The 55,930-nt window shown below is 43.9% G+C and overlaps 1 protein-coding gene across 1 annotated transcript; it reads right to left on the reverse strand.

Annotated features, from left to right (window-relative positions):
* Positions 1–5,469: 5,469 nt before the first annotated feature.
* Positions 5,470–36,089, reverse strand: ENDOD1 (endonuclease domain containing 1; the record flags this gene model as incomplete). The annotated part of the gene is made up of 2 exons (XM_080701240.1): positions 5,470–6,666; positions 35,790–36,089. The coding sequence occupies 2 exons, from the start codon at positions 36,087–36,089 to the stop codon at positions 5,470–5,472; spliced, it is 1,497 nt and encodes a 498-aa protein (XP_080557366.1).
* Between the last annotated feature and the right edge of the window lie 19,841 nt (positions 36,090–55,930).

Below are 55,930 nucleotides of genomic sequence, written 5' to 3' on the forward strand. Positions count from 1 at the left end.
CAAGTGGTGAGATTTCTGACAACAGCGCAGGTTGCCAGGGGAGTTATCTGGAACAAGCAGCATTACCAGAATTTCTGAAATGCTCCCAGCTTAAATGCTCAGGTAATCCTGATAATTAATTCTGGAAATCTGGAAATAAAACATGCTGCTGCTATTTCCAGGACTCATCAGTCACTGTTCTTCCTACTGATGTTGTGGGATTTCTCAGGAGACATGAGTTGATAAAACTCGATCAGAATCTGTATGGCCCAATGATATGAAAGTACTTACTAAAAATGAATTACCTATAGTTTGACAGGGCCCTACAGATGGTCTGCTTGACCCTTTTTCTTGTTTTGCAAATATAACAATGGTGATCTCTAGAAAATGTGTAGACCCTCCACTGGATCTGTTGGCACACACCTGTAATCCCAGTACTCGAGAGACTAAGACAGGATTGCAGGCTCAAGGCCAGTCTCAGCAATTTTGCAAAACTCAGCAGCACAGGAGACCGTTTCAAAATTTAAAAAAAGAAAAAAAAAGCAGGATTTGGAGCCGGGCATGGTGGCGTGCCCTTGTAATCCCAGCATTCGGGAGGCTGAGACCGGAGGATTGCAGTACGCTGACAGCCTCGGCTACTTAGTGAGGCCCTCTGCAACTCAGTGAAACCCGGTTTCAAAATGAAAGAATAAAAAATAGGGTAGGGAGTGTAGCTCAGAGGTTGAATGCCCCTGGGTTCCATCCCCAGACCCGCAAAAAAAAAAAAAAAAAAAAAGCAGGATTTGGTGGCAAAATTTGTAATCCCAGTATTTGGGAGGCTGAGACAGGAGGATGGCAGGTTTGCAGACAGCCTCAGCTACTTAGTGAGGCCATCCACAACTTAATGAGACTCTGTTTCAAAAACAAAGAATAAGAAATAGGACAGGGGTGTAGCTTGGAGGTGTAATGTCCCCGGGTTCAATCCCCAGTACCACGGGGGGGGGGGGAGTACACTACCTCAAAGGAAGGTGTCCTGTGTCCCAGGGGCACCCTTTCTTTTCCACCAGCCCACCAACTATTCACTTTTGGGACTCCTACTTCCCTGGAAGTTTACTTCTGAATGCAGTGAACAGGATACACCTCAATATGCCTAACCAACAAATATCTTCATGGAACACACACTGGATATAACTACCCGAAACCTAATCCCAGGAGCCGCTGTACGGTGTTCTGGGCAGGCCTGGGCTGGCTATCAGTTTTCAGGTTGCCAGGGAAGTCTTGTAGGTTCTGCCAGTTTGAGACTCACCTGTGGCTGTTCATTCTCTGGCACTTATTTCTTGTACAGTTCTTATTATTGTTTGACTCACGTGATGTCTTTCATTTCAAAAAAAAAAAAAAAGGAAAGGAATTCAGATGACTCATACAGAGCAATGGCAAGTGGTGCTTTCTTTTTGTTGAAATTTAAGCTTCAAAGTTGATTTGGAGCGTAGCTGTTAGAAATTAAATCATGATGTAGGGGAAATACCTATAGAAATCATGAACGAGAAGTCTGAGAGTCATTTACAAAGGACAGGCAATCCACGCCATATTGCTTAAAGTGTAACACTGGGAAAAACACACATGATGTGGTGAGCTTAAGTAAGCAAATGCTATCACAAGACACACCTTGGCCTGTCCACCCTCGTAAGGTAGCCAAGAATCATTGCAACCTCCACCCACAGGGGGCGCCCTACTAAAGGCCACAAAAATAACCAGCCCTCCTTTCAGAGACAGCCATTTTTCACCCAGTGGGAGTTTCCTGATGGATAAACAAATAAATACAAGGTTATTTCTATAAACTTCTATCTTTTTCAAATTCAGTGAAGCAAACCAGGCGTGGTGGTGCACACTTGTAATCCCAGCATTTGGGAGGTTGATACAAGAGGATCATGGTGTGCAGATAGTCTCGGCTATCTAGTGAGGCTCTTTGCAACTCAGTGAGACCCTGTTTCAAAAAAAAGAATAAAAAATAAGGCTGGGGGTATAGCTCAGAGGTAGAATGCCCCTGGGTTCCATCCCCAGTACCGCAAAAAAAAAAAAAAAAAAAAAAAATTCAGTGAAGCAAAACACTGTGGTGCTAACTTATGAAAGACACTAACAATGAAAAGTAGCTCAAAGTTCCACTTCTACTTTCCAGTGTATGACTTGCAATTTAAAAAAAAAATGGAACAAAAGCTAGATGTGACCAGAAATTGCTTAAGTTCACGTGTATCAAGAAAAAAATTAAAAAGTCACACACAACCCCCAAACCTCATTTCAATCATTTGGATTCTCCCCATTTTAGAACTGCTAATGAGTTGTTAATAATTACTTTATTAAGCTTCTGAAAGGTGAACAGCATTGTACATAGCTTGAGAATGCCAAATTATTTTTATCATACCCTCTGTAAAGGCTGTATTAACTTCTAGTTTTGATGTCTTTTCTTTTGTGCTCAAATGATCAGGCTGCTAGTACCTTTTTTTTTTTTTTTTTTTCCGGGTCTGGGGATGGAACCCAGGGGCATTCGACCTCCGAGCTACACCCCCTGCCCTATTTTTTATTCTTTATTTTGAAACCGGGTCTCACTGAGTTGCAAACGGCCTCACTAAGTAGCTGAGGCTGTCGACGAACCACGATCCTCAGGTCAGAGCCTCCCGAGCCTCCCGAATGCTGGGATTACAAGCATGCGCCACCACGCCCAGTTGGCTAGTACCTTTAATGCAGCACTTAACACTGTATTTACAAGTGTACTCTGTACTATGGGCTCTTCCCACCAAACTCCTTAAAGATTAAATTCTTGCACTATTCATCTTTGCAGCCTGTTGACCAAATGCATGTTTGCTAGATAAATGAATGACTGAAGAATGCAGGGTGCTTCACTTAGGTCCTACTCCCAACCCCCTCATCTGTATTTTAGTAGAAGTGCTGATGCTGAGTAAGAAGCCAACATTCAAAAGACACAATGGAAAAGAGCAGTGTCCAAAGGGGTGGATGACCCAGACACTAGAAAAATCAGCTCCATAAATGATAAAGAGTTGCTTGACTTCCCCCTGGGGCCTGATAACATAACAGAAATACAGCCAAACCTTCAAGCCACAGATGGTTCGGTAACCCAAACTCCAACCTCAAAGGCCCAAGTAGCTCCTTGGGGCTAGGCCAGCAGCCCAGTGACCTAGTGAACCTAACACGGCCGGTTCCAGTGAACTAGAGGCACACCAACATAATGGTCCAGAGTAAAGGGTCTCAGCCACATAACTTTATGGATAGTTTTAAATTTATTATTCTTTCCCATATTTCACAAAAGGCCATGCAAGAATAAATAAACAGACACTAAACAACTGGATGTGAAAAAGAAGACATTTCCAAGTGGTTCTCAAGAAGCCGTTTGGATGCCCTGTTCTTTGCATGATGCCAAGAAGCTCAAGCTGCTGTCTTGGATCTTTACAGTGTCCAAATTTGGGCCTTTGGCATGCAAATAATTACTGAGGGAATTTAGGTTACATTAAATACAGTAAGCATGTTGTTGTATGTGGATGCTAATCACTTTCATCACATGTGCCAAACTCGATTATTATTCAAGGCCTACAGTTTGTTTGATGGATGAGAAAACCCTGCTTATATCCTAAGGAGACAGCTGGATAAGAGTACGCACATCCAGATCCGGCATCCTAGGTGTGATGGGGTCACTGTGGCTCCTGTTCTGATAGCCGTGAACCTGAGGGCAAGCTTGTTGCTGCTCTGTGCCTCACGGTCCTCATCAAGTGAGGGTTGGTTTGGTCCAACTATCTCTCCGGTCGCTTCTAAGATTCCCTTTCTTTCATCTAGCAGAGTTCTCGATCTATCAGGACCAGGGGAAACTCTTCTGCTTATTCAAAGAAACGTGTTGGTGAATACTGTTTAGGATTCTTAGGTAAATCAAGTACATATGTCTCTAACATGGACCAGTCTGGCGCTCCCACTTCCAGCCCTGCATCACAAATTGCTCAGGATGGCAGCTGGCTGGCTGGTATTTCTACTCTGGGTGTGATTCAACTACTTTCTGCAAAAGGTGATACTTGCTACACTTACATGTTTCATCCATCAGCCCCACACAAATGATTGACACACTGTTTTTTTCTTTCTTTCTAGATCCCCCAATTTTTGTGTCTAAATTTCTGATGGATGATGGGCATGCCCCAAGATTAGTATTTTTCATGTGGCTCATTTATACCTCACAGCAGCTCTTCAGAACACTCAGAACTATCCAGATGGTTCCATCCCAGCAGTGGACGGCAAAGCAAAATTTGTTTTTTCTTGTTATCATTTTTAGTGCAAAGTTTAAAAAGGCAAGTGCTTGACCAAAACTTTGAGAATAAGCTCTCAAACTGAACATACATTAATGAGAGAGTTATGTTTTCTAGCTTCAAACACACTATAAAAATAATTTCCTAAAAGACAATAATTCTTAAGTATTTATATACATACTTCTTTCCTAAGATATATAGAATTTTTTTATTTTTGTGGCCCTTTCATATAATCATACCAAAACAATTATTTAAGAACAGAAGTCAGAGGGTGTTATGGTATCCGATACTTACTTGATGCATTAGAAAGATCTAGTGTGTTGCAAAATATGAATTTTCACATTAGCTCAACATGTAGACCTTTGAGTTCACTCTTTTGGTCAGTGATTTAATATACATCAAGACAATGCACGCTTGGCTAAGGATATCCTTGGACCCGCAGCACCTGCTTAGGAACAGTGCTATCACCTTTATGCTCCCTTCTTTATGCTTAAGAGGACACTATTTGCCCCATTCAAAGTTACATTCAAACTTTGTTATGCCACATTTGGCATAAAATACTTATCATTACCCTAACAGAAAACTGCAGTAAACTTCAACTCCAGAGGAAAATAGGAAATTTGACAGGTCCTTGAGAAGCCTGGGAAGCTAAGAGATCTTACAGATTATCTATCTATAAAAAAAAGTTATTTCAACAGAGAAGCGTCATCTGCATCTACCAGGGTCAGCAGAGCAAAGAGAAATGCTCAGAAACTGGCCAAGGACATGTAAGTTTGTTTTGCCTTAAATCTCAAAGGTCAATGGAAAGTACAGGACTCCTTTCTCCTTTTCTCAGAAACGCTCTGGTGTAAATGTATGCTCTTTCTAATTCCCTGTAATTTCTATCACAAATGCAGACCAGAATGCTTCAGGTGTTTTGCTCTGTATCTGAATAAATAACTAAAGATAACAGTGTCTTGGAAGTTTGCACATATATCTAGAGGTACACAGCAGATTACTACATCTAATCCCACCCTGAACATTTTTCTTGGGTCAAATCTAAATTGTACCATTTTCCTTTGCAAAAATGGGCAGACACCCTCACCAAAGGCCAAAATACAATGATAATTGATAGTGAATAGAAACCCATTTCAAAGGCAAAATATTCCAGCTTTCTCTATTAAAAAAAAATCAAATTTACCATGACTGGACGCTATTGGTTTTTTGAATTCTATAATTCCCCAGAATTTTCAAAAGTAACCTTGTAGCCAATCCGCTTGAAGATACTAAAAACAACCTGAAATAGCCCACCCATGGTGCCAAAAGCAGTCTCAAAGAGTAGAGAGATGGTGCCACCAATGCCCATGGCAATGTCCTTGCACACGATTGGAATTGCACCCATGGTGTACACAGGGAAAGTGGCCACATCCATGAGGACTCGGACAGGGATGCTCAGAACGCGGCACACAGCCTTCAGCAGACAACAAAGGATCCGGAGAATGGCTCTGGTGATTTTGGCCAGGACCTTGAGCACCTTCCAGGGGACGCTCACCAGCTCTTCTCCAATGGCCATGAAGTATGAGATGGTGGCCGAGCCCAGGCGGTGAAGGCAACTTTCTATACCGTCGATCACCTGCTTAGTAACATACCACAGGAAATAGAGAGTGTTCTTCAGGATTGCTACCACGAGAAAATAAATTAACTGGAAAAGCTTGATGAGTGGGGTTGCAATGAATCCCAGGAGTTTTCCCAGAAAGCCACTGCTGGGTGCCTCTGGAGGAAGCTGGGCGGAGCTCTTGCTCCTGGAGCTGGAGAGGGGATCCGAATTCTCTTGTGACTGCACCATTCGCTCCTCGTCCTGGACCTGATTAACCATTTCCAGGATCTTCTTCATTTTCTCTGTGTCCTGCTCAGACTCGCCACAGTTGTTCTGGAAGAGCTGAGGGTTGGACGGAAGCAGTTTCTCCAAGTCTTTCACCATCACATCTTCTATGATGTCACCTTCCCGGGGATGCTTGACAAAGCCCATGGCCCAGCCTCCACCGGGGGCAGCACAACAGGCTGCCAGCCAGACAAACTCGGGAACCACCACTCTGTCTTTAACTCTGTGGTCTGAGGGCACCGCCCCCGTGATGATATATAGGTCTTCTCCGTTGCCACAATATGGGACTAGGGCCCTGTCCATTAGGCTGTTGAGATTCATGTGCCACCGTTCCCTGAAGGCCTGGGTCATGGGAACGGAGTTTGTCAGAGTGAATATGGGCGTCTGGAGATCATTGTTAAGGGGGAGGGGGTACAGCTGTCCTCTTTGATAATCAGAATCGAGGTAATCTGCATTCAAGGCCTGCTTACTCCCCAGATTATTTACAGAAGTGATGACCTCAGCCTCATTCATCACCTCCTCAAGGTTGCTGTGGGGGTCATCAACCTGAAAGAAGAGAACAAATATTAAGATGCATCCTCCTCGCAGCAGAGAGGGTGCACTTGGATCATTCTGCCAAGTCTCTAGGTGGTCCCTATTACTCTACCATTTCTAATGCTTGGGTGTAGAAGGTCTTGGTTCTCCAATGCACAAACTCTCCATTCTACTACCCTACAATCCCAGTGTTTAAAAGCGTCCTTCAAATAGGCGGTTCCTATTTTACTCTCTGTGCTTACCACCACCTTTCTCTTTTATAACACTCCCTCATTCGCACACACCAAGATGAGACTTTATGGGGATGTACTGAAGATGGAAGTCAGGGTCTCAACCCCTAACATGTGATATTCTCTTTGAATCTCTGCAACTTTTATGAATTTCATAGCTCTTTTTTAGGGGAGGGGAATAGTTTTGCATGATATTCAAAGTAATGATAAAAAGAGAAAACAAGGGGAGAATAGATCTGAATAGGCTCATAAAAATCAGAACTGTAACTCAGATAATCAGCCACTGATGTTGACTGAAATTTAATGCACAGGTTATTAATAAATGTTTATACATTGGGGGTATATGAAAAGCATTCGGCTCTAATCAGAGCATTCAAACCAAATGGGAGAAAACATAGAGTTTGGTGTCAGTTATTAGATATCAGGAAAAACTCAGAGTCAAATTAGACCAAATGCTATTTGAACTTAATCTCCTTATGACAGTCATTATAACTAATAATTCATTTTCTGTCTTGGTCAATTTAGATATGTCCTATATATCAATGATAATCAATATATACACCCTTTTTTGATTCTGCTTTTTATAAAAGAAACTTCCTTTTTGCAAATCAATAGTACAGTGCATATTGTCACTTTAGTAATCTGAAAGGGCCAAAGAGCTTGGGATTAACCTATGTTTTTACCTCCCAAGTTAGATTATAAATTCCTTGACACCTGGGACCATGTTTATTCCCCCAAAGGATCCAGCCCAAGGCCTGAAAAGTACTAGGATTCCAAGGCACTCTTGCTCATCTTTATGCCTTGAGATGACTATCATGGCAGTACTTATAACAGCAGGAGGCTGAACAAACCCACATTTTAAGAAATGAGACAAATAATGTTATAAATTATAAATAATGTTTTACCCATCAAAGAAATATCTCAAAGTCATTAAAAAGCATTTTTTTCTATGTGTGGTACCGGAGATTGAACTTGGGGGTGTTCTACCTTTGAGCTACCTGCCTCACCCTGACTTTTTGAAACAGGGTCTCACTAAGCTGCCCAGGCTGGTGTCAAACTCACAATCCTCCTCTCTCATCCTCCCAAGTACTAGGATTATGCGTGCATCACAGCACCCACCTGAAAAAGCTTTTGTAATTATGAAGTACAATAGTGGGGAAATAAATATATGTTATGATGTTAAAAGCAAAAGGCAGAATATCAAATTAAATGATCATAAATTTTTTTTTAAAACCAAAAAATACACAAGAAAAATCTTTGGAAGAGAACACAAGAAGTCAACATGGTTGTTTCATTCCTTGGGATGCAAGATGTATCTTTTCTTCTACTTGTTTCTCTCTATACCTCTCCTGCCAACATCAACCCATAAATTATTTATAATAGTATATCTTTCAAAGGGGAAAAAAAAAAGCCAAAGTGTAAGTTCTCACTAACTGATTCTCTAGTGTTGGTGCTACTCGCTAGAGCCTTCATACAAACCCCCAGTGGAGTTGAGGCCATAGGGATTGTGATGTACCTCCTGTCTGGGGCAGCCCCACTGTGCATCTCTCTATCTCTAAAATGGCAAGTGTAGGGCCTCTCACGGAGTCCATGTAGGGGTAGTGAGGGAATGAAAGAGCAAGTTAGTGGCAAGGGGGAAAATACACTGAAGCCTAATGAGGTAATCTACAGGCTGATCCTACTCGCTCACTCTGTCCCTTCCCCTAATCTTAGAAAGATCCCAGACATTCTCCACTCCCAGCCACAACCCCTATAAGACAGAGATAAGAAACTCATTCATTTTGCAAAGCTTCTGTTTCTGCTGAGAGAGGAAAGATACACCCCCAGGAAATATTAGCTTCATTCTTGAATCATGAGATCAAGATGTGGTAGAACCAATATCCATGCACTCTTGGGTGTAAGGTCAGGGGTTTTAAGATGCACGTTTCTTCATGGCCACTAGGTCACTTTCTCTGCATTGAACCTGGCACAGTGTGTTCAGCCCTTCTAGAGGAAGTCTGAAAGTGTTTTCTGAGTTGGCGGCCCTGCCATAGTGCATGCGCAGTATGCCAATGAGTCGTCAACACAAGGGTCACCCAGGAGTGAAATAGTGCCTACAAGGATAGATGGCAGGCCTGGAACCTGAGAAGAGAAGAGGGTTGAGTGAGGAAGGGGAAAGGAGGAAATGAGAGAAATAGGAGAAGAAAAGGGAAGGAAAATGAGAGAAACAAACAGACAGACATGGTATCCTGCTCTTAGGCAGAAACCAGGACTATGAGTTGACTAACTCCCAAATTGCAAAGCATGAGATCTCCAGGATGCTACAGTCAAAAGAGACTGAGCTGGTGCTTCTACATCATCTCAGGCTCCTTGGGTTCATGGGTCTCCAGATTTCTCCTATGGCCGTGGACCCAACAATCAGGTTAAGACTTTTCAGTCTTCACAGGCACCTGGAAAATGGACCAGGATGGAACCGAGGTGGCTGGGAAGGTCAGGCCCCAACTCCACACTGGGCCTGTGCACCCCTCTCTTAAGACCCTTCCCAGGCAAAGTGATAACTAGATAGACTATATGCACTGAATATGCAGGCAATAGAAAACATGTCTTCTCTCTGTTCACTCTGCTTTCTTCAGATACCCATATCCATGATCACTATAATCTTATGAACCAATATTTAATCCTATGTTCTCATGATAGGATAAAGTACAATGTTTGAAATTCACGCTGAAGACCAATATTTTTCAAATTATCAATTAAATATTTTCAGGGCGATACTTGGGATTAAACCCTGGGACATTCTACCTCTGGGCTATACTCCCAGCCCTATTTTATTTTTTTATTTTGAAACAGGGTCTCACTAAGTTGCTGAGGCTAGCCTCGAACCTGTGGTCCTCCTGTCTCAGACTCCCAAGTACTGAGATTACAAGCATGTGCCACCATGCCCAGATAAATATTTTTTCTTTTCTTTTCTTTTCTTTCTTTCTTTCTTTCTTTCTTTCTTTCTCTCTTTCTTTCTTTATTTATTTTGTGTGTGTGTGTTTTACTGAGGATTGAACCCAGTGGCATTCTATCTCAAAGTTATACCCCCAGCCCTTATTAAACTTTTTTTATTTTAAAATATGGTTTTCATTAGGTTGCTAAGAGTCTTGCTAAGCTGCTGAGGCTATTCTCAAACCTGATTTCCTCCTGTCTCAGTCTCCCAAATAATGGGATTATAGGCATGTGCCATTATACCCAGCCAATATTTTCAATATAACATTATACAAAAAGCATATTGAACTTATTTTACAGATGGAGAAATAAAGCTATGGAAAGATGAAGTAACTTTCCCAGTTATCCAATAATTAGTGACCAGACAACAATGGAGTTTAGTTTTCTTCCCCCAGGGCACTTGCTCTTTACTACTAATCCACACCCCTCCCATCATCCTAATAGACACATCTATGCAAATTTTCCCTATCTGGGAGCAGAAAACATCACTGCACTCTCTGTAATTCCCTTCTCTTGGTGTCATGGAATAAATGAAGCTTTCTGAGATTGCAGGGAAGGAAGGTACTCTCTGAGCCCTCGAGGCTGTAGCCTCAGGCCTCCCCTCTGCTTTTTCCCAGGGCATGCAGCAGCTGAGCTATATGCTTCATACCCCAAAGTATGATGGCCCAGGGAGTGGACAACCACCCAGAATGGTTTCCACCATCATACTACCCTCAGAAACTGGTCAGGTGGCTGGTGTGTGGGAGGCACTGTTCCTGTGAGCTTCTCATGTGGCTGTTTGCTCCCTTTTTCTTCTCTAAACCAAAAAAATGGTAGCACAGAACAGTAATCATGGAAGCACAGCAAACCTTCTGAAGAATAATCCTAAAATCAGTCCCCTCATCACATCCTTCTCGAACCCTTCCACTCCACAGAAGGGAGTGGGACAGGACTGGGTATCGTGTGACCAAGGTCACCTAATTGAACTGAGTAGCTTACTGGAGTCGGGCTGTGTTCCATAAGACCTTCAATTTTCAATGAACAAAGACTTGTTCGTATTTCCTCCTGTAATGATAGGTTCGTGGGAAGAATAAAAAGCATGGAAACCCAAGAAAGGTTGAAATAACAGGCTCCGCAGAGACCAAGAACTGTGGTGTACCTTGGCATTGCTGGAACCAGAAATGGATTCCAGACAGTCCTAGCAGATCTGACTGAAAGTCTGTGGTTGGGACTAATTAGACAGGACTGGCTGCCATTAGTGACACACAGCCACACCTAACCTGTCAGACCTTCTCTCTCCTTCCCACCTGGATCTTTCTACACAGCTCTTCTCCCTTCACGACTTTTTCTCACTCATGATCACTGGTTCATGGCTTCTCCAGCTGCTTGCCATATCATTAACCTTCCAGTTTAGCCCCTTCTATTACCCAATTTCCTACTTAAATGCGAAAGAGAGAGGCTCCAATTTCCTCAGCTCACCTCTTCAAACCAGGCCGTGTCGTGACAAGTCTATAGACCTGCTGTCACTGAGTCCAGGGTCACCTCTGTCCAATCAGCTGTGGGCTGGGAGCTGGAGAGAGAGCGGCGGTGATCCACATCTGCCTGCCCCTCCATCAGGGGCCGTGGAAGGGCCAGGTACTCTAGGTTTCGCTTGTCTGCTCATGGCCAATATACTAATATAGTGCAATATACTAATACAGGTAAATTAGTATGGATGCCACTAGCCAAAATTAGAACACAAAATAAAAATGAAAGAAATTCTACAAGCTGTATCTAAGCCAGTATTAAATAACAAAAAAATGATAAAGGTGTTTTATAAGAAGACATGCTGAGAACTTATCTTCCATAGCGCTCCATTCTCTCCTTGGAGAACTCAATTAGCATACATCAAAGCCTCTCCTTTTATCCTCTCTGTCATATCTTTTTTTTTTCTTCACATTTTATATCTCATTAACCCTCTATGCTCCCTTCTAGGTGCATTCCTTAGATAGAGCTTCCAATTCACTGAACCTCTTTCAGCTATGTCTAAGCTTTATAGCTTAGTTTTCTTTTTAATGCAATACCATTTTTTCTATTCTAGCATTTCCACTTAGATGCCCCCCCCTCAGAATTCCTTTTTATTTTTCAGTAGTTTAGATATGCTTGTTTTCAGGTTCCCTTTAAGTACTTTCTATTTTATTTGGTTTTTCTGTTCATTTTGTTGCTTCTACTGATTGGCTTCATGGTGCCGGGTATACAGGAATGTTTTGCAGTTTTTGCAGGTGAGCTGATCTACATAAGAGGCCAAGGATGCTTTTACTGGTGGCAGGTAGGATGGTGGTGGTTGATAAAAAAAAATTGTTTTTCATAGTTGGCTCTGTCAGAACTCTAGCTTCTGACAGATTCTGGACAAGCTTTTGAGTTATTTCCTTAGTTCAGAGTTTCTGCAGAGAGAAGGCAGTGCAGATTTGGATGTCACAAAAGGAAGATGCTGGTTTTAAGCTTTACTTCTGGGGGTTGGTTATTTTTGCACTTATAACATGGCATGCATAGCTGCTTCCTAAAACAACCTGCAAGTAGAGATCTCCTGCCTGGCTCACCAGTGCTGCGCAATTCCCCAGCTCGCAGCTCCACCCAGTGAGCCCAATTCCAGTTCCATGTCATGAGCATGATACATGGCTTTGATTACTGTCCCAGGCCTATTAAAGCCCTACTCCCTAAGGTACTTGTGGGTTTCATACACATAGCTTTGGCTACTCATTTCTTTCTTTTTTTTTTTTTTTTTTTTGTGGTACTAGGGATGGAACCCAGGGGCCCTCTACCTCTGGGCTACACTCCCAGACCTATTTATATTTTATTTGGAGACAGGGTCTCTTAAGCCAGCTGAGGCTGGCTTCAAACCTGCAATGATCCTCCTGTCTCAGCCTCCCAAGCATGGGGATTACAAGCATGCGCTACCACGCCCGGCTACTCATTTCTTATATATTTCTGGCACCTGAAAATTTCCTTTCTTTTTTGCTCAAATATACACCTCATTTTTCAATTATGTACTTTATCCAACATTTCTGTGATTGCTATGGGAGAAGAGGAATTCCACATATTGGGCACTTGACCAGATGTTTTATCCACTGTCTTAGGCTTACGGCTTCTCCTAAAGTATGCCTTGCATACCTTTGTAATTATATAATCCATTTGCCTAATTTGCTTCAACTTCTTTTCCTGTATTTAGTCCACCTCCAGGATCAGTGTTTGGTAAGCAGAGCAGTGCCTTTTTACAGACGGTGCCACGAATTTTACAGGCTGAAACCCCTCACTAAAAGTAGGGTACAGGGAATCTCAGACCTTTCCTGAACCACATAGGCCAGTTTGTAAACAATGTGATTCTATTTTCTTACTAATTATTTTGCATTATCTATTACTCATACCTCTTTCCTCTGTTCATGACGTGTTTTTGCCTTCTTCAAATGTATTTCTTCTGATCTTTTAATTAAATAACTTTAGAATCACCCAAAAGAGTTGACATTACATTACGAAGCTACTCTGACGTGTCATTTATAAAGTGTTATTAAATCCCAAACCTTTCAATGCCCTAAGAAATCATCTCCACTTAGAGAAGTGCCTGATAATGCCAACTTGCTCCCTGTTTTAAGATCGGTGTGTGTGTGTGTGTGTGTGTGTGTGTGTGTGTGTGTGTGTGTGTTACTGGGGATGGATCCCAGGGGCTTTCTACTTCCCGGCTTCACTTCCAGACCTATTTTATATTTTATTGGAAACAGGGTTCCACTAAGTTGCTGAGAGCCTCACTAAGGAAGTGAGGCTAGCTTCAAACCTGCGCGATCCTCCTGTCTCAGCTTCCCTAGTACTGTGATTACAACATGCCCAGCAGCTCAAGATCAGTTTTTTAACCTATGACAAAACTTTCTTCTGCTCTCAAGATGACTAATGTTTTCATAGCTTTTGTTAAAGTCATCTAAAACTCTAAATAAAACAGCTTCCCATCAATAACATGCTCACTCCTCTAAAAAGCATCCCAATACATTTTTGGTAGGCTCTTATTTTCTGCAAGATGGCAAAGCAAGCGAGTGTGTGTGTGTGTGTGTGTGTGTGTGTGTGTGTGTGTGCATGCGTTTGCATGCACATGACTAAAATATCTACCCAATATATGGGAAACTGTATAAAAAATAGTAATATTAGCTGGGCATGGTAGTATACATCTGTAATCTCAGCACCTGGAAGTCTGATACAAGAGGATCACAGGTTCAAGGCCAGTCTCAACAACTTAGGTAGACCCTATTTCAAAATTTAAAAAATAAATATAATAAAAATGGTTGGGAGTATAGCTCAAAGGTGGAACTCCCCTAGGTTCAATCCCCAGTAACACACACACACACACACACACACACACACACACACACACAGTGATACTATTTGATTACAAGAGTCAGTATATTTTTGATGCTCTGTCACTTAAAAGATAGATGTATTTTCCATGCTTTCCACAGACATAGTTTAATGATCTGGGTTATTGCAATTATAGTAAATTACAGACAACACTGCTCCCTAAGGACAAAAATATACCTATGATGTAAGGAGTAATTTCAGATTACAATTTCTAGATTACGCCTGCCCTGTTGTATATACCAGCAGTGGTTCTCTCGGGTTTCCCAGTGGAATCTCTGGAGGCAGGGGAACACACAAAGCTCTCTGTGTCTAATCCATCTCCCAGCTGACCTAGTCCCCCGGGCTGCTGATGTAATTTGATACAGTTGGTGTATTTAATGGAAATTTTTTTTCTAATCTCAACATGTTAAGTAGGTCTTAGAAGAATGAGCTGTCCCCATTCTACCAGCCTCCTCTCCCATAAATAATCTTATAATAAATTCCTTTTCAAATTTAGTACTGAGGGGAAAAAATTCTTCTCTCACCAAGCTGGTCTGTTTCCTTATACCAGACAGTAAAAGCTATTTAAGCCCACGGGGTTCCTTTTTTTGTTTCAGAAATAAGGGAAGGGAAACTTCCCTTTTTTGTGACAATATGCATATAATAAAAAAAGGGGGATAGAAAATTGAGAAGGAGAACTGGAAGGGAAATATTCATCTAGTCAACGATTTTATTGAGCCTCTGTGATATGTGAGTAGCATTGTGGAAGGAAACATTGGAACTGGTCATAATAATAATAAACAAACAACATGTATTGAGTACCATCTGCCAGACACGATTCTAAGAGCTTTACATCATTGAATCTGTAAGTGACTGAGCTAACTATTCCCTCATCTAAACTCACAATTATGTACAACTATTAGCATCTTTTGACAGACGGGGAAACTGAGGGCCATCAAGATTAAGTAACTTGCCCAGAGTCACACAGTCAGTACGTGGGTGGGTCAGGGCGTGAACTCAGAAGTCCCCATGGCTGGTGTTCCTAATCAGTGTTCCTTACCTCCAAACAGACTCTCGAATCAAGAGACTCCCCATTTATTTGTGGACAGAAGACACCAGTACGCAGAAAGTGAAATAGAAATTCAGGAGAAAAACAATAGTAGCAATGAAGTTTATATCAAGTGCCAAATAAATGGCGGAAAGAAAAAGAATCATCAAACTTCAGGGAGAGAAGGGCACAGTGAGTATATGGAGAGAAGATTTCTTGGAGGAAACAAAACCTGTAGGATGTGCAAGACACTGGCAAATGCAGTGAGATAACAAGGTCAGTAATGGCTTTCAAGGAGTTCTGCACTAAGGCTTAGGGGCAGAACCCAGGAAACGTGCGAGGTTTAACTGGACAGGCTAGCTGGGCGAAGGGGGAGTCTGGAAAGCATGCTGCTCACTCTTCGCAGGACCCCAGGAGCTGCCTCTGCATGTTGTATGTGAGAAAACTGAAACTCAGGTCAGCGGCAGGTACAAAGTCACCCAACCAGCAGGTGGAAGAGCCAAGGGGAAAGGCCCGCTCCTCTGCCTCAGAAGCTCCCAACCACATGCCAGAGGCAGCTCCAGCCCCGCTCAAGGGAAGCAGGGGTGAGGATCCAGATATGGCCACCGCGAAGGGACAGGGGAGGCCAAGGGCACTGTGAGGAGATGTGGTCACCTGGAATCATATCACAAGTCAGAAGAGACGATTTGGGCAGAGGATGACCAACAGTGTGTGCCCTGGGTCACAGACAGAAAACACAAGGACCAGACTGGGGTAAAGGCCAAAGCTTGGATGACAAGGGACAGGCAGGGCTCCGCAGTGACAGAGCGCAGCGCAGCAGGTGGAAGCCACTGAAGACAGGTGGGAGGAGGCCACAGAGTGGGAGTCTTTGGATAAGGGTAGGAGAGCAATGGGACCATAGCTGGAGGGCAAGGTCTTGCATGGGCAAGCAAAGACTGTCTTCCTGCCCAGGGTCGAGGGCCTTGGGAGGCTAGGCTATTTGATGCTGCATGTGGGGGCATCTTAGGGCTGGCTCTGGAGTCTCCAGAGCAATCAGAGGGCACCAAGCTGGAGAAGCACGGAGCAGAGTCCAGGGCTTGAAGACGGCTGGGCTGCACACCAGTGCGGACCTCGCAGGCCAATCTCCCATGCAGATCTGCCGCAGGGAGCTTGTCACTGCGGATGGACGAGGCGCTCCTTTCTGAGAATGGTGCTCAAAAGCAGACATGGTGCTCTGGGGCTTGTCAGCATCAATGCTGCGCAGCAGCCTGCTCCTCTCATTTGTCCTCCTCCTTCCGCCCACTCTTCTCAACTACCCTGGGGCTGGAGTCATGCCATCTTCACAAGCACTTCCCCTGATGTAGCTCAGCGGCATGCGGGGTACGAGGGAGCTCTGCTGCGGGATCAGGTGTCCAAGACCAGTCAGGGACTGTGCCAGAGGGCAATGGGATGGGCAAGTGAATAACCCAAATGAGCAGGAGCATAAGGAGGCTCTGCAGGGGACTACAGAGACTCGGGGAGGAGGGCAGAGGAGGGAAGCTTACACTGTGCTAAGATTAGCTTTAAAGAACACACACACACACACACACACACACACACACACACACACACAGGTGGAGGGCCAGGCGTAGCCCTGCTGAAGGTGGGCGGCTGGAGTGAGTGGAGACAGCACCCAAGAGCATGGGGTGCATGGGGTGCAAGTGGGTGGGCGATCACGGAAGGCTGGCCACCAGACAAAGCAGACAGGAATCAGTCATTGCACTGACAATACATTTATCCATCTGTCAGTCCCACTGAACGGAAGGGTCAAGGCTAATGCCTGTCTGTCTCTGCTCCTGCACCTGGCACGATGGCCCTGCACACTAGGAGGTAACTGGTATTTGTTAAAAGATGAACTCATGGGATCTTTCCATTGATCTTCTGATGCACTTGGGATTTCCTCCCGTTTGTAGACAAGGCTTCAGAGAGCACCGACTGTCCTCTAGCTCTGCCCTATGATCTTTCACATGGAAAAGGAGCTCATGATGAAGGATCATCAGAGTGGTTATTAAACTTGGCAGTGATTCAACATGGAGAAGGTGGAGTTTCCTTCCCCTGGAGAATTTTAAGCGGAGACTTGATAAGCCCATGCAAAGGATGAGTCAGACAAGATCTGGTGGTCAGGAGCCCACCCAGAGAGTTCCTATCTAACTCTGTTGAGACAAAGAGACTATTTCCTTTGGAGTTTGCTTTATATTTTAACAAGACTTAAATAATAGAACAAGCTGAATGATAGATGTTTCTATTTTGTTTCTGCTGTGTGAACCATGGTGCATGCACATGCGTGCGCGCGCGCGCGCACACACACACACACACACACACACACTGCTAAGTCGGCTGTTGTGGCGGAGCATATTTAAAATCCCAGTACTTGGAAAGCTGTCCAAAGCCAGCCTCAGCAATTTAGTAAGATCCTCAGAAATGTAGCTAGACCTGTTTCAAAATAACGAAAAAAGGGCAGGGCAAGGGGTGTAGCAGCCCCTGGGTTCAATCCCTAATACCAAAAATAAAACATAAAAGAGATGACCATCTCTGACCATCTCTGGTTGAGTGCAGCTGACATGGGAACATCAGATAACCTTATCAGAGCTGTAGGAGGCACAAAGGTCCTCTGCAGCCACACAAGGTAGAATAAATGAGATCTGAGTCTGGGTACGTCCTAGAAGAACCTACTTAGAAAACAGAAATATATTTATTTCTTGCTATTGAAAATAACCAGCCCTGGAGGGAAAGAGCTGCCTTTCAGCAAAAAAAAGGGGGGGGGAGCGGGGGGAGGCAATGGGCTGCAACAGCAGATGAAGGACATTTGAAGAGGAAAAGACCAGGAAGCCTTTAGTTCTCAGGAAAGAAAATCCTGACACACCCATTTAAGAAGGAAAAAAAGGCCTCTAGAAACAGCTTTAGAAGAATTAGGAGGATGCTAATTTCCCCTTCTTTCTTTTACTTTTTTTAGGACACAAAATCGTAGAACTTTTCATTTCCTGACTGGCCTGTTGGCACCAGGGAGGGCCTGCCTTCCTCCCAGTGAATCACCTTCCCTGGGCCTGGGCCACACACACCTTCCTGCTTTGGAAGGTGGAGGCATTCCCAGCGCTGAGCACGCCCTTGAGTGCTGGGTGAACTGGGGGTGCACAGAGGAATGGATGAAGAGCTGGCTCCCCTCAGTTAGAAGAAGGGGAAAAGGGAGAGCCTGAAAGGGTGTCCACTTCCATTTTACTTTTCTTTTTCTCAGGGGGAGGTGGGGGTTGGTACTGGAGATTGAATCTGACGCATTCTACTTCAGAGCTACATCCCCAGCCTGATTTTATTCTTTTATTTTGAAACAATGTCTTGTTGAGTTGCTGAGGCTAATTTTGAACCTGTGATGTTCCTGTCTCCAGCTCCCAAGTACTGGGATTGCAGGCATGTGCCACCACATCTGACTCTTCTTTAAGTAGGGATTTAAAAAATCCTGCCAACCCTAAACTGGCAATAGTCAGCAGCACAAAAGCCCTGGAGGAGGCGGCCATCGAGCAAAGGAGTGGCCTCCCAGGAGCCTCCTCCTCTGGCTGCCACATCTCACACCTCTCACATGGAGCTCCCAACTTCACTTCTTTCTGGAAGCCCAAGAAAGTGCCTGGACTCCTTTAAGACCTTTCCAGGCTGCACAACCTTCTCAGGTTACATCATCCCTGGTCCTCTTTGGTTTCCTTCCTCATTACTCACAGAAGCCAGCTTTCCACTCTGGATTCCGCTTTCTTTTCCAGAGCAATTATTCTTAGCGTTCACTACAAGCAACAGAATTCAGGAAAAGTCAGTTAAATTGAGAAGTCTCCATTTCTCACTTTTTCCACCTTCTGAGTTCAGAGAGGACCAGAGGTCCTTAGGCCTGGCCGCACACCAACATCACCTGGAAGCTTCAAAAATACCAGCCTTGCCCAAGTCTATTAAATCAGAATAATAAACAATAAAATGAGCCCTCACCAGGATGTTTGTAAAGTTGCTCAGGTGATTTTAATACAACAACTCCAAGTTAGGAACTGCTGGGCTAAGTCTTCATCACTCTGATGGAATAAGCCCTGGCCTTGACAGCCACTGGAGGGAATTAGTCTCCTTAAACCAATGGTTCTCGAACTTCAATTGGTATTCGAAGCACGTTAGTCCCTGTTAAAAATGCAGATTCCTGTGCTTCACAACAGCCATATATGCAGTAGATCTTAAGTGGGGTCTGATACATCCACACCCCACACCCCAGATGCAGGGGGTCCATGAGCCCCACACTAAGAAAAAATTAAATTATTCTGGGGAGCACACTGGCAGGGCCTAACTTACTCTATGACATTAGTATTCTGTGAGAGGCATGATCCAGATTGCAAGGGCTGGGAAGATTCTGTCAAGGTAGAGAGCAAAATAGTAAGGGCGTCATGGATCTTCCACCTGCTAAATCAGCTAATAATCTGGTCATAAAACATGTGTAAACACGGATTGCCTTGTTCATATGTGGACTGAGAAGTCGGGTTTTGCTATTTATACTCTTGAACATTTTACTACTCTACCACCCCTAACAGCATCCTATTACTTCCTGGTTAATGACAAACGGGCACATTCATGACCCTGCCCGTGAAATTCCTCCTGCCTCCTCTGCTAAAGATCCCCTAATACTCAACCAAAGCAGGCCACTCCTCACCTCCCACCGAATCCATTCTATGGTTGGAATGTCAATGCTCCCTGCTTCAGTCTGTACAGCTGCCGGTGGTTTTCACCGGTGGGGATGCCTTCAACATTCCTTTCTGCTACCTAAATCCTGCCTAGATATTCCTGTTCCAACATCACAGTCCCCCCACCCCCACCCCAGTGGTCTCCTCTGCCTTCCTGATTCAGAAGCTTCTCTACCCGTGTCTGTGGGGCTGACTTCTAGGGACTTTGAGCTCTCTCGAAGGTGGAAAGAAAAGGACCAGATTGTTCCTCCCCTCCCTGCCTGGTTGCCATGGTTCCCGAGCAGGCTGAGTCTCTCAGCAGCTGCAGCTCTCACCAGGCTCCACCCCCTGCCCCACAGGCCCAGGATGGTCAGCTTCCCGCTAGTGCTAATCCCTAGGTGCTTGACCATATCTTGTCAGCTCCCTCAATTTTCCATAAAATAGTTTCTTCATTAAATTCCATTGGTTAAACTATTCTAAGTTCCATCTGTTTCCAATCAGAACCCTGAAATCTTTCCCAAGGTCCCAACTCACCCAGTCCCGGGAGATCACACCATAAACTGAGTTATTTCTGACACTAGTTCTGAATACACACAACCCCCTCCTACCAGCCTCATGCCAGTCACAGCCAAGGGCCACTCAGTCTGGTGAGCAACAAGCCCATCCATGGCTCTCTGGGGTTTCCAACCTAAGAAACTCAGAGATGGGTGACAGTCAGTGAAAGGCGCGCAAGCTCCTGGATGCAGTTCAGGGTTGGCAGCCAGGCTAACTCATGGGAACGCAGAGAGAAGAGAGAGGAGGGTAAGAAAGAGACCCTGAACAGTCTGTGACTATTTGGTTGCCAGAAGCTTCCCAGCTCTGGTTCTTTGAAGCCGATGTGTGTCTCTTTTCCTGCACCTGCAAATCCACCCGTGCTAACTATAGCCCTATCCTGCACCTGAGTAAGTATGAGTAAGCTTATGATTCATGCGTCAACAAGTCTGAAAGATCGAGCTATGAGAACCCAGTTAGCCCCTGACGGAATAGGGACCAGGACTGTGAAGACAATAGAACCTTCTAGATATCAGGGTTAAAACTGTGGAACAAATGAAAGAGACAAATCGTCTTGGCTGCAGAAGTCTAGGAGTGGAGGGCATCCTAGGGGACGGCCAAGGAATTTCTGCCAATTGCTCAAAAGAGAAGAGTATCCATGGGCAAAGATAACCTATGGGAGAGAGCAGGGCAGCTGAACCCAGAGAAAAAGCTGAGGCTGCCACAGGTAAGGTGGTGGCAGAGCAGGTGTGTGAGAAACCAAGGGCTCTTCAGCAATGATCCTGGGTCAGCCCTAGGAGTGTGGTACTCGTCCTGGTTGTCTAAAGCACAAAGAAGTAAAGGTCGCTTCTTCGCTCAGCATGCTTAACCTGTATGTACTGAGTGCTTGGGCACAATGCAGAGAGCCTTCTGCACACAGCGTCTCACTGTATTCTCCCACCTCCTTTGCAAGGCAAGTGTAATTTATTAGCCCCATGCCACAGCTAGAGAACCGGGCTCCATGAGAGTCAGTAACATTTCCAAGGTCACACAGATGGCCAATGGCAGAGCTCGGCCTCAACCCAATTTTGTTTGACTTATAAAACCCATTTTCTTAACTACTCTGTGTGTTTAGTCCCTGCCCCTTTGGGGGCTAAGAGTCTATTGAGAAAAAATTAAGGAACCACTTCTTGGTCATGATCTGCCTTCCAAAATAAGTAATAAAACACCTGAGGGTGAGGATGCTGTCTAGTTCCAGGTCTGCATCCCAAATTTCTATTTCTTGACTTAGTCCTAAAATCTCAATAAGCAGTTTTGATGCTGAAGATAATGACCACAGAGACTAAAGTAGCAATTAGCAGTGGGATGTAAGATGACTTATCCTTTACAATGCTAAGTCTAGAGCTGCTGACCAGGAATGAATAAATGAATGAGTAAATGACCAAGCAAACAAATACAGTGTGAGCTTGTTTCTGTCACGTAAACTCCTTGTAATTCTATGTCTACTTCTTCAATCCCAATTCACTGATAAGGAAGAGAGAAAGTTCTTGCTAAATCTATGTCTCTGTTTGCCTGTGAGCACATCTGTTATGCAAAAGAGTGATTGGGCTAAGAGGAAACACACACACACACACATACACACACACACACACACAGCATACATACCAGTCTTCTTAGATTCTTAACTTTTTCTTTCCTTTTCTTTTTCCTTTTTTTTAAATGGGAATTGAACACAAAGGAATTCTACCACTGAGCTAAACCCCCAGCCTTTTTAACCTTTTATTTTGAAACAGAGCCTCACTAGATTGCTGAGTCTTACTTTGTTGCTAAGGCTGGCCTCAAATCTGCGATCCTCCTGTTTCAGCTTTCCGAGTACTAGGATTTCAGGCATGCCACGGTACCTGCTTTTCTTTCTTCTCTTCACCAGCTAGCCCAGGGCACTGAGCTGTGGGAGGAATGGGAGGAATGAAGGAGCAGACGGTACCCACATGGCCACAGTGGAAGCAGCCCCGCATTATGAACCCTGGTCAATAACTGCCTGGCCATGGAATCTCAGCCTGATGGATTCTACTCTCAACGATGAGTCACCCACATCTGAAAACTGGGAGGACCCACAGCATGTCTCTTCACAAGACTGTAATGGAAAGCCATTCTTCAAAGCCAACAGGCAAAGCGCCCCTGCATTTTAAATATCCTTAGAGAAGGGAACTTGACAGACCTTGGCCTCTCTTCCATAGTATCATCACGTTCAGGAAATGGTTTATTTGCATTCTCTTTAGGTTCTTGATGCTTACCACCTCTTAAGCACAGAAGACAATCCCTGCTTCTCAAAGCTGTGCAATAAACATCATTTGAGGTTAAGAAATGAATTTCCATTTCTTTGATTTTTTTCCCCTGAGTTCTACAAATGTAGCTCACGTAACCTCTCCAAGTACTCTAATGTGAGCTTGTATGGCAATATGGCTTAGTCATAGAGCACCAGCTCAGAAATGTAAAGAATCTGTCAGCTCCACCACTGCCTGGCCTTGGGACTTCAGGCAGACCAGTGACTCCCTGGTCACGTGTCTCTGCTTCCAGAAGAGGAAAAGGATCCCGCCCACCTCTGCAGGGGAAAAGGGTTGGATTATTTCAAGCCATTTGTGAGCTATTTGTTATATTTCTTGGAATAAAATGTGATGAAGAAGATCTTGCAGGTCTTCTATTTCTAAATTAAAATACTTAATAAAATAAGCTGTTTATCTGCTAATTCACACATAAGAGGGTCCCTATACTCTCCCACTCCATGGGTGTGATGATTGTGGCTTCATAGAACCTTGGAGACTATAATAAGGGGTATGAAATGAAACATATGTGATGGAAATTTCTGGAATGTTACACACACACACACACACACACACACACACACACACTCATAAATTGTAAAGATTGGTTATCCATGACAAATGGGACCTTTTCTGTATATACTTTGAAATGCTCAAGAAAATTTTCACCATGAGTATATGTTACTTTTATAATCATAAAAAACCTAAATGTTATCAATAACTACCACCACCACCACCACCACCACCACCACCACCGTATAAAGCTTAGCTGAGAATTGTTTACAGGTTTACATCTAAGGCTACTATGCTATAACAGGAATAGGACTGCTCAGCTTTCAAATGCCAGTGCCACTATTCCGTCCACATTTGCTAAGTGCTTAATATCCAGCAAGATTTTTTATTCGCATACTAAGCATAGTTGGTTGGCATAGCCTGTAAGCCAACTCGAATCTACCACCTGTTCTCATAAGTAAGGTTTTCTTGTACTGTATGTGGCTGATTTTGTGCTAAAAGAGAGTAGTTGAATAGTTGCAGCAGAAACTATTTAGTCTGCAAAGCCTAAAATGTTTGGGCCTTTAAGGAAAAAATTTAAGTTAGATAATGAGGATTCAATGGTGAACAATAACAGCCCTGGCCCTGCCTTAATGGAATTTAGTAGGCTAGTTGGGTACATAAACAGCACTCAATTAATCACACAAATACATGTGTAAATGCAACGTGTAGGCAGAATAAGGTGTGTTGGGTGGTACTACAGGGTATTATGGGCAGTTGACCTAGTTAGGAATATTATGAAAAAACAAAAACAAAAAACAAAATGCATAGCATGTAAAAGGCCCCGTGATAGGAGAGAATGTGGACATTTTAAAAAGAAAAAAAATGCCAGAAGGAAGCCACAGTGGTCAGAGTCAAAAGTCTGGCAAGGTGTGTGACAGCAGATAAGGCTGGAGAGGGACTGAAGCAGAGCAGGCCAACTCTGGATAAGGTGCCTCTATCGGAAGAGAAGTGGGGCATCCCAAAGGGCTTCCAGAGAGCTCACAGGAGACCGAGGAAATGAATGTCACGAGAGGAGCTCCTAGCTTCAGACTGGAGAAGGGCTGGAGGAGAACCAAGTGGAATGGGTTAACCACTAGGAAGTTGTAGATTAGAGATGACTGGAGCTTTGACCTCACAATAGAAATAACAAAGAAGAAGTCAAGTTCGGGCCAACTGAGGTACAGAAAGTGAGGTCATCAGCCACCCAAAAAGCCCCGTCTTGTAGGAGATGTGTCCAGTGCTATGGTGGGTACCACAGTGCCAGATACAACAGAAACATCCAAGAATTAATGAGAAAAAAATTTGCTTCATGAACTTGGCTTTCCTTGATTCATGCTTCCAGCTGTCCTGAGATGATAAGAGGATGCTCAAACTTTCAGAAACAGTAACCACTTCCATAGATGGTCCCTGGTCCATTCAATCAACAAATTTAATCTGGGTCAATTCCTTCTTTCAGTTATAAATACTAAGATAATGGCCAGCAGATTACTGAAACCCATATTGCCATTTAACAAACACATCTGCCAAGCTATGTCAAAGTCAGGACTAAGGACAAAGGTAAGAACTTACAAAGGTCAAGAAGTTTAGTTTCTTATGGTCATAAAAGAAAAAAGAATTTCTACACCTTCAGGAGATAGGGTGTTCCAAGTTGGAGCAAAGTCCCTCTTCCAGTCCCAAAGTAGAACTCGTTGCATTACTGGGTTATGAGTGCACTACCTTGAGCTGGTTTTACTTCCCTGGGGAGCCAGGCTGGCTGCATTACAAGGGCTCCTAAACTGGCTGGGACTAAAGAGTGGACTGAGTTCTCTGCCTCTGCTGAAGTGGAACTCTGGAGGGTGTGGTGGCTCTGCACCTCCCACCCCCCCCCACTCCAGGGCAATTGGTATTAGGTCAGGAGCAGGGCTCTCTTCAGCCTGGTGTCCCACATCTAACCCAGGGGCCTCTCTGACAGCAATAGCTCCATACCCCCATGGAATCAAGACCCCATCCCTGCTCACCTCTAACAGTTTCACTGAGACCCAGGGAACAATACTTGTCCTACAGAATTAACACAGTTTCCAAATGATGTATTTTCTCCAGCCTCAACCTGGTGCCTTATGCATTATAGGAAAATATCTGTTTGCATAGGGAGGACCAATGAAAGTATTCAAGATGAATTAGAATAGAACAAGATTGCACAAGGGGGCAGCAGGCCCCTTCCAAAGCAATGAATAGTGAACCTATAACCCTGTTGTTGCTACAGGCACAAAAGATGAAGTCTATGAGCCTGTGACTATCCTTGGCTTGGAGCTGTGAGCTGATAACATGCTCAGCTAGTGAATGAATATATGGACTTTCAAAGAAGGAACTTCATTCAACAGAGTTAAAGAAAAGCTCACCTCACACATTAACAGGTTTGGTAACAGAGGACACTCCAGGTACACTGCCATACCAGACAGCTCAGGTTCAAACCCCAGTCCTGATGGGGATTGAGCCAGTATTGATTGTTAATAAGAGCTGTATTAATTGCTAATAAGAACAATATTTCATACTTAGGCAAAAGGATAAAATCCTTTTCTCTGCCTCTAAGTTGTCAGCCAAGAGCTGCAGCAAGGATTGACCTTGGTCAGCTAAAAGTTGGCTGTTGGCTGAACACTGAATGTTAAAAACAAACACCTACTCCTAGAAAAAGAATTATATAGATTTTCACAATAGTTTAGACTAAAAGAAAATTAATATAATTAATATAATTAATTTAAAGTTAATAAAGTCATATAAAGTTATATAAGTTAATATAAGTATATATAAAGGTAATATAAAGTTATATAAAGCTTTTTCTAAGCAAGTTATATTAACCCAATATCAATTACTAATAACACAAAATAGTTACAGCTCAAAACATCCATACTTTAAAAGACTACATTCCTGTTTCTTTCTATTTTTTATTATAAAACAAGTTTTCAACATAATACATAACTTCTAGCAGACAGAGATAGGAAAAGGCTGAGAACACACCAAGGACACAGGTATACAATACATGCTATAAAATCAAGAGTAAAAATAAAACCAAAGACAAAGAGGGCATATACCATGCAGTCCCTAACCTTACTAACCAAGTAACACATTTTGAGCAGTGACATCAGACCGGTTTGTCCCTGTGAGGATCAACAATGAGAACTATCAGAAAAGGCTTACACAGCAGAGATACCTGGCAGGCCTGCACCTGCTTTTGGTGGGAAAAGAAGATCATTGGCTAGACAGTATGGGGAAAGGGAGATAATGAATTCTTATTTTTAAAAAAAGTATGCATTCAGAGACTTTAGTCTTACTTTCAAAGCACTCCACTGTGTCCCTTTGATGTAGTGCTTTGATTGTTCTGGCCCGTGCAGCAGTGTAGTTCTGGCTATTTTCTTTAAACTAGCTAAGAACAAGAACCTTCGGCAATATCTCAAACCATTACCAGTCCCACTTCTCCTTAGCTGCATGAGTGTGGAATAATAATTTAAGCTGTGTGCCTCATTTTCCTACTCCTTCTAGGGAGGATTATAATTGCTTCTATTTCCTAAAGTTGATATGAAGCCTAACCCATTAAATCCCAAATTTTCAATTCTGCAAACATCTCAATAAAATTGAACAGGTGTGCTAAAATAGGTTGAAAATCACAGTTTAGACTTCATATATCTTTATATTGTTACTAATATAATTATTATATTATGACAATTATATTATCATTCTTATATAATTATATTCTATACCCTATCCTATATTTAAGGTTTTATAGGCGTTCCACATCTGGGATGACAGGACAAAATGGGTCCCAAACCATCTCCTTCTTTTGTGGATTCATTTTATCAGAGCATCTCCATTCTTTTGGTTACTTGGGCCCAACCCCTTGAGTCATCTGTGACCCCTCCCTTTCTCTCATCCCAAGGAGTCTCTATTTCTTCCTCAGGTGAGCTTGCATATGGGGAAATAAGTCTAGCAAAATGTCTGCTATGTGGTGAGTACTCTGTATATGGAGCTCCCAGGAATACCTGCAGGTCGCTCACACTGAGCCTGTCTGAAACTGAGCTGCCCTCGCCCCCACACACATAGCTTAATTGAGGTACAATTAATATATAAAGAACTACACTAAATACTTACTGTAGTTCTTTAGTGTATATTTAGTGTGGTTCTTTATATATTAATTATATATGTATTAATATATAACACAAGCAATTTGATGACTTTGGACATGTGCAAACACCCCAATACCATCACCACATCAAGGTAACAGGCACCCTCAACCCCTCCCCAAATTTCCTTGTGACTTTCTGCTTTCACTCTCATCTTATGTGTATGTTAGGGACATTTACATGACATCTACCCGCTTAGTTAAGTTAGAAATGCACAATACAGCATTGTCAACCACAAGCACATGTTGTAGGGCAGAGCTCTAGGACTTATTGTCCAGTGTCACTGAACTCTATACCCACTGAACAACAGCTCCCCACCGCTCCACCCTCAGCCTTTATCATCACCGTTCTTGTTGTGTGGACCAAGGGGAGTTCTCCATATAGTCCCAAACCAGCTCCTTCTTTTGTAGATTCAATTTTATCATGTTATTAATATAATAAGCAATATTAATATATTACTGGGGCCCACCTCGAGTCATCTGTGACCCTTCCCTTTCTCTCACCCCAAAGATTATTGGTTCTTTCTTCAATATATATCTAGAACCACGTAGAAATATATGACCACTGCCGGGCATGGTGGCGCAGGCTTGTAATCCCCGCGCTTGGGAGGTGGACATGAGGATCGCACAGGTTCGAAGCCAGCCTCGCTGGCTTAAGAGACCCTGTTTCCAAATAAAGATATAAAATAGGTCTGGGAGTGTAGCCTGGAGGTATAAGAGTTTCCAGGAACCCCAGTACCACCAAAAATGAAAGAAAGAAAGAAAGAAAGAAAGAAAGAAAGAAAGAAAGAAAGAAAGAAAGAAAGATGGATGGCCACCACCCTGCCAGATGGATTGCTACCACCATGGTCAAGCCATCCACTGCCTCTTACCACATGACTGAAACTCCTAAGTGATCTTTAGGCTTCAGCCCTTAATCCTGAGAATCTGTTCTCAAGGCTGCAGCCAAAATATTTAAAATCTAAGTCAGATCATGTCAAAACCGTCTGCTCAGAACCTTGCACAATGGCTTCCTGCTTCATGTAAAGTAATAACCAAATTTCTTACAATTATCTGCAAGGAACTAAATGACTTGCTGTCTCCCAATCCTTTCTGACCTCAACTCCTGCTATCTTTCTCATTTATCCTTTTCTAGCCACACTGGTCTCTTGTTTCCTCCTCAAACACAGGATCACACACATTACAGGGCCTCTGCACTGCTGACTCCCTCTGCCTGGAATGTTCTTACCCCCAACACCTGCATGACTGGCTTTGTTACTTCCTGCAGGTCTGTACTCAGAAGTCACCTCCTCAAAGACATCTTCCCAGAAATGCTTTTAGAACGTCACCTTTCCCCTGATTTCCCACATACTTGGGAGGCTGAGATAGGAGGACTACAGGTTCAAGGCCAGCCTCAGCAATCCAGAGAGACCCTGTTTTAAAATTAAAAAATAAAATAGGACTGGGAGTATAGCTCTAAGGTAGAGTGCCCCTGGATTTAACATCCAGTTCGTTCCCTCTCTCTCTCTCTCTCTCGCTCTCTCTCTCTCTCTCTCTCTCTCTCTCTCACACACACACACACACACACACACACACACACACACACACACACAACTTTCTTTCTTTCTTTCTTTTTTTCTTTCTTTCTTTCTTTCTTTCTTTCTTTCTTTCTTTCTTTCTTTCTTACTTTTATGGTACTAGGGATAGAACACAGGGGTATTTTATCCAAGTGACAACCCCAGCCCTATTTTTTATTCTTTATTTTGAAACAGGTTCTCACTGTATTGTAAAGGACCTCACTAAGTAGCTAAGGCTGTCTGCGAACCTCGATCCTCCAATCTGAGCCTCCTGAGTGCTGGGATTACATTCATGCACCACCACGCCTGGCTCAAACATAACTTTTTTAAAAAAGCTGTTAATTGTCTCTACTAACTGAAGGTCAACCAAAGTTTGAGATGAATAGTCTCTAAATTTAAAGCATGTCAACTAGGATGTTTAATTTGATGCATATTTTCAAATAAGCAATCATTGTTCTGCAGAAATGAAATGCACCCATATTTCAGCTTTGATTAAAAACATAAAATGGCCTCAGCCTGACTTCTCTTGGTTGAGCCACACTTCTTTCAGAAGCTGGGTCAACACAAGCATGACCAGTATACCAAGTGCAGCTTCTATTCTTGTCCAGTCTACGAATCAGTTTCTTTTTTATTTCTCCCTTTTCTACAGCCAAATTCATATCCCAGCAGGCAATGCAATTTTGCTATGATAGATGTCAGGTTTTAATTAATAAAAGGGTAACCACTTAGTAGATATGAAATACATCTTGAAGGATGGGGGGAGGAGCCCCAGTATTCTTGTATTAACAATATTTCTAGGAGCAGGATCAGATCACTGGAAGTGAGAGCCATGACAAGTGGGAAGATTTACTTCCTCATATTTTCATTTTTAGAGATGACAGTTTAAAAGGAAGAGTTATTAGAAACCCAAAGAGTAAAATCTTTATTTCACAAGGAAAGCTCCATCCAATCACCATGAACTACTAACTAAAATAATATCAATTGGAAACTGGGGTATGTGAATGGCAAATCCATAAATCATTCAAAGAACTTGATTAATTAAGAAAAACAAAATAAACCTAATCAGTCAGTTTGTATTCTGGTATTTAAATTGGAAAGAAGAATGACAAGAAAGAAAAGGAAATATTTTGAAAGTGGGCAGCCATAGCTCCAGCCTGGGCTCTGTCATCCAGCAGCTGGGTGACTTTGGCATGTTACTTAACCACAAGCACTTCAGTCTCCTAAACTAGAGGACATGGATCTCACTACCTAGAGTTGTTACATAGTACAAAGACCTTTGTGCACAGTAAAGAATCAATAAACAACAGTTCCTTTCCTGAACTACCCAAATCTGTTTGAAATGAAAATCTAGAATAGAGAGCAACCACCACTGATCCTTTTCTAGACAAAACTGCCCTAAAACATTCTGCCAATAGGAGGTAAGTACCTTAAGTCACTCCTGAGAATCACCTATGAAATAAATGGAAGCGCCAAACTGAAAGATGAAGAAAAGGCCAGAAAAGGGGAAAAATGTGATGAAGGGCAGTGCACGTGTCTTCTGTTTCTGCCCTTTGCACCACCGTGAGGAACAAGTGTCAGTGGTTGACTTTAGGGCCATCCCCGGGAGTCAGGTGCTTCCCAGCCTTCCCCAGAGTCAGGACAACAGGCTGGAATGGCACTGCTCGCGGTTCTGTGACAACGGGCTTCTTCATTGCTGAGGACAGAGAGGGCGGAGGTATCTCTATTATCTGTTTGGTTGCTGCAGGTTTTTAACCACCTCGTTCTCTCCATCTACTCATTCATTCAGCCTTTCATTCATTCAATCTCTCGCCATACATCTTCTGGGCACTTAGAGGAATGCAGGACATATATCAAACACTCTAAGTGGCTCACAGATGAACGTTTTACATTTTAGAAACATTTTGTTGAACTGTAGGAGTTAACTATCTAGTCCAACATTGTGTGTGTGTATGTGTGTATACCTCATCCTTATTAGTGTAAGACCTTAATAAAGTATACAGATTAATATTTACTAAGACCTTACTATATTCCAAGTACTATGCTGCATGCTTAGATGTGTTATCTTGTTTATTCACATGCACTGTATAAGGTGAACATTGTTATTATCTCTAACAATCTGACCTGAAAAACAGGGCTATAAGAATTTAAGGTCACGCATAGCTTGTAAATGGCAGAGAAGTGATCTGAATCAAGTCTCTAGCAGGAAGTAGGAATCAGAATTGTCCTGTTTGCTGCATGCCTTGCATAGAGATTTAAGTGTATGGCATCTATCTATCCATCCTCTGATGCAATAGAAAGAGGGCTGAGGTTAGAATAAATTAAACAGTGTTTCCAAGCATTTCAGGGCATGTAAACAGGAAATTGTTGTTGGAAGTTAAAGATCGAGGACTTATCAAGATTCTAACTTGTGATAACTATTTACATGTACTTAGTAAGATTTAAAATATGACCTTATTGGGCCCTCTAGGAAAATGCCTTTGCATTTTATCAAAATATCCCCTTCATTCCAGAGTCACTGCCACTTGAGCAACATTTATGAATCCAAATATGTACTCCCTTCTGTCCTTTAACTGTTGAGAAACAGAAATGGAGTTGAAATTAGCATTCTCGTTTCTAAAATGAGAATTAAAGTCCTAATACCACTAAAGTGGCAGGTCCATTGAGAGGTCTCCATGGTATATAAAAACAGCAGTGAGCTAAGAGCAATTAGCCACGTATTCAGATCTGAGCCATGTGACCTCAGATACCACAACTGGCTTGAGAGCCAGTTTCATCACCTACAATGAAGAGCTAATGCCATATCTACCTCCTCACAGTGTTTTGTAATATTCAATAAATGCATGCTGTCATTGCTGAATTTAAAGCCAGTTCCTTCCAGTGTTCATGTCTATAAAATGATAAGGCCTTGCATGTTGGCTTCTGGAATGAACTGGCACTGTACTTTAGAAAGTCATCATTAAAGAGAAAAAAAACTGAGACTAAAAAGTCTGCAACCCCATGCACTTCATCAGATCCCGGTTCTGAGATTTCTGGCATTTTGAATGGAAGCCCTCCAGAGCATCTCCATAATGCCAGGTAAGGATGTCTTCCCATCTCTTCCTCACCTTCTCTCCATTCTCAAGTGAGCACATTTCACATAAACCACAACAGACCTCTGCTTTTTCTGTTTTTATTTGAATGTCTCAATCGATCCACCAAAAGGTCTCTCTTAAGCTCCTCCAGTGTGGGCAGACATGGGAGGTAATTCTGACACTAATGGGCTATTGTGCAGAGAAGAGATCCAAGTCATTTGGGATGGCCCCAAAAGCCAGAGCAAGGACCGATGAGGTGGCCTTCAAGAAGGTTCCATTTCCGCAAATGGAACATAGTTATGACAGGGGCGGCCGGCCAGCTCTAGGAACAAGCTTCTGAACCCTGAAGCTCCCACTTAACACTTATTAAGTGCTCTCTGGGGGTAGGGACTAGGAATGGATAAGATGCAGTTCTGAGTTCCAGCTGGTGAGACTGACAGATAAGTAACTCAGGACAAAACGTGGCAAGTATAAAAACAAAGAAATCACAGGAGCACTGCAGAGGTGGGTCTGGTTTAAGAGGCGGATCTAACCCAGCTGGGCAGTTCTTTCTGGAGGAGGGAACACACCAGCCAAGTCCTAAAGGACAGAGTGGAGGGAGGAGTGAAGGGCTGGATGGGAACAGTGTGGACAGAGTGTCGGGGTGAAGGGAAACAGCAGGAGCAAAGAAACAGACCTAACAACCAGTAGAGCTCCTGAGAGGAGTTCCTGGCAGCTTGATGATACCAGGACAGAAATGTGAGGGTGGGGCCTGTAAGAAACAGCGCTGGCACCAGACACGGGAGACAGGCCGTGCAAGGCCTTGGAGTTGTGCAGCTTGAACTTTGTCCTGGAGGTGCCGGACGGCCAACACCTTAAAGGTCTAAGCACAAGAGTGACTAAGTTTCTATGATCTGTGATTTAGGAGCTTTATTTCAAAAAGGAACTGCAGACTGGCCTGGAATGCTGCTGGGTGGGACTGGGAGAGTCCTACTGTGTGTGCAGCCTGTCCTGAATCACTGTCAGAGGCAAGCACTGAGCTGTTTTGCTCTCCTGTGTCTTCATCCCTGTCTGCTGGGCCTCTTGGTAATGCTGACTTCATAAGAAGGTGATGTGGGCCCAAGGCAATTTGGCATTATAAATTGCTTGGAAGCAGCCAGGGTACACACTGAGCCCAGAGCAGCTCTCTGCATCGCAGACCTGGCCTCCCTGGGAGCAAGCAGCAGGGGGGTCAGGTTTGCTGCAGTGCGTTCCAGAGCTGCCTGTACCTACTGTTTCCTCCTCCCTCCCTCCTAATGCTATGCTCCTGCAGGGGAAACACTTCTCTGCCCAGGTGACCATTCTGCTCTGATCTCTCCAGCAGGGCAGACACTCTGGCCTCCAGTACTTTCCAGAACCGGGACACATCGCCTCTCTCTAGTTGCTTTCTGGAACTATTTTCCCCTCCCTCCCCAGGCTCTTTTATCTTCCCAGCCCCATCCCTCATCATCCCATCCAAAGTCTGCCTTTGTGACTTAGCTCTTGCCACTTCCTCTCAGGCAAATCATCCCCTTTTGGACTCCTTCAGTAACTGAATGAATGGCTCTGCCTCCCTCTGCCTTCCTTGTTGACTCCTTCCCACCTACCAGGCCTCTCCCTTCCACCACTCCCCTTTATTCTGAGCACTTGAGTACAGTCGACTATACTCTGCTCACTCGCAATAGTTTACCTGTTTCTACTGCTCCCCATGCACTGATCCTGATGCCTTGCTGACAGTGCTTGGTCACTGTCAGCAGATGGGCAGAACACCATGAAAGGTGACATGATTTTCAAACGGTCTCATCATACAGATGCAGATCTGAAGAATCAGGAAAAACTCGTGGCCTTCCCAATAGTTGAAGGCAGCCGGTTTCCCTCCCCCACCTCTCTCTCATGACTTTCTATGCTTAAAATGTCTTCCTCCTCATCCCCCTTCTGAATTTCATCTTATTCTTCTAGGCACAGTACACACATCATCCTGACCCTAAGGCTGATCTTATTACCTTATTACCCTATTACCTTAAAGCTAGATGAAATATAAAAGGGCACTGTTTACTGTTATTAAATTATGGAGTTTTTTTTTCCTCATGTCACACAACAGCAAGTACTTATATATCAGACACATCTCTAAGAATTCTATATATAGTAACTAATTTAATCCTCACAATCACTCAGTGTTATTATATCCAAGATAGCCTCCCCAAGTTTATAGTTAGTGGAGGAACTGGGACCTCATACCCCAAAGTATGGCTCTAATTAGATGCTATGTCATCTCTTCACCCCAGCAAAATCCTCCTGCAGCTGAGAAGGCCCTTGAGTTCTGGAGCTACACTCAGTTTCTTTGGTATCCTAAATGTCTGGCATATAGCAGGTATTATTAAATGTGTTCTGAATTTAACTCATATTTGTTTAGTATACATTCCCATGACTTCTTGTGTGCATTCTGTCTGTGCAAGAGATTCTCAAGGAAAAAGGTCCAAGCCATCTTTTTTCTTTCTAGGGCCACAATCACAGTATGTAATAAAGAACTCAGTTCTAAGGGTGCCTCTGGAGGAGACTAATTTTAGATAAAAATGTCTTAAGGTATATAATATACAAAGTTGTTTTCAAGTGCCTGATCTCATAGATCCTGACATCAACAGGTAGAAGGCTGTGGAGAAGGTAAGAAAACTAAATGCAGATTGCTTGAGACCTGGCCAAGATTTCAGAGCTAGAAATATCTGAATGAGATTACAACCCAAGGACTCTGAATGAAGCACTTGAAAGCCAGCTGGCTGTTCACCTGACATTGTGCTGAGCAGTTGTGGCCATCAGGAACCCATCAGTACTGTGGGACATCTCCCAGGTAGGCCCTGACAGGGGTGAGAAGCTGCTGTGAGGTTAAACAGAAGCAGGTGGGGTTCTAGAGAGGAGGTAGCAGAGAGTCGGGATGTGCTAAGTATAGGTCAGAGGGTCTGCAGGGCCTCTTGGAGTGCTTGGTCATTGTCAGCAGATGGACAGAACACATGATTTTCAAAGCGGTCTCATCATATAGATGCAGATCTGAAGAATCAGAAAAAACTCGTGTCCTTCCCAATAGTTGAAGGCAGCTGGTTTCCCTGCCATTTGCAACTCTCCCGTTGCATTTCTAAAGATCCGCTATTGTTCTAACTCAATACAGTTTCAGATCTAATTTGCTCACTGTCCTGTGTAGAGGGACGGATTTCCACGCTAGGATGGGGCTCTGCAGAAAGGTAGCTTTCCATGGTAGAAAGGGGGAGTGACTTTCAGCCAAAAGGCCTACCCCATCTTGCCACCTGAGTCTCGATCTCCTCTTCTGTAGAATGGGGATGAAGATGCCCACCCCCTCCGAAAGGACAGCTGCAGCAAAGACAACCCCACGCAGGCCTGTGGCGCTCAGCCTGGGCACTCCCTGCATCTGAATGGTCTCCCGGGCCTCGGTCTCACGCTCCTCTCTACTCAGGAAACGATTGAGACACTGCAGATGTCTGCGCCGATATGTAGGGAGAATCACTCCCCAGGGGCCCTGCCTCCCTGCGGCTTCAGCGAAGGGAAGGGGCGAGGGTCGCCAAGCTTTTACCCTGGCTCCGACAGGGGCGCGGCGGGCTGCGGCTCCGGGGCGCAGTGGGGTGCCTCCAAAGCCGCGGTGTCCTGGCCCAAGCACCCACGATGGCGCCCTGGGAGGCCGCCCGGGCTCGGGACCGGTGGCTTACCTGCGGCTCCACCAGGCAGCGCTGCTCGGCGGGGCCGGGCGCGGGGCGCGGGGCGCGCAGCGCGGAGAACACGGGGATGCGGTCCCGGGTGCTGTACAGGGTGGCGAAGCGCTCGGCGCCCTGGAAGCGCTGGCAGATCTTCACGTGGGAATCGGCCTCCAGCCCCGCGGGAGGGGTCCCGGCGTAGAAGAACTTGTCACACTCGCCGAAGCCGGCTTCCCCGTCGCGCACGAGCCGGCCTTCCAGCAGCCCGGCCAGCGCCAGGAGGCTGCCCAGCGCCAGGCAGCGCGCGGTGCCCATGGCGGCCTCTGCGGCGGGCGCGGCGCCTCCGAGCCGAGCCGAGCCGAGCCGAGCCGCGCCGCCAGGGGCTGTCAGAGCCCCGGCCGGCGCTCTGCGGAGCTGGGTGGGGCGGGCGGGCGGCGGGGCGGGTCCCGGCCAGGCCACGCCCGCTGCTCCCGCCTCCAGCCTCCCTGAAGATGGCTGCAGAGGTCCCGAGACTTCGCGACCTCCCAGGCCGCGCCCGGGCAGAGATGCCGGTCACCCGCCGCCGCCGGGGCCCCGCGGCCCTGGGGCCCTGAGCGTGGACTGCACCAGCCAGCTGGCCTAGTGGGCGAGCTGGAAAGGGACGGTCGGTCGCCGGAGCGGGTGCTGAGGAGCTTCCGGATCTAGCCTTCAGGGATGCGAAAAGGCAGCTTGAGATGCTCTCTAATTAGATGCTATCTCATCTCTTCACCCGTGGCTGTCTGGAGCGGAAGGGCAAAGACTCTTGAAATTCGATGAAGATTAGTGTACCCTTTCCCATTAAGACCCAAGTTAAAAAAAAAAAAAAATCCTGTTAGAGCCGGGCGTGGTGGCTGGCCCATGCTTTTGATCCCAATACTTGGAAGGCTGAGACAGGAGGATTGCAGGTTCTTGGCCAGCCTCGGCTACTTGTGAGGCCATTCGCAACTTAGTGAGACCCTATTTCAAAATAAAGAATAAAAAGCAGTGTTGGGGTGTAGCTCGGAGGTAAAATGCCCCGGATTCCATCCCCAGTACTGCAAAAACAAAACAAAACAAAACAAAAAAACCTGTTAAAGGAAGTCCCTAGCCTAGGCAGACAGTACCGCCCTACAGTGGTTCACTTAGTGCAAACCAAACCGACAGCAGTAAAGGAAGGTGACCAGCCACAACCATTGGTCGATGGGCTGGTTGATTCATTCCTTCATTTACTCCTCTGGATACCAATGTGCCAAGGGGAGTTAGGCGCCGGGTTACTACAGTGGTAAACAAGAACAGGGTCCCTGTGGCCCTGAAGACAGCAGTCTAGTGGGAAAGCTTTTAGCTAATGAAGAAGCATCCTATTAAAGGAATAATTTATTTATTTATTTATTTTTATTTTATTTTTAGTGGTACTGGGGGTGGAATCCAGAGCCTTTCTTCCTCCAGGCTATACTCCCAGACCGTTTTTATATTTTATTTGGAAACAGGGTCTCACTGAGTTGCTGAGAGCCTCACTACGTAGCTGAGGCTGGCTTCGAACCCGTGTGATCCTCCTGTCTCAGCCTCCCAAGCGCAGGAATTACAAGCGTGCACCACCACGCCTGGCTAAAGGAATAATTTAAAACTGAGCATGATCCTTAGAGACCTGACCCCTACAAAGATTCGGGATACAGTCTTAAGTTTGCCAGAAAAAGTGTTGTCTGAGACTTGGAAAGCGGATTTAAGGAGACAAACAGAAAAACAGCGTGGGCTGGGGGTGGGGGGTCTTCCTGAGTGTGCATTCTTTGTTGGAACTTGACAGACTGCTGTGGATAGAAAAGAGAACTGGGGGCCGGCGATTATGGAAGTGAGGATCCAAGGCAGAAGTTGAATCATTCAGTAGAACAGGGCCTTCAGGCTTTTTTTTTTTTTTTTTTTTTTTTTTGGCAAGGGCCACAGTGAAAAAAACAAGCTTGATTAAATAATTATGTTTACTATTGCCATTGCAATCTTTTATTTCTGTTCTATTTTATTCTACATTTTTTTAAAAAGTGCTGGCATTGACTGATGAAATTGTTTTTATGACCCCACTAATGGCTCATGATCAGCAGTTGGGAAAGAATATTATAAAGCCCATTGAGGATTTTGATCTTTTCATTGGTGGTGATACAATCACGTTTGCTTTCTGAGCAGAGACTAGTGGGTTGGAATGGCCCAAAAGGAATGAAAAACCAATCACAGGAATCCTGATGAGAGATGGTAACGTGGTCTAGGATGGTGGTCATGGAGATACAGCCAGAAGTGTCTCATTTCCCCAGTGTATCACTTGGGGAGCTGAGGACCAGAGTATGCTGGTGCTTGCAGGGGATGGGATAGAACTATGAGTCCTAAGCCAAATTTAAAGCAGATATCTCTGATTTCCAACCCTGGTCTCTCCTTCAAGTCTAATTGGGAAGGTGAATCTATACAGTTGAAGACTAGGTTTCAAGAGAATGTGCTTTGGAACTTAACAAATTCCTTATGGGTTTCAGGGCCTGAAAATGTTGTCTAGGTTTGGTCCCTAAAATGAAAGCTAAATTTGTATCTTAATATAAAAAAGAAAAAGAAACCAGAAATGGTGATGTATGCCTGTAATCCTAGCATTTGGGAGACTGAGATAGGAGGATTTGGGGCTCAAGCCCAGTATATAGTAACTTAGTAAGACCCTATTTCAGAATAAAAAATAAAATAGGTCTGGGGGTATAGCTCAGAGTTAGAATGTCCTAGGTTCAATCCATAGCACAACATAAAAATATATATTATTTTATAAGGTGATAGTTATTGGGCAATGTCCATTCAGTATCTCAACCATACGGAACTACATAAAACAACTGAACAAATTGAAGTCAACCCTCTCTTCGGTGAACTCTTTGGCCAGGCATCTGTTGTGGTACTTTCCATGTTAGGATAGTCATGATTCCTGACTGTCTTCTCTGCTATATTTGCACTCCTGGGACAGAGCAGTATCACCTTAATCTCTGGATCGCAGTGGCTGCCACAAAATCTGGAGTGAGAGATTACCAGAATGACTATGCTGTGCTCAACAAACACAAACATTACAGCACGATAGATTATTGACCCATTTGACTGAAATATTCATGGGGCTTTAGTTCACTGTTTCTCAGAATTTCTTGATCCCTACCCCCATAAACATAAGCATCTCTGCCTCAGCTCCCCTCCCACTGTGGCAGATTTGAGTGTCCCCACCGCCCGCGTGGCTGACAGACATAAACACAGAACATTCACACATCCCACAGATGACTTTGCCTAGTTTAATTCCTTTAGTTAATAATACAATGGAGATTTTTGTGTGCTTTCCTTCCAAGGATAAAATTATATCAATTTTGAACTTGCTTTTGCAAATTCCGAAGGTCCTTACCCCCAAGTATCTATAACAAATTACAGGGTGAGAGTACCTTGATCTAATTAAAATACCTACTAACTGCTCACTCCAGGGGATGCTGCCTTTATCAGTGTCTTTGTGTGTGATACACAGATCCCTCAACAAGTCACTGCTGGCTCTCTGGTTATCTCTCCAGTCGAGACCCTTTCCTTTCCTACTGGCTCTTTATAGGGGATGTCAAACCAGATCCTCTTAGGTTTCTATATTCACGCCCAGTTGATCCTAGTATCTCTTAGGAAAAGTAATGTCTGATGTGAAATACAATGACCTTTGATGTGGACTTCTATAGTTTGGTTGATTCCTCCACAGTTTTTGAAAGTATGAACCTACCTAGGTACCTCTTTCCTCTGCCCAGAACTCTGATGGATGCTTTCCTACCACATCCCATAGAAAAACCATCCTTGCCTCTCATGCCCAGGGTTTATTCCATCATCCCTTCTGCTCAAGTCACTCTCTGGCATAAATCTGAATCCATCATCCCACTCTTATGCCCTCTGATCACTCTCCCTTTGCCTTAGGCTGAGGCCAGACCCCCCCAGCTGTCCACAAGACCACTGAGAGAGCTGCCCCTCCCTTGGTCACCTCTTACCACTCCCACCCTGCCCCCCAAGCCACATTCAGATTTCTGCAGTTCTGCACACATTCAACGCTCTCTCTTATTCTTGAGTCTTTGCATCATAAACCTTGGCCTTTACGGACAAGCATGTCCTCACCCACACCCGCTCCAGTCCTAAATGAGGTGGAGGGCCCTTATAATTATACCTACTAAGCCTAGTATTTTCTCTGTATCATAACTATTATCTTCTCCCTTAGACATAAATACTCTGTCTGCTATAGAGGCTTACTTCACTAGATAGAGAAAGAGATAGAATTCTCCTTCTGTGAAGCTTTATTTGGGTTCTCGTGGCTCTAATTCACTCATTCATTCTCTGAGTGTATTTTAACAGCCATAAGCCAGCAATTGTGTTAGATGCTGGGTATTCAAGGGAAGCAAGGTTCAACCTGGTTTCTGTTCTCGGCACTCGCCAGCACATCTCAGCACTGTGTGAGTAACCAAAAGAGAAGCAGAAATTCAGTGATCCCCTGCACACTGCTCTGCCGTGGACCAGGGGAGGGCCATGTGAGGACCATCACGCAGCTAGCAAGTCCTGTAACACTGAGCTCATGCCTTAGCTCCATTCTACAACAATACTGACACAGTCCTCGGCATCACAGAACTTGAAGTGTGGCAGGAAAGACAGACAGACAAGCAATTACAATACAGCATGAGCAAAGCTCTGATAACGGAATTAGTATGTGTTATGGTGCAGATAAAGTTCTACCCTACCTAGGCTAACATGGGGCAAAGCAGATCAGGAAGGCAATGGGAATGATGAAAAATGATAATTAATTATGAAATGTGTTGAAACATACCTAGTAATCTAGAACAATAATTTATAGGCCCCTGGAGCTATGTCTTTGGCTCTCCTCTCTGTACAGACTTAAAAGAAATTGACAAAGAGGAAGCTAACCTAATTCTGCCTAGTAGGGAGAGGTGAGGAACCTGAGAAGTTGTTCTTATTTGAGTTAGAATTCCTGACACATTTTCCTAATCCTGACCAAATCTAAGGGCCTGCTTGGCTCGCTTCACACATGGGAGGCAGCATACAGTTTAGGGAGCTAAGAAGGCTGCTGATGTGTAAGCAGCAGGAGGTTGAGTTATGCTTACCTGAAATTGTGGGCAAAACTGTCTACTTTTTTTTTTTTTTTTGGTACTGGCAATTAAACCCAGGGGCATTCTACCTCCAAGCTACACCACCGGCCCTATGTAATTTTTTATTTTAAGACAGGTCTTAAGTCATTAAGTTACTGAGGGTCTCCCTAGGTTGCTGAGGCTGACCTTGAATTTCCTGTCTGAGCCTCCCAAGTACTGGGATTACAGGTGTGCACCACTATGTCCCACTAGAGCTGTCTTTTTTTGTAGCAAAACTAGACTTTCAATAATATTTATAAGTAATATAAGTTGTTTAATTGTATAGAGATTCAGATTTACATGATAAAAAGTTTCTGAGATGTTTCACACAATATAAATATATTTAACACTTAAAAATAGTTAAAATGGTGACTTATGCTATGTGTTTTTTCCACACTAAAAGAAAAAGGTGGAAAAAGCAATTATTAGACAACTTTAGATTTCATTGAAGTACTAAATGTGTATGCACAAACGCACACATAGTCTCTTTCTGTTTCTGTCTGTCTGTCTCTCTGTGTCTCTGTCTCTGTCTCTATCTCTGTCTCTCTCTCTCTCTCTCTTCTACCCACAACCACACCATGAACCTACAGTGAAAGACACCTGGCCCATAGACCACTGAGCACTTCTGGCATGTTCAAATAAGTGTGTGTGTGTGTGTGTGTGTGTGTGTGTGTGTGTGTGTGTGTGTTATTGGGAATGGAACCCAGGGGCATTCTTCCTATTATCTATAACCTCAGCCAATTTTTATTATTTTATTTTGAAACAGGCCTCTCCATATTGCTGAGGCTGGCCTTAAACCGGTAATTCTCCCTTGTATCAGCCTCCCAAGTACTGGGACTACAAGCTTGTGCCACCATACCCAGCTCAAATAATACTTTTTAAAGTACTCAAAATCAAATTCAGCTGCAGTTTGGAAACTGCTATAAACTTGCTGAGTATAGACTAAAAACACTCTCAGAAGGACTGCCTTTTACTGGTGCTCATAGATCATAACTAAGGCACTGGTTCATCCTTCCTGTAGTGCACAATGACGTGGGGGTTCTGGTACAGCAAGATGACGCAAGCCCGCCTTTCCCAGATGTGGGGGATAGCTTGTCTAGCTTCTCCAGAAAATGCCTGTTACTGCTATGCAGTTTCATTGCAGAAGCAAACGGCTCAGTGGATGCCCTGAGGCTAACGATTTAAATGAAGTTAGAGGGTCTCTTTCCTTGGAATACTGATGAGGAAAGAGGGGAAATGTCATTCAGCCAATACCGAGCAAGTAAACCTCTGTGAGCCAGGCTCTGTGCTAATTACTGTGAACACAAAGTGAATAAAACATGGTCTCAGCCTTTCTGGAACCCACAAATCGAAGCGTCCTAATACGTCATTTATATTTTCAACACCGAACTTTGAGCATTTATTTCAAAATTCTATCTACCTAAGTGCTTATTTCATTGTAGTTATTTACAAATTTAAAACAGTGGCTGTTCATTTTATCACTAAAGGAAAAAACAGGACAACAGTCAGTTCTATCTCTCAACTGTGTGTGTGTGTGTGTGTGTGTGTGTGTGTGTGTGTGTGTGTGTGTTCATCTACTTGTATAGCATTGAGGAATTGCAAGAGAACTCCAAAAGCATAGGCAAATGGAAAAAGCATAATTTGGGGATTATTAGAAGGCTTTGATTTAAATCTGAACTGGGCCACTTACAAGCTTTTTAAGCTCTCCAAGCCTTAAATGCCTCATCTATAAAATGGGAGTGATATACCTGCCTCATATTGTTGACAGGAGAAGTAAGATGACCAGCGTGAAGCATGTGGCCAATAGCAAAATGTAATCAGTGCCAGTTCTTTCTTCCCTCCCTATAAGTAGGTGGGCAGGCATTTATTTAGGAGGAAAAAAATGCAAGTGTAAAAATCTGCAACCTATAAAAACAAGTATTTTAGGAGTCTGGGTTTTTATTTTAACAAAAATTAAATTCAGAGCTGGGCGTGGTGGCACATGCTTGTAATTCCAGCATTCCGGAGGCTGAGACTGGAGGATCGTGGTTCGCAGACAGCCTCAGCTACTTAGTGAGGCCCTCCGCAACTTAGTGAGACCCTGTTTCAAAATAAAGAATAAAAAATAGGGCAGAGGGTGTTGTTCGGAGGTCAAATGCCCTGGGTTCCATCCCCAAACCCGCAAAAAAAAAAAAAAAAAAAAAAAAAAATTAAATTCAGTTTATAAACTGGCTAGCTGCAGAGAATCAACCTTGATGATTCAATTCCAAATGAAAATGGAATCATTAATATAAAGAACTTTCTAACCTAACCCTCTGAGACCAAAAGATCCTGTGAGGCTTCGGCCAGTCTCAGGCAGTTTTGCCATACACTAGCACTGGGATTGCTGTGGACAGAAGATGCTTATTAACCACACCGCCTGTCAGTGTGTGGCTGTGTGTGGGAGGCAGCAGACACAGATGGACATCCTCGACCACGGCGAGCGACATCAACTTTCACAAGGTTCATCCGCTAACGTGGAGGGGAGGGGGTGATAAGCACAACGGCAGATGTTATGAAACCACTTACCTCAGGGAAGTCAGATGAGAGCATTCTGAGGATGAGGAGGGGAAACAACATCCACATCCCCGTGTTCATACTGAGACTCAGGAGGTTGATGGCTTGTAAACTTCCCCCTCCTGGCCAGGCTATACTGAGAAAAATGGGAAAGAACAGAAAGAACCATGCCACTGGCCATGAGTATATGATAGTGATCCCCTAGGCTTTGCCACCTGGTTCTCCTGGGTCCTAGTTTTGGCTGCCAGTGGTGAGTTGCTTGTGTCCACATGTAGATGTCTCCTCTGGGTTTTTTTTTTTATAACCTTTATCCCTCTTCCAGAATCCCTGCCTCCTTTTCCAAAGATATTTACACTGTGAATTCAATTCCTGGTTATAGGACTTAGCTTTTCTGCTATGGAAGTTTATATTTCCTAAAATACCATACTTCTCCTTGTTTCTTCCTTTCCTGGCCATTGTTCCTAATACCCAAAGGTTGTTTGGTTGGAAAAAATAAAACCTGGCCAGAAATCCCTTCTGGACCTCTCCTATCAGATCCTTGACCCCTGAGGGAAAATCTGAATCCCTAAGTGATTCAGATGAAGGTCTGTCCCCTTCACACAGGTCTGTCCCTTTCATCTTGGCCAATGCAGCGTGAGGCCCTGCCACCCACAAAAAAATTCTATTAAATTCACTGGGTATTTGAAGCCTTTGCCTTTGGAATATTAATCTGCTCTGCATGTACCCAGGACCTAACAATGAGGGCATCTGTTACAAATCTAATATTAGCAACAAACACAAGTCACATCATCTTGTATAAAGAGAATATTGAGGGAGCAACATTTAGTTCCTTGCTGAACATGGGAGCATTAAATAAGTCTCACTGACAAATCCTGGGGCCCTTCACACAGGGGAGAGAAAGGTATGAGGAGAGGAGAGGAAGGGAAGGGGAGGGCCGAAGGACATACACTGGCCTTTCTTTCCTTCTATTCTGCTATTCCAGAACATTTTCACATGTTCTGCATAACTTCTACAATGTCTGGCCCCAGGCAGAGAGGTCCACTGTGACCCTAGACCACATCGAGGACTTAAATGGTACAGAATAAACAACTGTGCTTGGACCTACCTGGGTATATGAAGGTGTGCCTTCAAAGACAGAGGGTCTCCAAAACTAACAAGCTCAGAGCAAGTAACCTGAATTAAAAATTAATGACTCAGGAGGCTTAGTATCTTACCTTTTAAACCAGCACCAAAGGTAGAGAAGGATCATTTAGGTTAGTTTCTGTGATGGTAGCACAGCAACTGGATTGTCTGTGTTATCACACGATCATAACAGTCTGTATTGCCAACCTGACTGGATCATGAAACACCTAAGTTGATGTGACTTTGGGGGTGTTGATGACATGATTGGTCTGTGTAATGGCAGATTGAAGAGGAAATCGTGGGCAATACACCTCTGACAGGTGCAAGACCTGGATAAAAGGAGGGGAAAGCTGTGTGAAGGTGTGTGTAGTGCTTTCTAAAGAAAGTACGTGTCTGCTCTCACCTGAGATATTGGCCTTCAGCTCTTTGAACTGGACCTTCCCGTCATTTCTCCAAAGAGTTTCCTGGTCTTTCCTTCTTGGACTGGAACTGAATTAGTGGTCACTTGGATTCTGAGACTCCAGCTCTTAGATGGCTTGACCAGCTGCTGGTTCCTCTGGCTCACCACATGCAGTCAGAACTTGAGACTATATGCAGGACTGTAAGCTGATTAGATAAATCTTCTTTTACCATATATGTGTTCTCTGACTTTTGTGAACCCTGACCAATAGAGTTGCCATAACTTGAGGTTCTTTTCCAGCCCAAATGGGCTGTTTAGAACACCAGGCAGGCGTCTGAGATCAGTGGGCCATTACACTTGTTTGTTTTTAATTAGCTGCCAACATTGAAAAATCTGAAGGCTTTTCAGTTTCTTTTGAAAATTCCAGATTTCCAGCTTCTCTTGAAAAATCAGGCAATGCTGTGACCCTAATCCCCACATAAACATCAGCTGCTTCCCACCCGTATCCCAGAGAGTCCTTGGCTTATGATGAGGCTGGAACATTGTCTTGACAGCAACTCTCACGTGGATACCTTGCCCAGGTTGCCTGGGAAATTAGATTTTCCACCAGGGACCAAGAGTTTGAAAAGAGGGACAGAGAGAGATCTCTGATCAGGTTTATTGCAATAGAACAACCTCTGGAACTTGTGATCAATGGCAGGAGAGGAAGAAGCAAGGAGGAAGACACTACTTTAGGAAATACAAACTTCTCTCACAGAGCAGCCAAGCCCCATCAACGCAGCGAGCGAGCGAGCGAGCAAGACAAAGCCAACCAGCACAGCCTGGGTGCTGTGAACCGCAACAAAGAGAAACAGAAGCGCTGGACAGAAAGCCTTGTCATGTGTCCTGTTGGCTGGAGTGGACACTGGGGAGCCGTGGGGGTGGGAGGGAAGAATGCGTCCTCTGGTGTCTCTTTGTACTTCCACTTTTCTTTGGGCCTGAAAAGAAGGGAAACAAACCAGCACTCTCACTGGCAGTCGCTGAAGAATGAAAACTCCCAGGCACCCCTGCGGCCTGACTCCTCCAGGGCCAGTGCTGGATGGGGAACTCAGCCTTGACTGCAGGTTAGCATCACAGGGAGCTTTGGAACTCCTGTACTTCAGCCAATGAAAATGGAATTTCTGAGGGGGAGGGGGCAAGAGCTCAGGCTTCAATGTATTTCAGATATGATTCAAACGGGAAGCCAGGGCCGAGAACCAGTGCTAAAAGTAGCTCTAGCACTTGCTGGAGCAGTGTTGCTCAAGTTTAAATGTGCCCATGACTAACCAAGGGACCTACTTAAAAATATAGATTCTAGCCTGGCACATGCCTGTAATCCCAGTCCTTGGGAGACTGACGCAGAAGGATTGCAGGATTTAGGAGAGCCTTAGCAATTTATCAAGACCTTGTTTCAAAATAAAAGATAATAATAAAAGGGGTCGAGGATGTAGCGCAGATGTAGAAATTCCCTGGATTCAATCCACAGTACAAAAAAATATCATATTCTGAGTTTCTGCATTTCTGACAAGCTTGAAGGTGATGCAGGGGCTGTGGAATCCCAGCCCCCTACTTGCAGTGACAAGGAGCTAAAGTGCTAAAATCCTTTTCTTTGTCAATCCCCTTTTAAGTTCTCCAGTAGGGAAGATAGCAGGGTCTTCTGAAAGCAACAATACTAGTAATACTTAAAGTAATAGCAACAATAACATTGAAATAATAAAAATTATAACTACTACTACTAATAATAATAAATCGTCAATAGTAGCCAGACTGCTGTATGTTTCTTCCTGCCAAACACTGTGCTGAAGTTGTATATTTCAAAAATATTTAACAATAAGATACAAGAATTGCTTGCTCTTGTTACTGGGGGGGGGGCTAAAAACCCTCTAGTTTCACTTGCTCTTAATTGACTTTAAAATCACTAATATTGGTGCTCATGCAGCTGGGCGATACATTATTAGTCTCCCATCAGCTTTGCTGTAGGTGACACCTCAGACATGTGAGTTATGATGATAACGGTTGCCTAGGTTACTCTACAAAGACCTGAGGGCTGCTCTTGCTGAAAACACTGACACTTCATTTGGGTAACTGGAACCAGATGAAAATGCTTAGCGTCTCTGCCTTCATATTGTGTCTGTCTCCTTTGCTGCCTAGCACACATAGAGCCAGATTCTATCAGCTCTGCACATGGATTTGTTGATCATTTGAGAAAGGTTTTGCCCAAAATTATAATACAGGGTTAGCTTGACCTAGACTTGTGCTGTCTTTCTCGCTCCTCTTTCAAGGCTAAGAACATCTACCAGCTGCCATGACCAGAAACACCAAACCATGAAAAGAGTCAAAAGAGATGACGCCTGAGTTCTCGGAAGATCTCTGACTATTCCTTTAAAAAAGATGCAAGTATCCCTCCCTTTTATTAGTCCCTCTTTCTTTCCTATTATTTGTTATAGTCTTGGTCAGAAATGTCCCCCAAATATGTTAAAAGTTTGGTCCCTAGCACAGCAGTAAGCAGAGGTGAGCCTTGGGGAAGTGCTCAGGTCCTGAGGGCTCTGATCATTGCTCCATTGATGGTTCATAACCAAATGCACTAGTGAGGACTGGAGGCGGGGCCTCGCTGGAGGAAGTGGGTCACTGGTGGAGTGTCCTGGAAGGGTGTATCTAATGCCCTGCCCCTCTCCTCTCTTTCTTCTTTATGCAGCTCTGCTCACCACACCTCCTCACCATAATGATCTGCCTCACCACAAGCTCACAGTGATGGGGCCAGGTCACCATGGGTGAAAGCCTCTGAGAACGTGAGCCAAAGGAAGTCCTTCCTCTTTAAAAAAAATTATATATACATATGTAATTGTATATATACTATGTAATATAGACATACACACATATATTTATTTATTTACTTATTTATTTTTGTGGTACTGGGGGTTGGAGTCAAAAGCATTCTATCCCTGAGCTACACCCCAGCCCTTTTGTTTTATTTTGGGTTTTGGTACTAGAGGTTGGACCCAGAGGCATTCTACCTCTAAGCTATACCTCCAGCCCTCCTTTACTTTTTATTTTGAAACAGGGTCTCAAAGTTGCTGAGGCTGGCTTCGAACCTGCTATCCTCTTGTCTCAGCCTCCCAAGCGCTGGGATTTCAGGCATGCACCACTACACCCACCTCCTATTGTTTATTTTGAAAACATGTTCTCACTAAATTTCTGAGGCTGGCTTTGAATCTGTGATCCTTCTGCCTCTGGTTCCCAAGTGCCAGGATTGTAGGTGTACACCACCATACCCAGCAAACCCTTCCTTCTGTAAGTTGATTTTCTCAGGCATCTTATGACAGCATTGGAAAGCTGACTAGCACCTTCTTCCTTCCCTATATCTCTAACACCTCAACTCTCGGGAGTTGAGAATCCTATTTGTGAACAAGTCTCCTTTTCTTTATTCTTTGACAACTAAATAAAGCTGCTATTTCTTCCTAACACTCCTGTCAGACATTGGCTTTTCTGTGGGATAGGCTTTCAAACCTGGGTTGAACAACATTCTTACCCGGAGCTGGTTATTATTCAAAGTTTTTAACTTATACTAGTTATTTTAACCTTTGCAACCACCCTTACTGATGTGGGTATTACTATTTTAGTACATTTCCATTTTAGGGGAGAGGAAGCTGAAGCACAGAGATGAAGCTGCTTGCCAAGGCCACACAGTTTGTAAGTACAGAGCTGGGGTTTAAACTCAGGATGTGTGCTGGTAAGCTCTCTGCAACAGTCTCTCCAGGGAGCTGGAGCCTCAGAGCTCTGAGTCAATTGCCCTAATAAAAATGGTAGAGCTAGGGTTCAAAATCTCTACTGGCCTTTATCTACAGACCCAGCTCTTGGGAGAGGAAATGAGTGATGTTAAAAAGTGCTAGCCAGGGCCCTTGGCACATTGTAGACACTCGTAATGTAGCGACTGTCTTTCTTTTCCTGTCTCTTTGCCTTCTTTTTTTTTTTTTTTTTTTTTGCGGGTCTGGGGATAGAACCCAGGGGCATTCGACCTCTGAGCTACACTCCTGCCCTATTTTTTATTTTTTATTTTGAAACAGAATCTCACTAAGTTGTGGAGGGCCTCACTAAGTAGCTGGGGCTGTCCACAAACCGCGATCCTCCCATCTCAGCCTCCCGAATTCTGGGATTACAAGAGTGAGCCACCACGCCTGGCTCTTTGCCCTCTTCTTTTAACCTTTCTTTAAGAGTATCAGTATGAAGTTTAGACACGTAGTTTGGAGAGCATCTTTCCCAGGTCTCAATGACAAATTACCTTACACTGGGTGGCTTAAACAACAAACATTCATTTCTTACATTTCTAGAGAATGGAAAGTCCAGATCAGGGTGCCAGCGTGGCGGAGGGCTTGGCGAAGTGGCCTGCCTATAGCCTCAGAGAGGAGACATTGTTCTCATGTCTCTTAAGGCTCTTCATGAGACTCGACCCTCATAACCTAATCCCCTCCCCAAAGCTCCACCTACTAATACTAGGATTAGGATTTCAGCATAAGAATTTTGATGGCACAATTTCAGTCCATGCACAGAAATAGTGGGAAGAGAGAATATAACATAGGAAGTGGAATTTAAGTGACCCCGCTCCCTGAAGGAGCTGAGAAATGTCAAGGTCATGGGTAGAGGAAGGGAAGGCGTTGACGGTTTGTCAACCCACTTTCTAGAGTGAAGCAATCATCGTGGCCAATCAGTGCCAGTTCCCTGACGTCTAAAGGCTCATCCCATGCCTGGCATCGCTCCTAGGAAAAGTGCCCTCTACTTGTCAGGCATGATTGGTAAGGAGCCATCCAGAGGGCTATGGGAGCCTGGGAATGGTCTGAAATAGCTCTAAAACCCCATGTGCCTCTGGCCCCAAACTTGAGGCAGACCGCTAACAGAAGACAGACTTCTTTTTAATTTTTTATTGGTGCATTATATTCATACATCATATTGGGGTAAAAAACTTGTGTGTACATATATGTACACATCACTGATTTAACCCCTACCCAATTCCCACCCCATTCCCTCCCCGTCCCTCCTTCCCTTGCTTGGCTTAGTGGTTGACTTCGATATTTTTTAAGGGGCTGTAACACCAGCTTGGGGAGAGCCTGGATATCACTAAGGTTTCTTATAAGAATCTGCAAGCATGGTGAAACTGCCTAATGCTTGTCTTTGTCCTCAGGGAGACTCTAAGTTCCATATTACATTGTGCCCTTAACCTCTAGTGCAGTGCCCTGCATGGAAAGAATGTTTAACAGTATTTGTGAATGAATGAATGAATGAATGAATGAATGAATGAGTGTCTGGAATTGGAGCAGATTTGTTCTCTGGTTCTTCAAGTTTTTAACCTCTTGCTTACAACTGGATGTGTTATTTATTTATTTATTTATGGTGGTACTAAAAATCCTTCTACCTCTGGGCTACACTCCCAGACCTGTTTTTATACTTTTTTATTTGAAAACAGGGTCTCTTAAACCAGCGCGGGTGACTTCGAACCTGCGCGATCCTCCTGTCTCCGCCTCCCAAGCATGGCAATTACAAGCATGCACCACCACGCCCGGCTGGATGTGTTATTTTAATATATAGTTAATGTGAAAGCAATTTTTTTGTTTTAGGTATTTCTTATGATGCTGACGTTTTCATTTGTATGGATGGTTTCAGGTCATTCATTGAGTCACACACAAAAATTCATTGAGTTCTTACTGTACAGAAAACATTAAGAGAGATGATTGAGGTAAATCTTTGGATAAAATTAAGTACTTGGGATCCTAGACAGTCCTGTGTAAGCAAAGTCAAGACACCATTGATCGTCACAAGAGACCTGGTTCCTAAGGAGTTTCTCACGTGGGAGAAACCTAGGCAGTGGAACCCTTGAAAATTGACAAGGAAAGGCTCCCGAGGTCTTTGACGACTCCTAATTCTGGTGCTTTTCTAAATATTACCCTTCTCTGGAGCCAGGGCTTCCTTGCATAGCCTCGCCTTCCAGCCCATCACCTGTTTATTTCTGTGCCTGATATCTCACCTGTTCGCTGTTTTTCAGGCAATTTTTACTGAAAGCTCTCCTTTCTTCCTTCATGTTAGCTTCCTAACTCTCTGCATTATTCATATATGAGCCTCAGCAAAATTCTAAGGTATTGACTGCATGTCAGTGATTTGGGGTTTCTCATAGACATCCAAAACAGCTATTAGCCGAGTGATGCCAGACATCTGCTGTGTCTGGGAGAGTCCATTCTAATTTAATGCAAGTATGAAGTACCTGCTGTGAGTCACACATGTGTCATGTTTGCTGACAAAGCAGGGGCGCAAACGCAGTGGTGTCATAGGATGTACAGCTGGTGAGAAAAAGCCACTTCCAGGATTACATGTGTATGACAAGCGCTTTCGAAGGTTCTGTGACCCAAGTTCCTCCACCCGCAGCTTATCTACAGCACCAAGTACTCCAGCCACGCAGTGGTGTTTTAGAAGAGCTTGCACTCGGTCTAGAGGTTTGAACAGGCACAGTGGCACATAACTGTAATTCCAGTACTTGGGAGGCTGAGACAGGAGGATCATAGGTCAAGGCCAGCCTCACCAACTTCGTAGGACCCTCAACAACTAAACAAGACCCTGTTTCAAAAAAAAAAAAAAAAAGCCAGAGGGAATGGCTGGGGTATAGCTCAGAGGTAGAATGCCCCCGGAGGTCAATCTCCAGTACCAAAAGAAGAAAAGATCTCTTCGTGCCTGCTCAACCCTGTCCAGACCTCTCCCTCGGCTGCCGCCAACATGCCAGGCTCTTTGCTAATCTGTGAGCACATGGCCCTAACTTGGGGCTTTTGTACTTACCCCTCTGTCCATAAAGATTTCCCACTCCCACGCCCACAGACTCACTTGAAGGGCCCCTCCCCAAGAGGCCAGAAAAATGCAAAAAGGTAAGAAAATGCAAAAATCCAGCAACACACGTATTAGGTTTTTGTGGGTTGGCATTTCCAGTAATGATACCCTACCCCTATATGCCTCTCCTTTCATCCTGCCAGAAATTGCTTCTCTCCACACATCTAATGCCTGCTGAGAATTAGTGAGAAGGGTCTTAAAGCATCACGCTGGCAGTCACTGCAGGCAGCTGAGGCAGGTCACTGTGGCACTGAGGAGCAAAAGAGAACCTTGGGGACTTCACTGTGAGAGGCTGGTGAACAAAGAGGTCACAAGGCTACTAGAGCCAGGGCCTGTTCCTTACCTGGATTCTCTTCAACTCAGATCCATTTCTTCCCGCTTATTTCTAGAGCCAATTCCTGGCAACTGTTTGTGTGTCTCTATTTAAAGTGATGTTAAAGCCACTTGGGAGGCTGAGACAGGAAGATTGCAGGTTGAAGGCCAGACTCAGCAATTTTGTAAGACCCTTCAGCCACTTACAGAGACCCTGTTTCAAAATAAAAAATAAGCCGGGCGTGGTGGCGCACGCTTGTAATCCCCGCGCTTGGGAGGCAGAGACAGGAGGATCGCGCAGGTTCGAAGCCAGCCCCGCGCGCTGGCTTAGGAGACCCTGTTTCCAAAAATGAAAATGTAAAAAATAGGTCTGGGAGTGTAGCCCGGAGGTAGAAGGGCTTCCAGGAACCCCAGTACCACAAATAAATAAATAAATAAATAAATAAATAAATAAATAAATTAAAAAATAAAAAATAAAACTAGGCATGGTGGGATGGCGTACAGCTGTCATCCTAGTACTTGGAGGCTGAGATAGGAGGATCATAAGTTCGAGGATAGCCTCAGTAAATAGTGAGAATCTTATCAACCTAGCGAGACCCTGTTTCAAAATAAAAATTAAATAGGGCTGAGGATGTAGCTCAGAGGTAGAAGGCCCTGGGCTTAATCCCCAGTACCACATCAATCAATCAATCAATCAGTAAATAAAAATAAGGTTGGGAGTTTGGTTAAAAGGTAGAACTCGCCGGGCGTGGTGGCGCACGCTTGTAATCCCCGCGCTTGGGAGGCAGAGACAGGAGGATCACGCAGGTTCGAAGCCAGCCACGCGCGCTGGCTTAGGAGACCCTGTTTCCAAATTTTAAAAAAAAATGTAAAAATAGGTCTGGGAGCGTAGCCCGGAGGTAGAAGGGCTTCCAGGAAATATATATGTGTGTGTGTGTGTGTGTGTGTGTGTGTAGTGTTATGTAACACAAACATTGAACAAAAAATTACGTTAAATATATGGCCACAACACCATGAAATAAGTATTATAGTGAAGCTATTTCTAAATATTTGAAAATGACTGCATATATATATATATACATATATATATATTGTGTGTGTGTGTGTGTTATTGAGGATTGCATTCAGGGCTGTTCTACCTCTGAGCTATATCCCCAGCTCTATTTTATTTCTTATTTTGAAATGGGGTTTCACTAAGTCGCAGAGGGCCTAAGTTGCTGCGGTTAGATTTGAACCTGTGCTCCTCCTGCCTCAGCCTCCCAAGTACTGGAATCGCAGATGTGTGCCACCATGTCCTGAATCACAACTGAAAATTTTTAATAAATCATAGAGGAATCTCAACACCTGAACATCACCCTCTGCAAGGGTGGGCTCAGGTACAGTCTCTAACGTCCCTCTTACTAACTTGAGCTCATGTAACAATAAGAACAGCTAGCATTTACTTAGCACAAGTTGAGTTTGCACTGGTCTGACCCTGTGTGCTAACCCGAGGACAGGTGCAGTGCTGGCTAAGAGCTCTTTTTGCCTAAAGAAGGAAGTGGAGAGTAGAGGAAAGAGCTGATTGATTGAGAGATTACTCAACAAGCCAGTTCTGAAGTAAGGTTGGGTCTTTTGGCTCCTGACTGTTTATGAAATCTTGACCTTGTCCTGGTAACATTGCAGCAAGGCCAAACAAGACAAGGAGTGGAATGTGAAAATAATCATGTGTGACCTTTTGTACAAATATGTGGGTAGATCATGAGAAAAAAAGAACAGAAAAATAATGGATGGGAAGATAGGCTCTTTCTTCCAAAACTAAACTTATTATTATCATGGAATCTAGCGATTGGGTTCTTTGGTATTTACCCAAATAAATTTAAAACTTTGATCCAGACAAAGGCCTGTCTATGGATCTCGATAGCCTTTTTATTTACAATTGCCCAAACTTAGAAGCAACAACAATTTCCTCCAACATGTGAATGAATAAACTGTGGTATATCCCTTTAGTGAAATACTATTCAGTAATAAAAGAAATGAGCTGTCAAGCCACACAAGACATGGGGGGAATTTAACTGTTTATACTAAGAGAAAGAAGCTAATCTGAAAAGGCTTCATAATGTAGGGTTTCAAAAATAAGGTAACTATAAAGTTATCAAAAAGATAAGTTATTGCCAGGTGCTAGGATTGGATGAATAGGTAAAATACAGAGGAATTTTAAGCAGTAAAACTACTTTCAATATTGTTATACACATTTGTCCTAACCCATAGAAAACCAAAAATTAAACCCTATTAAAAAAAAGCACTGTAGGCTTTACGTAATAAAGTTGTGTCAATATATGTGTCAATGTACAAAATGTGGGTACAACATGAGAAAAAAAACGGTAAAATATTTCCAATTTTGGAAAACGTACAGCTTTATCAAGGGTAACAAACAGACCACTGTGGTAGGAAAGGTTGATAACAAGAATGCTGTACATATGTGTGGGTGGGGGGAGAGGGTATATGGGAATCTCGCCTTCCACTCAACTGTGCTGTGAACTGCTCTAAAAACATAGTCTGTTTAAGAAAAGTGTCTTTCAGCTGGGCGTGGTGGCGCACGCTTGTATCCCAACATTTGGGAGGTTGAGACAGGAGGATCGCAGTTTGTATACAGCCTCTGCTATTTAGTGAGGCCCTCTGCAACTTAGTGAGACTGTGCTTCAAAATAAAGAATAAAAAATAGGGCTGGGGGTGTAGCTCAGAGGTAGAATGCCCCTGGGTTCCATTCCCAGCACTGCAAAAGAAAAGAAAAAAAGTGCTTTCCATCTTGTACTCCATTAAGATGTTCTTAATGTTCTTTTCCTATTTGATTCCTTTGATATCCTTCTCATGTTTTATTGCTCTGCCAAGAGTCTCAAGGACCAAATTGAAAGGGAGTGGTGATAGTGGGCATCCTTGTCTAGCTCCCAAAACAAATAACCCAATCAAGAAATGGACAATTGAACTAACTGAACATTTTACAAAAGAAGAGTTACAAATGGCCAATAAATACATAAAAAAATGTTCAGCATCATTAGCAACCAGGAAGATGCAAATCAAAACTACCCTGAGATTCCATCTAAACCCAATCAGAACGGCAACCATCAAAAAGAAAAAAAAAAAAAAATCCGGGCATGGTGGCCCATGCTTGTAATTCCAGCCTTTGGGAGGCTGAGACTAGAGGACTGAGGTTTGCAGACAGCTGCAATTACTTAGTGAGGTGCTTTGCAACTCATTGAGACCCTGTTTCAAAAAATAAAGAAAAAAATAATAGGGCTCAGGGTGTAGCTTGACGGTAGAATGCTCCTGGGTTCCATCCCCAGTACTTCAAAATAAATAAATAAACAAACAAACAAACCAATAAATTTTGGCAGGAACGTGGGAAAACTGGAACTCTTCTATGCCGGAGCCAGCTGGGAAAAGTACAGGTTCTGAAGAGAGGTGTGAGGATGAAAAATTTTTAATTCTAACGTAGGGAGCCACCAGCCTACTATCTCTACTGGCAGACCCCTGTTCCTGGGTCAATATTTGCTACGGGTTGATGACTATGCCTGGGTCAGTATTCTCTATTGCGCTGACGCTGGGTTTGTTTTTCCAGAGGTATTTATACAGTCACAGGTCAATCAATACTCTTGTGCTACCACCACCAGAATACAATAAAGACCAATACAAAACACATATATTACAGATAGGTTAATCAGTACCCTCGTGCCATCACCATCTGATCTTCTCCCCAAACCTTGTTGACTCTGGGCGAA

The sequence above is a fragment of the Muscardinus avellanarius genome (genome assembly GCF_963383645.1).
Source record: "Muscardinus avellanarius genome assembly, chromosome: 1".
In the NCBI taxonomy this organism is placed as follows: domain Eukaryota; kingdom Metazoa; phylum Chordata; class Mammalia; order Rodentia; family Gliridae; genus Muscardinus; species Muscardinus avellanarius.